We start from the raw sequence: 72089 nt of genomic DNA, 5'->3' as shown, positions 1-72089 counted from the left end.
CTTTTTTCTTATTATTTCTGTTCTAGAATATTTTGTCTGATTGTGTAAACATAGCATTCTAATTTCCAGTTTTTAAAATCTATTTTCCTTTTGCGTGAATGTTTCTTTTGTTATTTGACTTACCTTACCTAACCCTTTTTCAAGGTATCAGGGCAGATGGCGGGACAGAAAAACATGTCCTTCCAAAACTTTCATTGAAAGTGTAATTCAACTCTCAGACAGAAACACAACACAATTATATATATTCATTATATGGAATGAATATGCATATTTGATGTAAATCCTCAAAACCAATTGCTACGAGGAAGAGTAGTGGTTTTTATTTGTTATACAATTTTTACCTTTTTTTCTAATTAACACAGTGACCCCAATTTCACAAAGTATAAGAGTATTAGCAAATGGAAAGACATGGAGAAGATGAGATGGGATTTGGAAGCTAAAAAATCTCCCAAGCCATTCTCCTCCTCTCTCTCTTTCATCTGTGACAGAGGTCTTATCCTGTCACCTGAAGTGTCCAGAAAAGTCACTATTAGCCTGATCAACTGACGTAAGCTCCCAGCAAGGAGTCACAAGTCACGATGATAAAAGGGAGGAAAGGAGGGGCAACAGATAAAACTCCTATGCCAATTAAGAGATAAAAAGTTTAAAAGGGGTTTCAGCTGGTTTGCTAGTGTCTCGGTAATCCATCTGTACTTGGTATATAATAAGAGATAGGTCACCCAATTACCCAGCCAAGTGGCAGCCAGGCATCGTAGAAGAGAGGAACTCATTGGGAGCGAGGGAGGATAGGGACAAAACAGGGGGTGCAGGAAAGGGACTGGGGGGTTACAATATAATCAGAAAAGGGAATCGGGATCCAGAGACACATAGGTTATGGCTGCACAATGGAATGAAGCTGTGTTCTCTGCCCGGAGAAGACATGATGATGATGATGAAGAGACAACGAGAAGCAGTGTTTTCACATATACAAATTTCAACAACACACGGGGGTGAGTAGTTTGGAAGTTAGCCGGATATATGGGAGCCAGGAAGGCCTCTTTAAGCTAGCACTCCTCCACATTGTACCTCAGCTTCTATGATGACCGGACTATGGTGATTGTTTTCTTTTTGTCTTATCAAATAATAGCTTCATAAAGATGTAGGCTATTTGTACAGTAGTTATAAAACTATTGGAACCCCCGATATTATTGCTTTAATGTAGACACTGAGATGTTAAGATAATCATTTTCATTATCATTTGCTTATTGGACATCAATGTCTTAATAGAACTGCTGAGTGACTGTGGCACAGCAAACGTTCTTATCAACGCTGAGCAACCTTACACAATAATAATAACAAACGAGGAAAAGGGATGTGGAGAGAACTGCCACAAAATCCAGAATAAGTGCAAAGCGGTGCCTTTATTCTAAAACATAATGGAGATACACACAGCGAGATACACTGAGAGCGCTGTTTCCTCGTTTGCTATAAGAACACTGATCACTGTCAATTTCTGGTATCTACCACCGTCAAAACACCACCATATGGAAAAACATGTACTCCAGTATCCTGAAATGAGCTACCTTATCTACAGTCACCAATGGCCAATTTAAATGTAAAAGTCAGCAAACCCTCACCCCAATTTTTTTTTCATTTTCCCCATGATTAGGGAGATTATTTTCTCTTTCACCATATAGTTTAAGTTTGTTCCATAAGCTAACGCACTTGAGGTGCCTATATCCATTGAAGAACTAAATCTCTTTCCACTTAAAATGTATACTAAATTGTTAAAGAAACAGAAGATTATTTTATTGACCCTATGGAGTTTAGCATTTAACTGCATAGCCAATGACTGGAAATATGTTGTTAGATCGAGTCCTCTTTATATTTTGTTCCAATGCCGCTAAACTTTTAATGCCGCCATTAAATAATGGCACTTTATAAATGACCAATCATGGTATATCAAAATGGTCAAACCCAGCATTTTATCAACTTATGTATGCAATAAAATAATATTACTAATAATGTTATATAATATATTGGTAAAGAGAGGCCAGTTGACTTTATAGAATGTCCACAAACCAGCACTTCAAACGTCAAATAGAATATTCACATATAACATAGGCTTTGATCATTGCTGCGTGACCTTCTAACTATGTTTTCTTTGGGTTAAATACAACTAGATTTCTTTCAGACCTTGTATGTCTTGAAATGAAAATAAATTATTTGTCCCACAATAACCAATGGGGTTAATTTTCTTCTAAATATCACAACACTGCCAAAAAAGATTAATGAACTACACCAATACATCGTCTCACATGCTGCATTTTCCCCTCAGTTATAATTTAATAACATACCCTTTGTCTATAAAATACATCATTGCCTTCTGATTGTTGCCTAGGTTCAGGTCAGTATTGAGTTCTAGATTACATGTACCCGATCATCTTAAAGTTGTATGGGCTTCTGCTTAGATCAATGTTTAAAGGGGTACATATTAATCAGCTTGTTTCTCCATCAAAGGTCCATTTGAAGGTCCAAATTACCATATTGCACCACGATGGGTCTATCACGTCACCACCCTCTGGATGATATTTGTGGTCATAGCCTCTGTATTTACAAATGGTCTAGTTTTGGTTGCCACCTATAAATTCAAGAAACTCCGGCACCCTTTGAACTGGATCTTGGTCAACTTGGCCATTGCTGACCTCGGGGAGACAGTCATCGCCAGCACCATCAGTGTTGTCAACCAGTGTTTTGGTTATTTCATCCTCGGACATCCGCTTTGTGTCATAGAAGGTTACACAGTTTCAACCTGTGGTAAGATTTTTATGATTTCCTATCTTCTAAATATTTAATTTGTGCTAGATAACGGAAAATGACCAGAGACACTAAATTGGAACTGATGAATATGTGCATCATCATTATCAAAAGTATAGACATTACTGTAGGAAGAGTTTTCGACATGGCAGAATTCCAAATTTCAGTGTTGTCAAACTGTTTTAATTTGCATATTTTAAGAATATGATATATTAAACAAAGGCATTTGGAGGTTGTTCATGGTCTGGCTAGCGTATCTACAAGCTTGGCTGAACAATTGTTCATAACTAGTGTGTGAAAAGATATGTTTTGTTGTTTTCTCATCAGGAATCACCGCTCTCTGGTCCTTAACTATAATTGCCTGGGAAAGATGGTTTGTAGTCTGCAAGCCTTTTGGGAACATTAAGTTTGATGGCAAGCTTGCATGTGCAGGCATAGTGTTCTCGTGGATCTGGTCAGCTAGCTGGTGCGCACCGCCTATGTTTGGTTGGAGCAGGTACGTCCATCAGAAGTTCCAATTCTTTAACGAAAAGAGAAATATCCAAAGCCAAAGCAAGCTTACTATTAAATACATATGTAAAAATACAATCTTTGATCTATACTGAGGGTTTAGCAATGTTGCTAAACCTGTAAGATTATGCAAATATTTTTAATTTCTGAAATCCAAGTAACAATCTGCTTGTCTTCGTCATGACAATAACTAAACAGTATGTTTAAAAATAGCTTGTATCAATTGTTTAGAATACTGACAACCTTGGAGGTTATGGACCAAATGTAGCCCATTTCCATATGGTTAAAGGTAGGAAGACTATAATTAGAACCTCAGGGATGTGTCCTATAAATGTATTGATCTCTGCCTGTAGGTACTGGCCTCATGGCTTGAAGACCTCTTGTGGTCCAGATGTGTTCAGTGGGAACACCGATCCAGGAATTCAGTCATATATGATGGTTCTTATGATCACCTGTTGCATCGCCCCTCTGTCCATCATCATCCTGTGCTATATACAAGTTTGGTGGGCCATCCGGAAGGTGAGCCATATCCAGAATTTTAGAGACTCCAACTTACTACCAGAATATTGTAATAAATGCAAACACACAGACACACAAATAGGTCACTGGTGTGTTCAAGTGTGAACCAAGACTCTGGCATTGCGCAATGACCTAATGATACTTCATTGATATCGGTAGCCCCATAAAAGCAAGAAAACAGTTCTAAATGAAAATGCTTCCGTTGAAAAATCAGAGCGTACAACCACTTAAGCATCTGTGTTGCTATACATCTTGTTTGTATGAAGGGCTTGTACTTTTAATTGTTATTGTGTGTGATTTTAAATATACTGTATTTTAAATTTCCAGGTTGCTCAGCAGCAGAAGGAATCAGAATCCACTCAGAAAGCTGAGCGTGAGGTCTCCAGGATGGTAGTAGTGATGATCATTGCATATATCTTTTGCTGGGGACCATACACCTTTTTTGCTTGCTTTGCTGCTGCCAATCCGGGTTACAGCTTCCACCCTCTGGCTGCCTCACTACCTGCCTACTTTGCCAAGAGTGCCACCATTTACAATCCAATTATTTATGTCTTCATGAACAGACAGGTGGGTTCTCACCCCATACACCCTGACTTATACAGACTCCCTATATAGGAAACCTGTTCTGAATGTTCTGAATGATTCAGATATAGATTGGTGATGAAACTTAATGTACTAATGGAAAATTGGGCCATTGAAAAATCAAAGGACAAGTTTTTATTTAAACAAAACTGAGATGTTAAATTATAATCATTCTGTATAAATGGCATTATTGTAGTCGTTGTGTCATCAATGTAGTGATACCTGGGAACTATCTAGATTTCTTTTATAATCGTTGGATAGTAGCTGAGTGTCAGACCACCACAGCAGGATAAAGGAGTGATGTTTGATGTGCCTATACCACCATCAACCACTTCAACCCTACTATTAACTACTACTTACTACCAGTAAAATACTTAAATACACACACCTACTTCCACACATGCAGTAACATACTTCTGCACTGTCTACTATATATATATTTTTTAATTTAAAATGCCCTTTCTGATTAGAGTACATGCTGTCTCCTTCTTACAGTTCCGGAACTGTATCTATCAACTCTTTGGAAAAAAAGTCGATGATGGATCCGAGTTGTCAACTTCATCCCGGACAGAAGTGTCTTCGGTTTCCAATTCCTCAGTGTCACCTGCATAAATTACCCATGGCCCTTATATTTTATCCTTTTTCTAGCATTTTATTTGTCTTTTTTTTCTCTGCTCATTCTGTATATAAATCTCTTTGCAGGGGGAGCTATAGCCATATATTCATACAATACAATAATTAAATATTTGTATTTGCAGCTACAGTGTCCAAAGCGATGTGATGGCTGTGATAGCTGTAATTTTGTATATCTAGGAAATACAAATTGCCTAAGTAATGTCTATTAAAATTGCACAGAAAAACCATTATATTTGGGCAGCCGGACTGCTCAAATTATGAGCTTACTAAATGTGAAAACGCAGCAATATTTAAACAAGTGTGAATTTGAATAAGAAAATACATTAAGTAAATGAACTTAAAATTATATCAAATGCCTAGAAAATAGGGCAAATAAAAGGCATACCTGGGAACTTTCCAGGGTGGACTACTTGGAGCTCTCCCTGTTTTTGGAGAAGTGACTTAGTGAGGAGGTGGGGCCAACTGAACCTGTGGGAGGTGCTAGCCCTGCATTGGACAGAGCTGGTCATGTCAGTGCATAGGGGCGGGGCTAGCCCAAAATAGTCTAAATTAGGTGATAAGTAGGAGGATGAAGTGGGCATGGCTAAACGATCCCAGAGAAAGAAGAAAGTGACCCGGAGACTAGGGGAAGCAGTGCTTTACCCAGAGACTCCTGATCAAACTCAAAGACTTCCCAGGTATGGTGAAAGGGACTTTCGCGTTATCCCTGATCCTATATCTTACACACATGTATAAAACGCCATTCATTTTTTCCCACTTAACTATTAGTATAAAAATGTGTTATTTTCTCTTTGTTGTATGTGGGAACTTCCTGCCTGACATTTTATCATATATTTTCAACTACTGTATGGGGCAGCGGAATACGATAGGGCTTTAATATGAAGGATATTTGTGGTAATAGCTTTACAAAACTGCACAGTTATAACTAGTCATCTTCCACTCAAGGCTACTGCGCAAGCGCGTCTTGCTTGATCTGACAGCAATGCAGTGTTCGTGAGGGATCAATGCAGAATTTATACATATATAAGCTTTTCTTTACCTATGCCTTTGGTGGATGCAAGAGCAGCAAAAAGCTAGATGAATAACAAAAAAACACAATAATGCAAGTGGCTTTCAGAAGTGTTGGATTTCATTTTTATGGTTTTATCTTAATTAAATCACATTTACTATTCCTTTTACATCTCAGAGAAACACATTTATATCAGGACACTATAGAAGCTGAAGTGGGAGTTATGGTTAAAGATGTACACAAAATATGCTTATCCTTTTTTTAATTATGAAGATTAAAAAATCTGAATGTTTCATGGTAAATACATATTTATTTGACTTTAGCATGTTGTTTGCAGTGTGAATTTTCTTATGTGTGAAATCTTCACCGTGCATAACCACAGTACTATGCCCCAAAGCAATGGACTTCATCGCCCCCCCACCATGCAGACACTCTCTCTAACCCTCCATCACCCAGAACAGGCACACTTTCTCTGTAGCCTAACTTCTCACTGCTCACCACTTTCATAGCAGGTCCATCTGCCTCAATGTACCGCACGCAAGGATGTAACATCAATCTCTTGCCCTATGTGAGGCAGAGGCCATTATGGAGTTGGATCACAGAAGATAATGCTACCATCCGAGGACCAAATAGTGCATCACGATACAAGATCAGAGCTACGTGGGACAGTAGGACAAAAACATTGCTGTCGCAGATAAATTGGGACTGTTGGGAAGTATGCGGTACCTGTCCTTCAGGATGATGGAGGGTGCAATAAAGGAGAAGGGGAAAATGGTAGAAAATACAATTTATTGTAATTGCGTTTTGTTGATGTCATGTTGGTGGAGCACACATGATTGTGTTAAAAGATAATGTAAATGAGGGGCTACTGTAACACTGCTGTGTTGTCAGGTGTGACAAGTCATTTTGATGTTGCACAACCATACCTCCCAAATGTCTTTGTTACAAAAGGTACCCAGTGCAGTGGGGTAACTCTGGATAGATGGAGAAAAGAGAGAATACATATTATGTGGTAAAAAACGTCTATACCCATGCCTCCAAAAGTGAGGTCCACGCCTGCCCTAAAGCACCCCTTAGCTGCAGAGGCTGGAATAGGAGGCTTTCCCTCTCCACAGAGGGTGTATGTGCAGCTGATGCCCTGCACACTCTCATGGTTAGAACATCTCTAGGTGACACATGTGCACACAGACCAAAGCTGGCAGAACATGGCAAGGATCACGCTCCCTTGGCGTTGGATGACTCCCATGTTCTATACGGAATCTCTGGAGTCTGTAATAAAATCCTTGTGTACCACAGGACAGATCCTTCAATGACATCATCCTCCCGTAATCCATACATGCAAACATTAAAAGGTCTTTGGTCGGGGTATCTCAATTACATGAGGCTGTGTCACATCACAGAGTAACTCTGCTTATCTAGACATAATGCTACGCTCTGAACCTCATCCCACCTTCTCCCATTTCTCACATGAATAATCCCCGTCTCACTGTAACAGAATAAATCCCTGGATCAACGTTCTGTCCCTATTAATCTAATATCCATAACTTGTAATATTATTGCTTTCAAGAAACACATCCAGGCTCCTTTTGAACTCTTTTATTGAGTTTACCATTACCACTTCCTCTGGCAGAGAGTTCCATAATCTCACCGCTCTTACTGTAAAGAACCCCCGTCTGTGCTGGTGTAGAAACCTTCTTTCCTCCAACCGTAGAGGATGTCCCCTTGTTATAGATACAGTCCTGGGTATAAATAGGTCCTGGGAGTGATCTCTGTACTGTCCCCTTATATATTTATACATAGTTATTAAATCCCCCCTAAACCGTCTTTTTTCCAAACTAAATAACCCTAATTCTGTGAAACATGGATTACACGGGACATGTTACCAACAGTACTGTGGAATACAATGGCGCTAAATAAATAAATACTAATCAGAGCGCCTATAATTTGGCATACCCGTCAGCACAAACCGCCAATGGTATACAAATCCTCTTGAGCGGCAACTGTGCAAACCCACCCCATATATACTGTTTTTCTATAATAAAATGGATCTCCTTCAGATAACACAGCTATATCCTTTTTATTCTACCTTTGGATAGGTCTCTGGAAATGCCCACTTAATAAAGGTCTGGTGTATTATTAACAAACAAAATCATGCTCAAAAGAGTTCAAATGGATATGAAACCATTAAAATGCAATATTCCAACCACATTCTAGACCTTACAAAGACTGGTCTTCTAGAGCCATCCTATGTAGAAAATAATTTCTAGAACAAATAATAAAAGGATGTCTTAAAAATAGTTTTGGTAACTTTATGTCCGTAGCATCTTCAACATCAGCACCGGCCTAAAGAAGGGAGAGTGTGTCTCCATGGAAACGTGATGGAGAAGGGATGAAGCCACATCAAGTTACATGCAGCTGATTGGCTGAGAGGAGGCTGATTCAGTACCCATACTCTCTCCCATTCACTTTTTAAGACATTACGACAGATGCACTGCAGCAAATTAACCACTGCTTGGTGAGAGGCATCCAGTAATTAAGGAGCTGCGGAGGTGGGTGTCAGAAGAACATACTATGTGAGCATATTCACATATATGCATATTCATGCCCTGTCTCTCCCGCAGGGGCGATTTATTTATAATATGTTTGTTTTTCAAGCATAGGTTTTGTCGGTTATCATTTTGCAAACACTTTTACATTTGAGATGTGTGATTTGTACCTGGAACTACTGAAAATCCACCAATGGCCAAACCAAATGTTTTTTATTGCTATAAATGCAATGCTGTTAGCGGGGGGACAGCCTTTATATGCCATTTGCAACTACTAATTATCCACATTACCTCCACATGGCCAACCTGATTTCTCCCACCTTCGCAAAATACTGGACAACGCAGTCACAAATCCACCGCTCTTTCAATGTATTGTTGGTGATAGTAAAATACCAAGCTGATGCTATAATGTATACATTGCTTTTGTGTCTTAACCTGACATGCTGTTAATATAAGGAGACACTGATAACCTTGTGCTTAATCATCCGTGTACCAAAATAAAGACCCTCAAACCACTCTTGGAGGGGTATCTAATTTTTTTTGCTTAAATGTTTAGCTACGTCTCATTTATTTTGAAGCTGTGCCTATGCCTTTTGCCTGTGTGCAAAAATGTAGCTTTTTTTGTGCATACTAACCAAATATCCTGGAATTCTAGGGACAGTATCCAGTTTCAGAAACTCTCTCTCTTAATATACCAGATTCTTCATTCCATGTTTTGCCGTTTTTTTCCTCAATGAAAAAAAAACACCCTTTCATGTCATCATAAAACCGTCTTAAACGCTTCAGTGAATGAGTTTAACGTTCAGCTGGATCGATGAGATAAATCCCCTCCCCGCTCCCCAATCTGATATATATTGCAGGCTGCCATCTCTGGTGTCATTCTAGAGGAAGAAGCCAGAATACACAGTCAGCTCCGGTACTACTCTATCAAGCCATTGAAGACGAACAAGACAACATAACGGGTTAGCGTCATATCCTAAGAAATCAACTCCCAATAACTAGAACACAAGGTAATGGAATAATACAAATACCTATGCATATAGCATGAGAAATAAGGAATACAACGCATAGTAACCGTATCATACATATTCTAGCTTTATCGGTTCCCTTTCTTTTAATATGACTATAACTGCAATCAAGCAGTGCAATTCTATATGATTCTCAATAATATACATTAAATATATATATATATAATTATTAGCCGGCATAATGCACATTATAAAATGTTATATTATGTAAAATGCTGAATCGATCATTATCCTTGGGAAATGTATTTATTATTTCCTTGTGAAATGTCAAGGTATGATTTTGAATCACAGGGTTCTAAAGCCAGGTTCTTAAGTCACACAGTCACAATATTGAGTGGATGTTAAATAGCTCTAATCCTTTTCATTTAGACAGGTTCTTAGCATGTAGATGTCACCTTTGCTTTGCATAGGGTATGTATACACCATTAGGTATTTAATGTATTATGGGATTATTTGCTGGAGCAGATGAGTATCTAGTAATAAATAAACTGTTCATGTTTTGGCATACAACATGGCTTAGTATAGAGGCATCTTTTAAGCCCATACATGTACGGGCTGACAATGCATTGTAATTAATGGGTTTAAGGACAACCCGTTGTCCTTAAAGGGTTAAAATCTGGCTTGTGATGGGAGCCGGGAGGGCTGTTGAGAAACCTGGCTTTGGGTGCCAAATTTCTCCTGTTTTCACACAGCGCTTAGTGAATCAAATAACACAGGAGACAGCTGCGACTGGCGTTCTCGTGGATCCCTGCACCAGTGAGATAATATGCAGATATGTTATTTACCGATTTAGAAACTGAAGAGTATTTAAAATACACATTATTTACACATTTAAAGGTAAACAAGGCAATACAAATGAATGGTGGTCTAAAAGCAGAACCACTATTTTTTTTTTACTGGAATCAGATTCAAAATTCATTTTCAAAAATACTTTGCCGTTTTCTTTTTTAAAACAGTTCTAGGTTGCATGATATAATGTTTTCAGGCAGCTGCATTCGAGCCATTTGTATGAGTTATCTTAGCCCACTCTACTAGACAAACACATTGACTCCTTATCATACCGCTTGTGGGAAACAATGGAATGGCTCAGTGTTAATCACCTAGTCGGACACTCTGACTAATGGAAGTCTATGGAGGAACGTACTTCATTAGCATTGCCATGAAGAACGATCTTAGTGTGATGTTTGAGCAAGGAGGGTCACCTAAAATATTACATGACAGACAACAATGGCGACCTCCAGGTCTGTGAATAAAGGAATTTTAAAATAAGATAAAACCAGGTTTTTGTCAATGCTGCCCTACATTACTATATACAGTGCTGTGTTTTATGGTTAAATATTTTTTTACTTGGGTCGTCTCCTTTAACACTAGTCACTTGCACACTGATTTTAAGAAGAATAGGCACAATCCAATTAGCTACTGGTCGTAGCACATTTTTCATACTAATCATATAAATAATAACAATAAAATGATTATTCATTCCAATCATACAATTATATAAAAATACATAGGGAATTCACATAAAAAATATGAATATTTAAAAGGAATGAGCAAATCCAAATTGAATATACCTATTTGAGTTCACCTTATGCGTCAAAAACATGCCTAACTTCTAAACGATGTGTTGCTGTCATGGGTCATCGGAAAAAGAGATTTCAAGGTCAAATATTTGAGGAGCATAATAAGCTCCTGATACTTATTGTTTTAGAATAATGAGTGAAAAAAATCCGTGTCTGCTTGATAAGATATTTCATTGATTATTTCCAATATTGAAGGGATCTCAGTACTCCTCCAATGTCTCGCCATACGAATTTTGGCCACAGCAAAAATATTTATGGATATTTATGGATAGGGCAAAATGGAATTTATTAGTCCATGGTAATTCCATATGAAATAGAAAAGTCTTGGGGGGGATTATGGTATCTTTTCCAAAAATAAAGCTAAAGATATTTGTAATTATTATTATTTTGTGTTTTATATAGCACCATCATATTCTGCAGCGCTGTACAACTTTAGAGGAGAGATAATTCAATCTATATAGACAGGAGGGACATCTATCATCCGTGTAAGACTTCGTGCAAATTATCTTGTATATTTAGACAGTGGATAGCTTTCCTAGTTTTTATTCAAGATTCAAACCAGATACAAACTGAAATGTTTAACCGATATGAAAGTTTATGTATAAAAGTTTAATACCCTTTTTCCTATCATTTCCACTCATCCTTGATCTTTTTTAACCCCAGACATTGTAAAGACAACTTTATTCAATTCATTCAATAACTTGGTTGGTACTCGTAATGGAATAGACCCGAAGAAACAGAGAGTCTTAAGAATAAGATAGGCCTTGACCACATTATTTATTCCAAACCACGATGCTTTCAGACCTATCCAGCTCTGTGATTGATTTCCCAAATCAGATTTTGGTGATAAATAGTTCAGCCGCTAAGTCTGCTGTAGGTCAAACATAATTGGTAGTCTTTTCTGAGAGAACTAAGCTGGGTTTTTGTTAAATTTAAGTTATAATCAGGTTAAAATCAGGTATGAGCTGTTGGTGTCTATCTGCCAACATTTTAGAGAAGATCTTAACATCTGAGTTCATAAGGGAGATAGGCTTACAGTTTGTGACCAATTTGAATAAAGGCTAAACTTACAAATGATGGACAAGACAGCAGGAATCAAACTCAATAGAGAAGTCAAGGTAAGAAGTATATTGTCAGATCTTACCTGCTCAGAATTTCTGATAACAATAATAAAATGTTCCATTGTTACGGCATACAAAAGAGAGGCCGAAGGACAGCCCTGTCTTGTGCATTTCGAACCTTGAAAAGTTCTGAATAACGAGAAGGGCCTATCACCTTAGCTTGAGGCACAGTATATGGGGCCGATGAGCTGTCTTTACAGAATTCGGACAGGGTGAATGGGTTTAAAATCTCCAACAGGAACCCCCAGTTAACCCTGTCTAAGGCCTTCTCGACAGCCAGCACCATAAAGACTGATGCCGTTGTATTTATCTATATTTCCAAGATAAGGTTAAACACCTTCCAGGTATTGTCCTCCTCTGCCCAATATGATTAGGATGGATCAAATCAGGTATGAGCTGTTGGTGTCTATCTGCCAACATTTTAGAGAAGATCTTAACATCTGAGTTCATAAGGGAGATAGGCTTACAGTTTGTGACCAAGTTAGAGTCTTTGCCTTCCATACGAATTAGACAGATTTCCAGTGGGAAAGACCTGTTTCTTCATGTATCCTGAAAACCCCAAGAAGTGAAGGGGAAATTGTTGGGTCTAATAATTTGTAAAATGGAGAAGCATAACCATCAGGACCCGGTGATTTTCCCTTTTTAAGATATTTAACATATTTAGTTTAGCCTCGTCAACTTTAGGAAGATTGAGACGTCATAAGAAATCTTTAATCCGAGATCAGATTTCTTATCCTGTTAGATTATGGAGAGAACCATAGTAATCTTTGAAAGCTTCACTAATTTAGTTTTATTATTAAATATAATCTTCTTTATTCTGTTTGTGAGTACAGCTTATTGGTTAATAGTTTATTTGCTCTATTAAAACTATAATACCATTTCTGTCTCAAATAAAAGATTTCCCTGTTCATCTCGACTGTGAGTTTAGTCTTTATTCCCAGCTGGATATCTCTTATCTCCTTCTCCAGAGACGTAGAGGGGCTTATTTTATTTTAAGTTTCCCATTTTGCTAAGGCTATATAAAAATCGCTTAATGTCTTACCATTCTTGTTTTTTCAAGAGACAGCCGAGTTTAATCAAAAAAGTAGCTTTTGGTGCACACCATAGAGTGGAATTGTCTACTGTATTATAATTGTTACAATATAGGAAAGACGCCATAATGAAATCCCTTTTGATGGAATAAGATGATTATATATCTGACCATGAAATACTTCCTATATATTCTTCCTTTATTAGTGGATACACAGTTTCTAAGAAATATAACATTTGTAAAAAAAAAACCCAAAAAACAAACAAAAAAAAAAGGATGCTGTGTACTCCAAATGTCATCTAAATTATTTTTTATTATAGTTTTTGTCTTCTTGCCCTTTGGAATACTTTTATCCAACCTGCAGTCACAGATTGAGTTAATATCTCCCCGCAGGATTAATATTCATTGTGTAATATTTTCGATCAAGGAGTGCATAATTTCACAAGAGAATCATTGGCACCATACAGCTTCACTGACTTGCATTTCATATAAGAAAGCTCTTAATTCAGCCTGTGAGTATTAAGCGTGGCCAATTTTATCTTCTTGCGTATTTAAAATTATCCCCATTATGCTCCAAATTACACCTCAAAGTAATGTTGCTTAGCAACCGTGACCCATACCTAAGACCCATGACGGCACACACTACCCACGCAACAAATACATAAAAAAAAAACTATCCAAATGTAAAAAATCACAGGATAGATCTGCCCTGAGAAAATATCAACCAGAGCTCAACCAAGTGTCCGCTCAGGGACCAGAGAGCTATCAAAAAGTGTTAACAAAGGTGGATATAAAATGAAAAGGATAGAGGAGAAAAAATATTGGAAGAATATAACATTGTACATGATCTTAATGACTAAATCTAAACATTCAAAACACCAAACTGAATTAGCTTTTCTTTAGCCTTCTCTGGATTTGCAAAAATATATGTATTATTATTAAAAATAATAGCTAATTCCATAGTAGACACTCATCTGTGGGATATCTTTTTCCTCTGCATAAGCTTGTCTGTTAATCCTGGTAGCAGGAGATAGAACAATATCCTTAAAGTTATGGTGTGTTGGACTATTTCTGGCTTCTTTCATCAATAGGTCTTTTATATAAGCATTATTAAAAGCTGATTATAACATCTCTCGGCTTATCTTTATATGTAACATCCTTTGGTTTGGGAAGCCTGTGTATTCTCTCAAATGGAACAGTGCCAATTCTCTTATAAGAAATTCAGTATAGAATGGTTCCAGATGTTCATGCCTGATTGTCTCCGGAATGCTTCTTAACCAAAGATTCCTCCAAATCTGGAGCGCTCCTCCAAATCTGTGAGTTTGAGTTCAATTCTGTGATGATATAACTTGTAACTGCAACAAATCAATTTATGATTTAAATGTTGAATTTATTCTTACTCAAGAAGAAGACAGAGATTTGAGAGACCTCTGCTGCCAATGTTTGCTTTAATATAGTTTGGCATATATTGTTAGAGGAGTTGATAACATCACCCGTAGAGATATCAGACTGATGTATGTCAGATGGGTCTGTATTTCCATGAGTAGAATTCCATGAGGCATTAGAAGCCTTTGTGAGTAAAAAGAATTAATAGATTTGGAGTTCTGTGGTCTAACTTTCTCCCTTTTCAGTTAGGAGTGCTTCTTTTTTCTCTTAGTTATATTTCTAAAAGGCTCACTATCCATGATAGTTCTAAAGAGTTTATTTGAGGTATCTCATGACAGTTAAATGTAAAAGTTTCACAGTTGAGTCCTAAATCCTATACAGGTCAGTACAAATAATGTTTATAGAAATGACTTATCGAATTGTATACGATACATTCTGTAATGCTAACAGTTTTGTAGGTGGCAGTTTAATTCAGATATTGCCAATATAAACCCTGGATTGAACACCACTGATAGCTTTTCCCCTCCTGTTTTTCACACTGCACCGATACTCTACTTTCTCTTTAGTTTTTTGCTGAGACGTGGTGGCAGCTGTGCTCATATATATTAATATCACGTATCATCCCGTGATGCAGTGTCAGAGAAATCATGGTATAATGAAACAGCTGTGAGCATGAGTATTTCCATGAATCATATTAAGGGTGGGCATGAAGAAGAAGGGGTTCACAGACCACACTAGGAGGTGTGTGGTGGGAATGTGAGTAGGTGACCCACTCTAACACGCAAAGGTTGGACACTGGAGAGGAACTGTCAGAGATCCAGGCCACCAATTGGAAATACAGAATGGTCCTGGTCAGGGAATGTGCTTAACTATCTGGGCAGCGAGCGGTGTGACAGCTCAGAGACAGCACTTGCAGCTGTTACTCATTCACAGACACCTCTGATTTATTCACTAACAGCCACAACCAGCCAGGTCTTACACAACAATTTGTCAGTGTCACAGTGTGACAAAGTGGAAAATCAGGCAATGTCAGAAAACCAGGCATTCCACACACAACCTAAACAATCTAGGCAAAGTAAGGAACGGATTGGGAGGAAAATGTATTCCTATTTTTAACGTTAATTGCAGCTTTTCATCTAGAATGAAATCTAGCTCAAAGAAAGTGATAGACAGGGCACCTCCCAACATTTAAAATAGACAAAGAGGGACACTTTTGTTCCTGGAGTTTGACTAGAGGGATGCTTTACTAAGATGCTATTGATAATTAGCTAGTTAACTGAGTATAGCATTCAGAAGGAGAGGGAGGGCTCCTCATTTAGAAGAAGAGTGTATTTCATATAGACAGTTGTAATTTATAAACCAATTGTCTGCTGTTTCTATACACATTATTGTGACTTTTAAGGCTGTAGAACCCTGTGCCCTCATAGCCAGGAAACATTCAGAGCGCCTAGAAAAATACGGGCATCATGGGAGGAAGAAGCCTATCCATGAGGGGCTATCCATCTGAAAGTGGGACCCTTGGCAGGTAGGTTCCCACACACTCCTAGATGGATGCTTTCTCAGGATCCTCCTATTTCCCCGCTACTATTGCCCTTTTTTATTTATATTATTGGGGTAGTTATCCCCAATCATTTGTGTCCTTATAAGAGAATGGTGGTCACCATTTTTCTCCCACCATGTTTTCCTCATTTGCAGGAAATGCAATTTAAGTCAATTTTAAACATTAAAGACTTTCCTGTAACCTGGGATTACTGATATTGGGGATTTGCATCCCTACATAAGAACAAAATAAGTGCATTGGCTTCTTTAAAATAAGTGAAAGTCATTTTTAAAGTGCAATGACACATTAACATTGTTGAACATAATAAACATGCCTATGCCTGGCTTATCTAACTCCATAAAAGCCCAGCAATCATGTGGCAGTGTGAATTCATCTGCAAATAAGAGGGTGATCATTCCCCTCCGCTGCCTGGGATGTTTTCAATGGAAAGGTATATGATCCGAATACAAACCTCGAGCCTCAAAAATGAACAATTTAATCAAACCATGTTATTTGACATGAATGACCAGCCAACCATTTCAAATCTAAATTGTTCGGGTTGAATAACATTTTAATATGCTGTCAGTTTATCGAGCTGAAGGTTTGATATGCTGACAAACGTGATTCGTGTTGCTGTCTGATTTTCTTATCTTGTCATTTGTATTTAACAATAACTTTTTGATCAAATCAAGGAGTGTTTTGGACAGCACTACTGCAACCGTGACACAAAAGGCTTGGATAAAATATAAAATGAGCTATTAATTAAGAGAAGTACTAACATATCTCACATTTAACCAAAGCAAGTATCCTACTTGAGATATTGGAAGATGCCGAGAAGAAGCAAATCAAAGAAAGCGTTAGCTGGAGTTAGGTTGGGTCTATAAGTGTTTCTCTACTGAAGGACACTGAAGAGATGTGGAATCAAGAGTTTTTAGGAAACGTATTTCATAGTACAATTAACAGGGAGCTGAAAGATTTAGGTCATGATAGGGAGGTAACTGTGTCTGGGAGTTTTTCATGATATGGGTAGAAATGTAAGAGGCAAAACATCTATGTAAAACTATATACATCAAAGTCAGGATATCACATTTTATTTTTGACTTGTTAGGAAGAAGCATTACCCTAGAGCAGATTCTTGGGCAGTGGCATACTCAGGGGGGTGCCACACTGGCACACAGAGGCGGGCGGCCCTCAGGCCAGTCCAAAATTGTTCATAAAAGGCAGGTCTGACTTGGACCAGGCAGGTCCAGACCAGCCCTTTGTGAACAATTTTGAACCAGACCAAGGAGGCAGGAACGTAGTGGGACCTTGCATTAACGGAACCCTGTGGTGAAACATGAGGCTGCTCACAGCAGGAGGGAAAGCTGTGGTTGAGGTAAAGGGGGAAAGTAAGGGAAGGAGAGGGAGGATGGATGTGTACATGTTTGTGTGTGAGCATGGATGTGTATATGTGTGTGTAAGAGCATGGGTGTGTAAGAGTATGTGAGCATGAATGTATATTGTAGTGGGTATGAGAGGGAGTATCTATTAACATGAGTGTGTAGGGTGTGTGTGTTAGTATGTTCATGTGTATGTGTGTAAGTCTGTGCAAATGTGAGAGTGTGTGTAAAAATGTGTTCCAGTGCATATGTGAGTTACCATGGGGGCGGCAAGGGGCCGTTTGGAGGAAGCACAATATACAATCCACACCGGGGGCCAAATACTCTAGGTACGCCCCTGTTCTTGGACAGACTAGGGTATAGGTATGAGAGTGATATGGATAAAGGTAGGTAGCAGGATTCAAGATACAGGGGACATGAAAGATAATACAGCTAGCTTTTTTAATTAACTATTGTTTCAATTCAGCCTATAATTAAGATATTGTGTTTGCCACACAGGATAAACAAGATGAAGGCTGTACATCCTTGCATTCCGCTTCTGCTGTTCATTATGGTATCTTGTGGAATAAATCCTGTATTTGGTGCAAAAGACGCAGAGAGCTCTGAAGTTTTAATACGTCAGAAGCGAGACGAGGAACCACAATATCTAGGTGAGCAAAAAACACAAAACAAAACATTAAAAGCTTTTTTAAATCCTTGGGTATGTTCAAGACAGCCTTATGCCTATCCAACATATTACCGTATTTGCTCGATTATAAGACGACCCTGATTATAAGACGACCCCCCAAAATCTGAATATTAACTTAGGAAAAAAGAAAAAGCCTGAATATTAGACGACCCTAAAGGAAAAAAGTTTTACCAGTAAATGTTAATTCATGTAAACTATTTTTTTTAATAAAAGCTATGATTGAGAAAAATATTTTTTTTGTTTTTATTTCTTGTATTTTCCAGCCTGTCCCCCAGTTACGCACATCTGCCCCCAGGCTTGCCACACCAATATGGCACTGTGGCCCATGATATGCCTTTTAACCCTCTATATGCCACTGTGCCCCATGGTATGCCTTTTGACCCCCTATATGCCACTCTGCCTCCAGAAATGCCTTATACCCCTATATCCCATTCTGGCATTTAGGGGGTTAAAATGCATATTATGGGGCAGAGTGGCATATAGGGAGGTATAAGGCATTTCAGGAGGCAGAGTGGCATTAAGGGAGTTAAAAGGCATTGTATAGAGCACTCTGCCTCCAGAAATGCATTATACCCCTATATGCCACTCTGGCATTTAGGGGGTTAAAAGGCATATTATGGGGCAGAGTGGCATATAGGGAGGTATAAGGCATTTCAGGAGGCAGAGTGCTCTATTAAATGCCCCCTTAACGCCACTCCAGAAATGCCCTATGCCCCCATTTAACTAACACACACACACACACTCTCTCCCCCCCCTCCCCTCCCCTCTCCTCTCCCCTCCCCTCCCCTCTCAGCCCTCTCTTACCGGTGCTTCCAGCCGGGGCAGCGGGTTGACGTCGCCTTCTGCTGCAGCCGGAAGGAGGTGGAGTTGGCAGCGGGGGTTTGTATGCGTCCGTCGCGTATACTTTCCCCGGCTGTCAGAGATCAGAGATCTCTGACAGTCGGGGAAGGTCTACGCGACGGACGCAGACAACCCCCGCTGCTAGCCACACCTCCTTCCGGCTGCAGCGGACGTTGTCTACGCGGATCGCGTAGACGTCAACCCGCTGCCCCGGCAATACAGCAGGAAGCACCGGTAAGTGTGTATGATGGGGGGGGGGGGGTGAGACAGGAGGATCCAGGTCCCCTGCAGCGGTGCGGGGGATCTGGATCTTAGTCTCCTAATCAGACTCTATTTGAGGTCTGATTAGAAGACGACCCCGATTAGAAGACGAGGGGTATTTTTCTGAAAAAAACCTCGTCTTATAATCGAGTAAATACGGTATAATTTATTTTCAGTATTAATCTCTACCACTTCTGCTGGGAAATGACTCCACATATCCAAAAGCCTTTCAACTAAGTTATAATTTCTCAAGCTACATTAAAACCATGGTTGGATTTGGGTAAAATAATCCTCTTCGTGGGGGGTGACGATTGTCCATTTACGATATGAACCATAAAAAACATGAACATTTTGAATAAGATCCTACAGAGATCACTAACATAATTCCTGTATATATATTTTTGCTTCCATTAGATGAAATGTATTGGTCTGGTGAACAAGACCGATGGCCAACACTGGATGAGTATTCTGGCAAAAGAAGGCGATCTAGTAAAAGGGCAAACAGTATCTTAGATAATGAGGAAAGAGTGGAACATCTTGGAAGACGGGAAGATTTAGAGGGAAATGTGATCTATGGTACTAGTCCGTTTGAAACGAGGAAAAGAACAGGTGCTCACATCAGCCCCGAAGAAGACAAGGAATACATTTTGAAAAGAGAGAACATTGAAAAGAGCCTGTACGATCTCCTGTCATCCAAATCCCAGTTTGCTACCGAGAGGAGAAACAAGGACGACCTAAACGATTTATACCTGGCAGCTGAGCTGCTAAAAAGACACCGAGTGCCACGGGGTTTAGATGATTCTCCTCATAAAGTAGTCTCAGGTCGTGAAAATGATATTCAGCAGCTGTCTGACAAAAGAGTCCAGCGTAATGATCGTTTCGGGAAAGATGTGATTCAATCCTGAAATTAAAATCATTTAATTCCGCGGTCTTGCACCTACCATGGCAATAACTTTTAGTCTTTTCTTCCTATGGCAGGTATAAATAACAAATAACATTAAATGGCCAAAGTAGTGATCTAAAACTAACAGGAAAATAAATATTGGTGTATTGGCATTAAAAGAAGCTGTACCCATTCTCTTCTCTGTAGCACCAAGTATCAAGTATACGCTTCCAGCTACCCTGCTGTGGGTGGACAGCCTTTACTAACACACCTATAGCTCCCATGACCCATGAGCTGGCTCTATATCATACGGGTTGTAATAAAAAAAACTAGCGACATCGGGGTTGGCCGGTCTTGCCCTTCACATGCACCGGCAAACAGCTATGCATGTTGTAACATTCTCACTTCTTTAAATACCCAAAGGACAAAATAGGAGTAATGCCAATGGTCGCCATCAAGAAAAGATTCTATTTGGCCTCCCACCTCCCAAATGTCATTCTATTATTGTTATTTTAATAAATATGTCCCATCCATCTCAGCTATGCATCCCTCACAACTGTCCCAATTTCCGCTGGACAGTGACAATTTTGTCACTCTATCCCGCGGTCCCACCGAGCTATACCTCCGTACTGCTTTTGGGCAGGACAGCGGAATTCAGGACAACTATGCCACACTCCAGATTTCATTCTCTGGTGTCTATGACATTGGATACTGTGCTTGAGCAGAATTTGTGAACATGCGCACTCTTCCAATGGCATTACTTCTCAGGCTCCCCTCCTCAGGATGCCCGGGCTAGAAGTTCTTAGAAGTTGGAAGGTATGCTCATTCCATACACATAATGCAGTTTTAATGTTATTTTGAGCTAGCATCTTTTATAATATGCCTAGGGGAGTTTGGGACGTGGATCTAGAAGTGGACATCCCTTGATTTTGTTCCCTATCTGGAAATATTTTCAGACACCCATGCACATGCATGCCTTGAGTCCCACCATAAATGATTGGACAATGAGAATCCATTATGCACTGGTAGAATAAGTGATACCTTAAAATGAAAACTGTTTACACGTTTCCTAGTGTTATGATCATTTGTGTAGAAACCGTAAAATCTAGTTATAGGCTCAAAAGAATAGGCAGATAGATCATTAAGGGCACCCCATTTCAAGAACACCAGAACGGTACAAAAGATATAAAAAAAATAACCCTTATTAGTATCATTCCCAAAATATACACTGAAACAAATCACCACATGGTTGGAAAGTCAATTAAAAATATGTATCTACTAGAAAATACGTAGATACATGGGGAATTTACAACAATAGAGGAAAGTGCTTTGTAATAAATAGGCAGTGGTCTTTGATTGTTCAGCCCCCCTCATTATTCTAGGTTAAAAATGACGGGACACTTCACTGATATCTCGATACATCAGTATTAACCGGCAGCTGAGGTGAGGGACACTTGAAAAAACAGTGATTAAAAAAACATAAGACTGTTGACCCCAACTTGCCCACCAAAAACTCTGCATCCTTAACCCAATGTGCATCTTATTGGCCAGCACTGTCAAGCGAAATGGACATCGGTTTTAGGATCCTGTGCAATCCTTTACATTTGTTCTAGATTCCCCGTGTCTCCTGGAGAAGGCTATTGGCCCACAATCTTTTAATCCAAATAGTCCAGAGGTTTTAGTGCTGTAACATTTTAGTAGATTATGCCTACACACACACACTCACACTTTAGTTATATTGCATTTAAGTAGCACAATACATTCTTTAAATGCCTTTATGTCAAGTTGTTGAGTGCCGTTGCATATATTAATGCTAGTTGCTAAAATAATAAAAAGAGACATCTCAATTGATGTTTTCCCTTGCTTTAGGCATGAGCGTTATGGTGTTGTCAATATAATACTGCTATAAAGAGTTGTTAATGAATTATAATGTTCGGCTATTTATTTTTTTTGGCTGGTAAATGTATATTCTATAGAAAACAAATATGCCTTGGAATATTTCTTGTAGAGCATGACTCAATAAAGTGATTGTTGGAAAACTCTAATTTTGGGGTTATCTTTTCTTTATGCGGATAGTAGTAACAGTAATAGAAGTAGTAGGGGTGCATGGGGCAGGTGGTACCAATTATTTTAGGCCATTCAAACATGGACAAAAACATTAACAAATAGGACGGACCAAAAAGTTGGAAGGTATGACCATCTCGGGCTATTCACAGCCTGGACTGGGCACAATAGCAGGTCAAGAGCAAATTGTCTAAAAAGATACATTTCATATGTATATACCGTATTTGCTCGATTATAAGAAAGGTTTTTTCCAGAGCAAATGCTCTGAAAAATACCCCTCGTCTTATAATCGGGGTCGTCTTATAATCAGACCTCAAATAGGTCTAACTATGAGACTAAGATCCAGATCCCCCGCAGCTATGCAGGGGACCTGGATCCTCCTGTGTTATGCGCAGACCTTCCCCGGCTGTCAGAGGTCAGCCCTGGTGCGGGGAACTCTGATCTCTGACAGCCGGGGAAGGTCTGCGTAATGGACGCAGACAACCCCCGTTGCTAACCGCACCTCCTCCCGGCTGCAGCGGAAGTTGCCTACGCGAATCGCGTAGAGCTCTACACGCTGCCCGGACTACGCACCGGGGACTCAGAAGCACCGGTAAGTTTGGAGGAGGGAGGGGGAGGGAGTGTTAAATGGGGGCATAAGGCATTTCTGTGCTCTATGAAATGCCTTTTAACCCCCTTAATGCCACTGCCTCCAGAAATACCTTTTAACCCTCTATACGCCACTCTGTCTCCTGAAATGCCTTATACCTCCCTATATGCCACTCTGCCCCATAATATACCTTTTAACCCCCTAAAAGCCAGAGTGGCATATAGGGGTATAAGGCAATTCTGGAGGCAGAGTGGCACAATAGGGGTCAAAAGGCATATCATGGGGCACAGTGGCATTTAGAGGGTTAAAATGCCTATCATGGGGCACAGTGGCATATAGGGGGTATAAGGCATTTCTGGGGCAGAGTGGCAAGCCTGGGGGCAGATGTGCATAACAGGGGGTGCAGGTTGGAAAAAAGAGGAAATAAAAACAAAATATTTTTCTCAATCATAGCTTTTATAAAAAAAAATTAGTTTACCTAGTTTACATGTTTTCTTTTTTTCATAAATTAATATTCAGATTTTCGGGGAACGTCTTATAATCAGGGTTGTCTTCTAATCGAGCAAATACGGTATATGATAAAAAAACATGCTATTTAAAATAAAGGGGGGTCACAAGAAAACATTCTTGCCTGGGTTGCCATTTGATTATTTACAGAGATGGTCCTAGACTCCCTGTTATGGGCACGCCTTGAATCCCGGCCGGGTACGCCCGTCGGTTCTGCAATGCTTCCTGCTGAGACCGAAGGGGTTAAACCGCTGCCAACGCTAGACGATACTAGCAAGGCAGCGTTTAGGAACTGCCCGGTGTCCCTCCGATCGTAGCCAGCAGCTCGCCGAGGCGCAGCTACAGGCAGTACAGGGATTGTCCTGAGACAATAGGTGATATAGCTGGTCCTTGAAGCATTAGACAAGACTAATGTCCAGGGAGAAAAGAACACTTTATTGGGGAAACACCCAGGCTTATATACAGGTTAGGTGATAAAAAGGTCATACATCACGTCCACATCTTCCCGCCCTGCCCGGACAGTCCAGCCCCACGCTTAGGCCACGGAGCCCTGCAATTTTCGTATAAATGTAGCCATCGTTCTCGGGGTGATCCCGAAAGAGCAGTGGTGATCCCGGGGTACCGATGGATAGCTCGGGCTCCTGAGGATATCCTGTCCAAAAAGCGACGTGATCGGGGACCCCGAGCAGCAGCAGCTCAAAGTTTCCCTGAGACGGACCGCGAGATATGTGATAACTGCGCCGGCTGCTCTCTGGTATCCTGGCAGCCCCAGTGGCCGGGGAATCTGCAGGAGGCTTCTTCTACGAACCACCCCTGGTCAGCACCTCCACCGACCCTGGGGTATCTCCATACGATAGTGCTGTGGTTGGGCCGATGGTGTCCGGGCTATACAGGGTTAAATGTCCAGGGGCAGGGCATGTGGCACATGGATAGGGTAGGACATGAGGGAGAGCAAAGTACACACAAATAAACACCACATATATGGGGAAATACATAAGTAATATCTCAGCACATTTTAACCCCAGATGGTCAGAATACTACTACAGACAGCACCGATTAACCCGGGGCGTCACAACCTCCCGTGACCCATAGTCCGACAGACCCGGCTAGATCCTCACGGGTCGGCCTGGGGCTGTCTGGGAAAGTTAGTTGGGTATCAAGTCTGTTTGCCGGGAGAGACCATCTGCGTTCCCATTCTGCTTTCCTGGACGGTGAAATTGTAAGGTTGCAGGGCCAGACTCCACCGTAATAAGCGTCCGTTGTCCCCAGAAACTCGGTTCAGCCAAATGAAGGGGTTATGGTCGGTGAGTACGGTAAACGATTATCTGTATAGGTATGGTTGCAGTTTCTTGAGAGCCCACACCAGCGCTAGGCATTCCTTTTCCACAGCTGCATACACGACTTCCCTGGGGAGCAGCTTCCGGCTGATGCAGGCTATGGGGTGCTCGCTACTGTCGGTTCCCACTTGGCTTAAAATGGCTCCCAGCCTGAATGTAGAGGCATCTGTGTGAACACAAAATCGCTTGGCTGGGTCAGGAGTGGCTAATACGGGTGCAGAGACTAAGGCACTCTTTAACTGCTGGAAGGCGGCTTCACACTTTAGAGACGACAGGACCTGTTGAGGTAATTTCTTTTTTGTCAGGTCCGTCAGTGATTTGGCAATGGCGATATAGTCGGGGACGAATCGTCGGCAATAACCCGCTGTGCCCAGAAAGGCTAATACCTGTGTCTTGGTTGTAGGGGTGGGCCAGTTGGCGACTGCCTCTACCTTAGCAGGTTTGGGTCGTTGTCGCCCGCTGCCCACCCGGTGGCCTAGAAAAGACACTACCGGCGCACGCAGCTGGGGTACAAGGAATGCCTGTCATCTAGCCGATGGATAGCTTGGGGTCCAAAAAGCGACGTGATCGGTCAAAGGGACCCAGAGCGGCAGCAGTTCAAAGTTTCCCCAGGAAGGACCGCGAGATAGCCGGCGATGAGGTCTCTCATCCTCATTTCGCATTCTATCATCTACCCATCTCTTATCGTTCTCCTTTTTCTTTCTGTGTTGCGAGCTGTGGTGGCAGCGCGAGGTCTATTTCTTCAGACCTGTGCTTCAGAGCTTCCTCGTGGTGTAAAATGACTCCATTTTTTTATATATGGGGACTGCTCAATAATACGTTAAGAGTCCTTGGTGTGCAACGTTTCTTCTTCAAATGTATCTTGCACCAGAGTTGCCGTCATCCTCATACTATAAGAATCAAGGCCAGGCACACATAAAAGACTGCATTTGGAGATAACACTAAATATTCTATCGCAGAAAAAGGTACCGATGTACCGACCTGTGGGGTAAGATGAGGACAGGGAGTATGCATTAAACATTACGCTGGGCCCGCTATTGCCTTAAACAGTTAAATATATGTTTCACGCACAATTAAGTTCCTTGTAGTATTTGGTGTTCATGTCAGCAATGGATTAAAGCCAAAATCTGACTTGCAGGACTGGTTTACGATGGAATGAACAGCTGTTGTGCCAGCTATGCAGAACTGGGAAAGTCTGGATAGTGACAAGTTTGGCAAAAGATGAATGAAATGTAATATAGTAACGTGCCGGGATCTACACCCACCGGGGCAACATGACGCGCCCGATGGGGCCTCAAACTGCTACAACCCCAGGTTACACGTTAACACGGGGTAAATTATACCGCTCCGTCATAGCCTACATATATACATACATATATATACTATATGCATTTATATATATCTACTGTATGTGTATATATATATATATAGCTCTTCTGTGCTTATAAAAAAATATATGTATTATTTTATTTAGTGTAAATAATTTATATATATATATATTAAATAGAACTACTCATCTGTTTGGCAAATAAGGGGTTAACAGGCGGCTTTCCCGCTCTATCGATCTGTACATTTTCTGTATGTATTAACGTAGTTATATAAAAGTATTATCTCGTCACTGGCGTTAATATTTAGTCACGGAGAACGTGACCGGTGGCGTTCAGAGGCCGGGGCCGCGCTCGGGGATGGGGTGAGCGCTGCACCACCACCTCCTGCCCCCAATAAAAGCAGCTCTCCTCCTCTCCTCCTCATGTGAGATCACTTCCTCTCGGGGAGGGGGATTGACTTGTCTTTAAAGCCCAGCCGTGTGAGACTTCAGCACCGCATAGCGCAGCATCCTCAGCATGGACACCTACCAGAAGCCGGAGGATAAGGACTTGCAGGCCTTCCAGGACCTGGCCAACCGCCTGAGGATCCACTCCATCAGGGCGACATGCGCCTCCAACTCGGGGTGAGTGCAGCGGTCACTTGCCGGGCCTTCACTCACGTGTCATCGGGTGATCTCTTCCCACGTGCTCCCACGCCACACTAATTTATCCCATTTCCACTTCGTGCTACCCTTAAGTCACTTTACCTTCTTTCCCCACTGATTGCTGTTGTGGCCCCCGGTCTCTGGCTCCTCACCTTTCGGAGGTCTCGCCTGTGCACCCACGTGTTTAGCTTCTCTTCTTCCTCGCCCTTTAAATGTCAGAATGCAAATGAATAGGAAGGATGCCCCTCTCACACCTTCATATGAGGGTCCAGGGGGGCATCGTCCCCATCCTTGCACATTATTTTTATATTCATGCAGCCACACATGGCCCTGATTGGAACTCTCTGGGAGTTTAGTTCTTTGGCCCAGGATAGCACCCTGGGGACTGGCAGACTATTCTATCTGATGAGTCGTAAAGTATTCTATGAATTAAACATGGAGTAAAATAAATCTGATCCTTAATATAGAATGTGGCCACATGTTTCCTGCCAGGTACTCTTCTTTGTGTCAGGGATGTGGTTCCATGGCACGGTGCTGCATTGGCAGCTTTCTTTTGATACTGTGGCATGTCGGCTGTAACTGGCTGAGGGTAGCGGATTCCTCTGAGGGTGCAAGTCCATAGCTGCTAAGATCACGTGTAACCGGCTGCCCAGTCCTGGCAGACATCTCCATGAACTTGCTGACAGTCTGATGCATTGTCTGGAGACTGTGTGGGGGGGGTCACACAAGGTGATGCATGCTCGTTGGTCTTCGTTACGGTACATCTTGTGTGGCCGGTGATAAGAACTCAAAGACCCTGTACCTCCGACTCTTCTAAATGCTTCCTAACTTAAAGGTACAGCCCGTGTCCTAGACCCGCAGTGGTTTCTTGGTGTTTAGCAGACCATGTAACTCTTCGTGTTCCTCGCATGCTTGATCCTCTTTGCATCCTTTTTAACTTGTTCTGTGTCCCTGTGGTTCTTCCAGACATCCCACGTCCTGCTGCAGTGCTGCGGAGATCCTGTCTGTGCTGTTCTTCAACACCATGAGATATGATGCTGCGGACCCTGGAAATGTTAACAACGACCGTTTTGTCCTTTCTAAAGTGAGTCCTCTTTAGAGCGAAGGCAAATAACCTACCTTAAGGGGGCGCTCCAGCCATTGTAGGCAGTAACATATCCTGGCAGCAGGCAAAGGGGCAACGGTCTCCCTGGTACCAAGCTGGGGGGGCAGATCGCCTGGTAGGCTTTATAAAAAAAGGTGCTCTGTTTCTTAAAAGGTGCACATTGGCTTTTACCGTAATTGCTCAATCGTAAGACTAGATCTTTTGCCAGAAAAAAATATCTGAAAAAACATCCCATTCTTGGTCATCTTTTATTCAGACCCTGCAGCAAACCAGATTTAGCGTGCGTTTTTGCCCGATCGGTGGCAATGTGGCTTTTCTGGATAAGTGAGGCTATTCAGGAAAAGAAAAACGAGCGGTTCGGCAGCCAATCACTGTTTTGGCCTGGTTCGTCAGCGACTGGTCAATGCGACATAGGGAGGGGTGTTCCAGGATGCCTCTGGATTGGAGGAGGCCTGAAATACCCAAAAAGCGTCTGCAATTGACTAGGGGCTTCTCGCAATCCACAGTCACCCACCTAAGTTGGTGGTGGGATGATTCTGGTTGCCTTAAGAGTCAGACAGGGATTTTTTTTTTTTTTTTTTTTTTCCCCCCCCTTCCTCTCCATGTGATCGCTGTGAAAATCAATCTATTTTTAATAAAACACACTTTAGTCAGAGAGATACTGCGTCTCTAAAAATACCGTATTGGCTCGATTATAGGCTGCACCCTAAAAGCTAGGTGCTAATACACATTGTATTTTAACATTTTTGGTATCTATTATGCAGTTAGTCAACATGTTGCATACAAACAGGAAACCAATAGCCATTTTAATGCACCTTACTTATAGATACCAATACTTACCAATGCAGACTCCCGGGTGTGTAGCAGGGCCGGCGGAGGACATCTGCGCGATACGCGTAGACAACTTCCAGTGCCGGCAAGGGATATTGTTAAAGCATATCGCACGGACGTGCCGGCAGCGGAGGTTGTTTACGTGCATAGTCCCAGCCGGTGCGATGCACGTAGACAACTTCCTGTGCCGACACTACCCCCTGTGGAAAGTGCTGGCAGGGGACGCTGTCTCGGCGCATTGCATAGACGTCCACGGCTGCAGGATCCAGGTCCCCTGCAGTGCTGCGAGGGATCTGGATCCTAATCCTGCCTGGTGCCCGGAACTGCATGTCCAGGGCGTCGGGCGCACATTCCTAAACCCCGAATATAGGCCGCACCCCCACTGTGTGTGTTGGGGGGGGGGGGGGGGGGTACGGCCTATATTAGGGCAAATATGGTAGAATAATAAATACAACTTGTTTTCAAAACCTTTATTGCATTTGACACCGTAAACAAAGGGATAGGCCAATATTTATTAAAAAAAAGTCTTAAAAACAATGTTTAAAAAAAAAAAATTCTGTCACTCCTGTTCATCCTTTTAATTACATGTGCATCTAAAGGGGAAAAACACCCCCCCCCCTCTCCACACTGGGATATATATATTATATATGTGTGTATTGTATCTGGTATGCTGCCATGGCTAGGGGCACTCCCTAAGTGATGTGTAGGATGGCCCTAAAGGTAAATAAATAACTGATCATGGGTGCTGTGATGCACATGATGGCTGCTCAGTACATTTTGTGCTGCATTTGGGTTTTTTTTGTTTTTTTATTCCTTCTACTTCAAAAACTGTCAATATTCATTTACCCCTTTCCCAATTGCCCATGCTAAACTTTGTGCAGGAGATGTGATCGGCCAAATGCATGCACTCATTCATTCATACCTACCACTGGCTGATGGAGGCTCCAAGGTCGTGTCAATGGCTCTAATCAGATTAACGGATAACTTTGGCAAACATTTCTCGCTCCTACATTCCAGGTGTCCGGGGCAAGTTGACCATATGGATTATATATAAACTGTGTCCAGTGTTGGGTTTTGTTTTCCCACCCCAGTGCTGGCATGGTAAAGCTTGAGGATGCATGCACAGCCATATTTATAGTTTTATCTCTGCTGGCTTCAGATCTGTAGAGATGACAGAGGAAGAATGTAAAACTTTACATTTTTAGTTATATACGGCCGGGAAGCATAAGCATGGGCCTTTAACTGACACCTTCTGTAATGACTGTTGTACTCCTGAATCCATGATTACTGCTGGTGCAAAAATCAGACACTTCAGTGCTCTGCAGATTGAACCATTTAATGTGTTGCTGATGATGAGACCATTTTTAAAATGTTTTTATATAGATATACTTATATAACTTGTATTTAAGGGCTATTAATTCCTAGCAAATTGAAGGCAAAGCTCATGAATATACTTCTCTTCCAGGGCCACGCTGCTCCCATTCTTTATGCCGCCTGGGCTGAAGCTGGTTTTATCAAGGAATCTGATCTGCTGAACTTGAGGAAAATAGACTGTGATCTGGAGGGACACCCTACACCTGTAAGTATCTCCGGACAGTGCTCACAGCTCACCACTCGGGGGCAGTAGTGAGTTATTTCACAGTGGCATATGTTGGTACTACACCTAATATATCTGTCCCTCCTGGCAGAAACTACCCTTTGTTGATGTTGCCACTGGCTCTTTGGGACAAGGTCTTGGGGCAGCGTGCGGTATGGCCTACACTGGGAAATACTTCGATAAAGCCAGGTAAGGAATGTGGCCTGTATAAATTACAGTAGTTGCCATAGGAACAATACTTTGTATATGGAGCTACCAGCCTTCATGCATACAAATGACTTTATGTATGGTGCTTCATTTTACATTGGTGTGCTGAATGAGGATTTTGCAACATAGAATGTAAATCATTTTGGTTTAACCCCTTAATCTATGGACATACCGGTGTGCCAGGAATACCTTTAGGTTGTATCTTTATATTAAGCTGTATGAGGTCATTTAGCTGTCTTCATGGAAAACAAGGGAACTTCTAGCTGTAACATAATTGTAAAAGGGTTTTTCTAATGATCAATTAGCCTTTTAAACTTAAACGGGTTAGCGAACACAAGTTGCCATTGGAACATGGGAGAGATAAATGGCTTCTGTATGCGTATGGAGATATTACAACTTCCAAATATGAAGCTTACCCTATAAGCTCCTATGTAGGGCATGGATGGTGCCCTCTAGAAAATTAAAGATGTGTAATTTGTGTACATAAAACACAAAAGGCGAATCTGTTTAATCCAAGAGTTCAGTAACTATGGCACTAAAAAGCCATGGTAACAAAGGGTTTAAACATTAAAACCCTATAAGAATTGGGCTGGTCGGTTTGTAACATCATTAGAGACTCGTATGGGGCTTAGTGGTTTACTTGGTGCTGAATGCGACACAGAAACCCGACGTATCGTTTATCTCAAGGCTGCAAAGACCGAGTACTTTGGGCTGGTGGAATTGGACAAGGGTCCTCTGAAGTCTATTATCTGAGTGGTAGTGACTTGTGGCATGTTTTGTGTTAATACAATGCTTCCTTTCTCCAGCTACCGTGTATACTGCTTGTTGGGCGATGGTGAGTCTTCTGAGGGTTCTGTCTGGGAAGCTATGGCATTTGCTTCTCATTACCAGCTGGACAACCTGGTGACCGTCTTTGATGTCAACCGTCTGGGGCAGAGCGAGGCAGCCCCTCTTCAGCATAATACAGATGTATACAGAAAGAGATGTGAAGCATTTGGGTAAATACTGATAACGTTAATGTTACTTAAACTTTGCAGGGATGTCTCCATCTTCTGAGATGGTTTTATTGGAGAGATAGTTTGTGGACCCCATGCTTGTATCTTCTTGTGGATATTTTCTCCAGCCTTTTATGTACCTACGGCCAAGGAACCTCATACGTTTGTTTTGTGTACAGGTGGAACACTTATGTTGTCGATGGTCATGATGTGGCAGAGCTGTGTAACATGCTGTGGCAGGCAGAGCATGTAAAGAACAAACCCACTGCTATTATTGCAAAGACCTACAAAGGGAAAGGCATCTCGGGTATGGGCTGAAAGATTCAGTTTTCCAGCAAATGCACTACAAACTCTATCCACAATACCAAGGGCTTGCTTGTGTCTAAAGAGCAAACTTCTTGTGTTTTTTCTGCAGGAGTTGAAAATGAGGATAACTGGCATGGCAAGCCAATGCCAAAAGACAAAGTTGAATCTATCATCAATGAGGTCCAAAACCAAATCCAGACCAATCGGAAGCTGGCCCCTAAAGCTCCGACAATAGATGCTCCTGAAGTCAGTATTTCTGACATTAAAATGCCATCTCCTCCAAGCTACAAAATCGGGGATAAGGTAACTAATGTTAATTCTGAATAAATATGCGTAAATGTTTTTAGTATTGGTGTTTGAAACCTTTCAATCTGTTTCAGATTGCAACACGTAAAGCATATGGATTGGCTCTTGCAAAGCTAGGACACGCAAATAACAGGGTCATTGCTCTTGATGGGGATACCAAAAACTCAACTTTCTCTGAAATCTTCAAGAATGCACACCCTGACCGCTATATTGAGTGTTTCATAGCTGAGCAGAACATGGTAAGTGCTGCATGGGTTGGCATTTAGAGTAGACAAGTTTTATGTCTCATTTGACATTAGAGATATAGGTGGTGCATAGATTTCCCAGGATTCCCTTTTGTGGTTCCACACTTAACCTTTCAAAAGTGTCTTATGACTCTGTTCTGTTTGGACCCTCTATCATGTTGTATAGTGCCATTAAATACTCATTGTGTTTGTGGCTTTTTTTTCTCCCCCAAAGGTCAGTGTTGCAATGGGTTGTGCCACCAGGAACCGCACTGTGGCTTTTGCCAGCACCTTTGCTGCTTTCCTCAGCAGGGCATATGATCACATTCGAATGGGAGCCATATCTCAGTCCAACGTTAATCTATGTGGATCGCACTGCGGTGTATCTATCGGTGGGTAACAGGATATCTCCTTGGCTTTCTCTCCTGCATCTTGTGCTACTTGGAGAATAAAGAGTTTAGTTTTTAAAGTGGGTCTTGATTGATGTCAATAATGCATAGCTGAAAATAATTTGGAGGTATTGGATAAAGATGTGATGCGTTCTGCCATGAATAAGGTACTGAAACCGTAAGCCTCCTGGGAAACCATGTTGGTTTTCTTTAGCAGTCGTGGGGTGTGTGTGTGGGGGGGGGGGGTACTGTGACTTTTCACCCAGTTGGCTTGCATGATCCAAAGGTGAATGATCTGTCTCTTAAAACAATCATACAATTATGGCTGCCCATGGCATGTGAGTCCCCAGTAATTGCACATCCAGGCAAGCATGCTTGCAGCACCTAGGAAGCCATATTGAAACACTTCCTTTTCCAGAAGGAATGGAATGCCCCCTGGTATCTGTAGCTATTTTTGAATTTAAGTATTTTTATCTGTTGCCAACTGTCTCAGGTGAGGACGGACCATCCCAGATGGCTTTGGAGGATATTGCAATGTTTCGTGCCATTCCAACCTGCACAGTCTTCTATCCCAGTGACGGGGTCTCCACAGAACACGCAGTCCTGCTGGCTGCGAATACACCGGTAAGTCTAGACTGTTCTCGTACACAAACTACCTGTACTATCTTGAACTAGGGCTTTATTTTTTTTTCTTTCTTTTAGTATTTAACTAGTTATGCCTTTTTATCATTTTTAGGGAATCTGCTTCATTCGAACCAGTCGTCCAGATACTGCTATAATTTATTCTCCTGAAGAGAAATTTGAAATCGGCCAGGCAAAGGTAAGGTCCTTCGCAACATTCCTAGTGTGTGAAACTTCCCTGTTCACAAATGGATGCAGGGCAGCGGCATTAACCAATAAAAGGTCGCAATCCTGCCGTGAGCCCAGTCTATTACAAAGGTCCTATTAACATTCAGACTGAATCCCTGTTTGTCCAGATCTCTTGTTAGGGCTAATTTTATAACTGACTACTGCTCTGCAATAAGTGAGTTTTATGTCTGCTTTTTGTTCAGATTGTCCGTCAGAGCGATTCAGACAGAGTCACGGTTATTGGGGCAGGTGTTACGCTACATGAGGCTCTGGCAGCGGCTGATGAACTTGCCAAACAAGGTAGGACATTACACCAAAGCATTTCTGCTGTTCATAATGTGCTTATTCATTTACTGACCCAATATCTGCATGAAATACCTGCAGGTATAAACATACGTGTGATCGATCCTTTCACCATTAAACCCTTGGATGCTGCAACCATCATTTCAAGTGGAAGAGCGACCGGTGGCCACATAATTACTGTTGAAGATCACTATAGAGAAGGTAAGTGGTCCTGATGGAAACTCTCTGTTCTATTAGAGGATTTGACACACAAGTGAGGCATTTTCTTGCACGTTTAGAACCACCTCTTCCACCTTAATTGGGTTCCATAACTATGAACAGTCTTTGATATAAATCGAGAGAAACTCCGCCATAGTTTAATATAAATATGTAGTGTATGGACATAAATGTGTCTTAGGTGGTTCTTCGTAGGGCAGTAAACGGCCCAGATAACTCACTTTCTTTTTTTGTAAATCTTCCAGGGGGCATAGGAGAGGCTGTGTGTGCTGCGGTTGCCGGAGAGCCTGGATTCATTGTACAGAATTTGGCTGTTCGTGGTGTACCTCGCAGTGGGAAACCTACAGAACTTCTAGACATGTTTGGCATCAGTGCTAAAAGTATCGTCGAAGCTGTCAAGTCTACATTCTCAAATTAAATCTAGTAAACCTCTTTGCCAGAGGTTACGGCCATCGTTGGCTATATGTCAAAAATAGCACTTCTCCAGTCTGTGATTTAATACGTTGTTTCTGTGCTACCTCAGTGTAAACGGTTCCAGTTTCCACGCTTGCTCCTGGAACTTGCAGCTCTTATGTTTGTTGTGGCACTAGCTGATTTCTATAATGCTGTCTGTCTCAATGTCTGGTTTCTACACTTATCACAATAAAGACGACTTAATGGTTACCGTTGGGATCTCTTTAATTAAGCTAAAAAAAATATGCTAGTGTGAGAAGCATGCTGGGTCTTGTAACCTGTACCTGTCTGGTAATATTTCATCTGTGTTGGAAGTGTGTGTTTTTTTGTAAAAGGCACCAGGCCAGAACAGTTTGGAGGCAGGGTTGCAACGTAAAAAATGTTCAGCCCTACCACTTCAGCTACAAAAATCTTGCCTAATACAAAATCGGCACAGCCACCTCCACTTCACAATAAGGACTTCTGCTACATGTGAGAACTGATAGGTCTTTTGTGGTATAATCTGGTTTTACATCCGCAAAGTTTCTGCAGGGACACTCCACGCAGGTTTTTAACAAAAAAAAAAAAAATTATTTTGTATGAGCAATCGTAGCAGATTGGGCTCACAATGTGTTGGTGGATTGTCTCTAAATGCATCGTGGCCGTGGGATGGGATCTTTTGTTGGCTACTCCAATATTTTGACTGCGCAGCAAATATTTCTATAGATAAGTGCAAAACATACTGTAGGGAACATATGTTCTCAAATTGAGTTAACATAAGCTTTTTACATTCCCACATATCTTTATTGCAATAAAATCCCAAATACACATCAGTGCCTGATGAAGGTTATTACAACAGTCCCACTCTATCCACTCCCAACTTCTCCAGTCCCATGTGGTTATAATATGCTGCCGGCGCGCTTGTCGCTGTACCAGTGTTTATTAAATAAAATACTAAAGTCAAAAGGAATCGCTATATTAGAAGCATTTTTTATTTATGCCGCCCCCCCCCCCCCAATTATTCAGGGCCATAAAAACTATGTATGGACTACTTTATGTCCTGTTTACCAATAGTACAGCGCTGCGGAATATCATGGTGCTATATAAATCACTAATATAAGAATCAAAACATACTTGAATATGAGATACTCCTGTAAAACAGTTGCGCTAATCTTTCTAGGTTGTTTAGCGGTCTATAAAAATTTAGAACATATCTACATAACGTATACTTTGGCATGTTAATGCATATTCTCGAGCATTCACTTGACCCCGTTATTTTTAGGCTATTTAAGTTGTATACGTGTAACTTTTTCTATAGGTGGAACAGAAAATAAGATATGGCCCCCACATGTGCCTTTTACTAAAAGGGGTTCCACGGAATGTAAATTGAAATCTAGCATTAAAGCAGTTAACATTTATAAAAAGTGATTGTATTAATTGCTGTCCATGATGGGTTGTACTAGATTTAAATCTTTACATTTTGCAGTTCCATATCATAAACCCATTAAATGGTGATCACAAAAAAATCTGTTTTAGAAACCCACCTCTTGCATGGTATCGGAAGCAGCCATTATAGCAATCTGCTCCCAGGATTTGTAAAATTATGCGAAGTTACTGTCCCTCTTTGGTGAAAGATGACGGGCTCTGGCTCCTTGTACAAGACTGGAGACACTTCTGTTTCCCCTTATTGCGATCTACTTGTGTGCTCATCAGACAGCCTCAAAGAACCCAATGGGGTCTGTATAGACCATGCAGGGTAACTTAAATACTGTTAGTATAATAGTGCTGATGGAGGGGAAACCAGGCTTTCAGCAGACAGCCTCATCCCCTGAGATCTCCTATCCTGTGCTGGGCTTCAAATATGGTCACAGATGGTGCAGTGACATCTTAAACTTACCGGCTCAGAGCAAGCTCGGTCTGCTGAAGTGTTGACCTCAGGAGTGTCTACTTCAGCTATAGGCTACTCAATTGCATTGCCTGTGTGGTCACATGATCACTGGGCTGTGTGTCCCAAAATAACACACTTTTTCCAAATATGGGTGGAATTCTCAACCAAGGTAGACTTCTACATGTCAAAAGTGTGAACACGCGAATAAAATAGGTGCCACATAGAATATGAACCCAATACCTGTCACTGAGGAGATTGGTTAATGGTGCGAGAGTAACTGCCACCTATAAGAACATTAATTGAGAGTATAAGAGCCGGTACATATTTTAAAATAGAATGGAATAGATTGATATTCACCCCAAGAATGAGGTGGGGGGGGTCAGTGACTCTCTAATAAAGGTGGCTGATGCGCAATAAGCAGAACTGTCTCAATGAACACCATCCAGGCCTACCCAATACACATTCACAAAAAGGGACTACAAAAAAACCATAAACAAGATTGTCCTTGTATTACATCTAAACCTCATCAGTTTTGTACTTTGACCTCTTGTTCTAACATTTCTCATCCTTTGAAATAAACCTCCCTCTTGTGCCGACAAGCGCTAGGTTGGAGAGGTTGCAGTCTAAAAATCGCCAGGGGGAAGCAGCTGGCCAGCTCTGAGTCTAAAACAACTGTACAAACAAACATGTATAGGTTACAGATATCAGTACTCAACTAACTCAAAAGGGTTATGTGCAAAGCGGTTTTCTGCATACGCTGCACAACCTCGACCCTGCTTTTTTCGGTAACAGATGGTGCTATTTTCTCCAGAGTAAAGAACGTGTAAAATTTCATGTACAAATGTCGCTAAAACAGGAACATCTCCTGGATTATTGAGTGGTCTCTGAGAGTCAATTTATGTTATTGTGACTATTTGCAAAGTTTAAAGGGTGGTACTTATTCTTTTAAAACTATCTTTGCTGACTTGGTTCTCCCAAGGTCCCTCTACACCTTTTTCATCGAATTCTCCTTTTTCTTCTCACCATAATCCTTTTTCCAACTGACTATTTGACTGCTCATCTACTAGCCTCTCAAACTGGGAGAACCTTTAAACATTTCTTTTTGATCAGTAAGAATGGCAATAGCAACCGGAGGTCCTTATTCAGAACAGCAAAAGCCTTCAAGACAGTGCTTATGATACAACAGCCCAAGAAATATGTTTAGTAGCCTCTTGTGATGCTAAATTGAATAACCTTAACGATATATTTTACAGCCAACTCACACAAAAAGTACAACGAGGCAAACACAGACATTTAACAAGATGTATCTAGCTAGGTCAACCAAGAATACTTAAATTCCTCCTTGTTTCTCTTAAGGGCTCCTATTTTACATGTTTACGTTTTTATAAGCTTTCTTGCCTAATATTGAGGTGCATATCCCGGCACTATCCCTTACCGGCTAATTAGAGGAAACATGACGGCTGCGTTTTGCTTTATGCTGTACCGTTGCTAGGTCCCCACCTGTTACAAGGAGTAACAGACTGTTCCAACTTACAACAATGTGTACTCATCTTTAATTCACACCGCTGTTCATTCATATGCTTGTATTAATCTTTTTCTAGCTTCTAAACAATTCCTCTTCTCTTCACCACCATTAATGATGTACCCAGATCAGACCACACTAGCAACACCTTCTCCAAGTCCACGTAAGATTTACACTGTCCATACCTACAAACTTAAGATCTCGCTTCTTCTTTCCTGACATGTTCCACCTAGCATTACTCAGAATACATTTAAAATAAAGCATAAAATTCAGTAAATGTTATGCTATTGTAATATATTGTTACCATTTTAAAATATATTTTCTTTATAACAAGTAAAGTGAAAGGAACTGCCCTACTGCCCTCCCCTGTACTGTAAAAAAGTACAAAAAAATTGTAAAATCTAAAAAAAAGAAGAGGCCTGGGACAGAGACCTGAGTAAAATATCAAATAATTAATTCCAGAGCTTTATAGCACTGCTGTAACCCCCCCCCCCCAAAAGCACTGATGGGCATCAAAGTTGCTGACATCACTACACAAGTGTGGCTTCCTAAATCATCATGACATCATAATCAGGGTCTCATGACATCAATGTCACAAAGAGACATATACTTTGGACAAAACTGAGGAACAAAGTTTTTTTCCATTTAAAGTCTCCCTAGGATAGTGTCCATTTTAACAGCTTGCAAAAGAAGGATCCTCCTCTCCTTCTGTACATGCATTTTGCATTCATTCATTTTATATATCGTGTGTTTTCATTTTATTTATAATTCAGTATCCTCGTCATTTGTAATCAGGCACCCAGATCTGCTGACGCTCTATCAATAAAATGTAAAGCAATGGGGCAGATTCTTTCAGCCCGCTCTAGAGGCACACGAGGGTAAATAACATATTCTAGTTAATGTAGTAAATGTTTCCTACCAATAACTGCTAAAGTATTTTACACATATTTCTAACATGCATGCTATGAAATTAATATGTAATGGGCCCACAACATTTCTTTAAGACCAATTTGGACCTCATAGAGGATAAAAGAAAAGTTTTAATATGCAATGGAATTTTGTGGAACTATTACAATATAATTGAAGAAGTATCCAGTCTATGTGACCCGAAGGTTTCTGCCTTCCACTGCTGCGCATGAATGTCTTAACATTTGGTGCCTGAATTCCCAAGGGACGTGTCGGTTGATTAATGTCAGTTTGTAGCAGCTAAAATATCCCTGACACTGAAGTCCATTTGTCAAGTAGGTGACACGTTGATAATGAGTATAGCAGAAGGACATGCCCATTAATGTTATTCCTGGCAATAAAAGTTGGAACAGAAATCATTGATTCAAAGTTAGATATTGAAAAGGAGCCGCTTAATAAATGCTTCCGAATGGTACCAACGAGAAGAGCTGTCAGTGGGATATGCCAATGCTAAGTTTCCTAGTTCCTGGTTATGAGCCACTAATCCCACAGTTATGTCTGGAGAGGGATTGATATACAAGTGTGTAAACAATAAATATCAATACAAAATACCATTAATAGTTATATAACACACTAATATATAATACGAACACTTCATTTAGAATTCTATTTTCAGGTAAATGGCACATACAAGTTGTTTCATTTTATAGATTTGTATAATACACATTCTTCTTTAAATATCCTAAAATAGAAAAAAAAAATGCGCATGAAGTGTGGCTAAAAGGAAATTTAGACAGAATATGACGGTTTGCAGTAAAGGATGTTTATTTTTCCTTCCATTCTATATAGATTTGTCTATCCCTGTTTGTAAGCACATATACATAGATAGATAGATAGATAGATAGATAGATATTAACTTTCGAGCTGATCTAGAAATGCTAAATGATCTATAAAAATAAATGAATGTTTTTTGGTATGGTTTTTGTAGAAGATGGCTTAGAATTTCTAAATAAAAGTGCATTCATTATAATAATAATTATTTAATAATTAATAATTATTTATGTACATAGGGCCAACAATTAATGCCTCGTTTCTTACAGTCTGACAAAACAAGAACTACCATACTAAGACACACTGATACATTAGGTAAAGAGGGTCTGGCTCATAAGCTTACAATCTTTAAGTATATATATATATATATATATATATATATATATATATATATATATATATATATATATACAGATAAACATTGTAAGTTGTAGAGCTTTCATAAGGTTACTTACTACCCACATGTGATGAGTTTACAGGTAATTTGCACATGAAATGAAATATATAAAATGAATAAAACAACTGTTGGTGATCCATACTCATTGTGCACATAATCTCTAATTTACATGTGTATGTTAAGGGCAGTTTCAGTTTATCTCCGAAGCTTCTATCTATGATGGCACCAAACTATCTATTTATGTAGCCCCTGGGAACAGCTTATGTGGCAGCTGTTCTCTCAAAGACTTGATTGTTGCTTGTTTCTGTGTCATAGAACCCACACTTAGAAGGCTTGATGTGATATATTTATACACGGTGTACAGTGCCTTTATATGATATACTTTAAATACAGCATAGGTAATATGTTGATACACAATGTACAGCACCGTTACGACATGCTCAAAACATAGAATATGTTTTATCATAATGTACACTAAAGTTATATATATATATATATATATATATATATATATATTACCTAGAACAGCATATGTTGTGGTGTATGTAATATACACTGCCAACAGATGCTAAAACATTTACCAACAAGGTAACAGGGTTTCTAAATATCACTCATAAGAATCAATAAGCAGATCAGCTAACTCTCTCTCTATATATACATATATACGGTATATATATATATATATAATGCAGAACACATATGTGAATGATATGTATTGAGAATGGAAGGTATTTAGATTGATTAGTAAAAACTAATTCTAGCGCACACTTAATGTTGGAGCAGATGCTTCCCAGCATCCTGGGGTAGTCAGTCTCCTTCTAAATTATGTGAGTTATTTTTACTTGTGACGGACACACAGGTTTAGGCTTTCATGCACAGTTAAGGCAATGTGAAGACCCCTTCCATAAGTAGACAGAGCTGAGTTAGCAGATGGACTCACTATATAAGCTGGGTCTTAGGCTCTCAGTGGTTAGGCGTTATTTGTGGTAAGTGCTGGCTGGAACCTCCTGGATGTCTTGTACTGGCCACTTCTTTATGCTGCACACATTAGACTGTGGCAAAGGGGCTAGATTATTTAACATACATTTTTCCTACATGGGCCGGAACTGACTACAAGAAAATACTTTTCTCACTTCTCTAACATAGAAGAGCAAAAGCCAAATTATATCATAGATGCATAACACATACTGTTTAGTTCTTGGCTAATCTTTCATGATTAAATTATGCTTATTCACTTCTAGAACAGATCTTTTATGATTTCAAATCTATAGCAATCTGTAAAAAAAAATCCTGGTTTTTTTATAACAATGTCTACCATTTGTTGAATTTATTTCATTAGTCTCACTCTCCTTCTTTTCAGGGGGGGACATCCGACTTTTTCTTCCTGTCATCACTGAAGGGTAAGCCCATTAAAAGTAACGTCTTTTTTTTCTTATAATATTAAAACTTTCTTCTCTTTCTTGTGTCGAAACATGAAGTTTGTATGAGAAAGACTTGTGTAAGATAAGCCATGCTTCTTTCTATGCATCAGAACCCTAGCAGCTCAAGCAAACTACATTGCTGATGGAACTTTACGGGAAACCACTGGGTTTAGTGCTAAACCTAGATGAAACAGTGGAAGGTACTGGTATTGTAAATGTATGATGCCAGTACCTGTTCACATGTCACTATTATCTGACTGATGCCAATGGCGTGGAGATGATATTTGATGCCCAGGCTGCCCTTATTTTAAGATTTTGGGCCATTACTAGACATTACATAAGTAGCAGTGTATACCATTACAGGTTCCATTTTGGCGTTGGACAGAATGACATAAAATATTTTGTTGGATTAGTGGGCTGGGTAGCTGGGCTTGCACCTTTGGCTGAAGGGACAGCTCTCAGAACAGAACTTTAAATTAAATAAAGGGTAGAAAATTAACTGCGTGTTGTGTGGCAGGAGTTTTCTAGATGTTGTAGGACTACAATTGACATGAGCAGTTACACAAAATATGTCCAAGTGTGGCTGGAAGAACAACGTGAGAGTTGTAGAGTTGTAGATAGTTGTAGAAGTGGGCTACTCTTGCCATTAAAATGTACCAAATCAAACCAATAGAGGGGAATACAATATATTTAAAATTTTGTATTATGAAAAAGCCTCATAATTTGGATGGATTTGTGGTTACACGTTTAAAGAGGAAACAAGAGTGTAGTGGAGGTTGTCTACATCTGGTTTACAACTGAATGATAGAATCAGAGCTTTAATGTCATATGACAATTACAATTACCAATTGTTTCTACGCATTTACCTATTTATACATTGAAGTCGAAATGTAATTCACAGAAATATATGCCTTGCAGGTACAAACACCAGCAATCATGTCGGGCGACGGGGAGATGTCAGTCTTTGGACCGGCTGCTCCTTTTCTCCGTAAATCAGATAAAGAAAGATTGGAGGCCCAGAACAGGCCTTTCGATGCCAAGAACACCTGCTTTGTAGACGATCAAAAAGAACTCTACGTCAAAGGTTTAGTCACAGCCCGGGAAGACGGAAAACTCACTGTGAAGACCGAAGATGGAAAGGTAATTTGAAGAGTTATTTAACATTGTTTGTGGTAGCTGCTGGTGATACATTCAAATTAACCTTTTTTCTTTATTCCAGACCCTAACTGTGAAAGAAAGCCAAGTTTACCCACAAAATCCTCCCAAGTATGACAAGATTGAAGACATGGCCATGATGACCCATCTGAATGAAGCCTCTGTGCTGTATAACCTCAAAGAACGTTATGCTGCATGGATGATCTATGTAAGTTTGTATTTGCCCGCCTCATATGTATCATAGAAAATCTGATGTGTTTCTAATGCACAGTGCTATAGCTACTTATAATTGTAGTTACAGGTGTTAATGCCAACAAAAAATTGCATGCAGCTTCCTAATACCCATAAACACCTACAGAATTAGACTAAAATTCTATATTTGTATTCTTTGCAAAAATGTAGCGCGCATTGTGTATTGATTCAATAAATATGCTTTTAACAATAATTTACTCTAATTTAATATTAACAATATTATTATTTCTTTTTGAAAATAGACCGCCAGATTAAACATAATATAATAATCATCAATATATTTTTTTTTCTTGAGTAACAATACAGTTCGGCACAATTTTTCATTAAATGGGCTTGAGTTGTTTGTTCTTTTGTTTTCCAGAAATCATTATTTATTATGTACAGATCAGACAGTATAAAATGTTTAATTGTTTATTTAGACCTATTCTGGCCTTTTCTGCGTCACTGTAAACCCCTACAAGTGGCTCCCAGTGTACAACCCTGAGGTTGTTGCCGGCTACAGAGGAAAGAAGCGTATGGAAGCTCCACCACACATCTTCTCCATCTCTGATAACGCCTATCAGTCCATGTTAACAGGTACTTAGCCTTACTTTATAGTAAAACTGATTGTGATTTTAAAAAATATATAGAATTTAAAAATATACATAGACTATAGACTATGATTTACCTACTATAAATGCCCATCTTTTACTTTGCAGATCGTGAAAATCAGTCTATCCTGATCACGTAAGTAAAATGTGTTATTATTTGTTTAAATTAAGCCATTTATTTGCATGTTCTACAAAGTCATTTATAACTCTTTATTTAATCCCCAGTGGAGAATCTGGTGCAGGAAAAACTGTGAACACAAAACGTGTCATCCAGTACTTTGCAACAATTGCTGCTATTGGAGACAGTGGGAAAAAGAAGGAGCTAGCCAACAGTATGAAGGTAATATTTTAGAGCATCAGCTGTAGTCAACTATAACACTCCAGAAATAGAATGCTACACATACCAATACACTCATCACAGCTCTTCTTCCAGATGATTTCATTCTCCAATATGTCCCATTTAAGCTTTTTTCCCCTGACTCATATAACAGAAACAGAATTTGATAAGAACCATGTCGTCCATCCATTTTTTTTCTAACATAACACTCAGGTCTTAATCAGTTCTTGATCATTTTTTATGGAGGGGGTTCCTTGCCTCTGCGTTCCATTTTTCTTCCATCCTCCCCTGTATTTTTCCAGTTTCCTCTTCCATCACCTTATCCAATCCTGTTTCCTTTTATTGTTCTTAAAATGATCCCTATTTGTGTCTTTAATGTGAAGGGCCAAGGCTAATATCAAAGTTGAACTAGTCTACCATATTAATACATGTTTAACTTTGACAGGGAACTCTGGAAGATCAAATTATCCAGGCCAACCCTCTCCTGGAAGCCTTCGGTAATGCCAAGACATTGAGAAATGATAACTCTTCTCGCTTCGTAAGTAATATTCTCTTCTTCCTCAAGCCATATAATTTCCCCGTTGTTACTTTATTTTCTGAACTTTCATTGTCACTTTTAGGGTAAATTCATCAGAATCCACTTCGGAACTTCTGGAAAACTGTCTTCAGCAGATATTGAAACATGTAAGATACTGTGTACATTTCTGATTTGTTTCTTTTTACTCTGTTTCCATCATTTCATGTGATCATTCATGAATATTTCTTTATGCAGATCTGCTGGAAAAATCCAGAGTAACCTTCCAGCTGTCTGCTGAGAGAAGCTACCATATCTTCTACCAGATCCTGACAAACAAGAAACCAGAAGTCGTTGGTAATTAAAACTATTTTCACGTCTCCAAAACAAGTTAAACAACTAGATTCATCTGGGCAGTATATATATCATGGTCCTGTAATAAACAAATAATACTTACCCCATAAATCATAATAATCATTATGTCATAATGCTACTACTGTACTGTATGTTTTGCTTTCTTTTCTTTAGAAATGCTTCTTGTTACAACCAACCCATACGACTACCCTTCCATCAGCCAAGGTGAGATTGTTGTGAAGAGTATCGATGATGAAGAGGAACTGTTGGCCACTGACGTAAGTATTATCAATTATTGATGTATATCACACCATCCTATTCCACAGCAGTATATTACAATATCTGTAGGAAAACATCTTTGGAATAATACTATGAATACAGGTTTCATTTTTATACTTGTTTAACCCCCACAGTCTGCCATTGACATCTTGGGCTTCAACGGAGAAGAAAAGAATGGCATCTACAAACTGACAGGCGCTGTCATGCACCATGGTAACATGAAATTCAAGCAGAAGCAAAGAGAAGAGCAGGCTGAACCTGATGGCACAGAAGGTTTGTATCAGTTGACATGAAACAGACATTCACTATCTATATTCATATCCATGATTTATCCTTTGTACAGTTTGTCCATATTATACATATATATATATATATATATATATATATATATATATATATATATATATTTTGCATCTTTACCTTTCAGTTGCTGACAAAATTGCTTATCTGATGGGCTTAAACTCTTCCGATTTGCTAAAGGCTCTGTGCTACCCAAGAGTAAAGGTCGGCAATGAGTTTGTCACAAAAGGACAGACTGTTCCACAGGTATTTATTCATTAAATATTGAAATATTTCTCTTGATCGACTCTGTTAATGACCTGAAACTATTAAAATGACTGTGTTTTTCAGGTTCACAACTCTGTTGGTGCCCTCTGCAAGTCCGTGTTTGAGAAATTGTTCTTGTGGATGGTCACACGTATCAACCAGCAGCTGGACACTAAACAACCAAGACAGTTCTTCATTGGTGTCCTGGATATTGCTGGTTTTGAAATCTTTGATGTAAGTCCATATTCATTTAAATGTCCTTTATTATTTTTCTGGAACAAATAGCCAACATATTATAAAACCACTTTCTACCATCTACAGTTCAACAGCTTGGAGCAGCTCTGCATCAACTTCACCAATGAAAAACTGCAGCAGTTCTTCAACCATCACATGTTCGTCCTGGAACAGGAAGAATACAAAAAGGAAGGCATTGACTGGGAATTCATTGACTTCGGTATGGATCTCGCTGCCTGTATTGAGCTCATTGAGAAGGTGGGTTCCTGAGATGAAAACTACCCAACTAGCCATAAAACATTACTCGGTGACACTGATATAAGCTCACTAATGTTTTTCCTTTCAGCCAATGGGTATCTTTTCAATCCTTGAAGAAGAGTGCATGTTCCCCAAGGCCACTGACACCTCGTTCAAGAACAAGCTGTATGAACAACATCTTGGCAAGTGCAAGAACTTTGAGAAGCCCAAGCCTGGCAAAGGAAAGGCTGAAGCTCACTTCTCTCTGGTCCACTATGCTGGTACCGTGGATTACAACATCTCTGGCTGGCTGGAGAAGAACAAGGATCCGCTCAATGAGTCTGTTGTCCAGCTGTACCAGAAATCACCAATGAAGCTCTTGTCCTTCCTCTATTCAAGCTATGCTAATCCTGATGGTGGGTATTGGACATCTGCCCTGAAAATATGCAGAGAACTGGTCCACGCACCTATTTAATATTATATCATTATTTTTAATTTCCTTTAAACAGCCGAAGCAAAGAGTGGAAAGAAGAAGAAGGGATCTTCCTTCCAAACTGTCTCTGCTTTATTCAGGGTCAGTATATTTTTATTTGATGCATAACTTAAGAATAATAATAATATTTTTAAATAAACAAAAAATGTAAAAGATATCCTATTTAAATAATTGAATGATCCAATACAAGTGGAAATAAAATGTTTTTTATTTAACACCATTCTATATATATAAAATGGTGTTAAATAAGCCTGTCTGCATGCTACATGGGGATAAAAATGTGGCCACACATATCCAGCCGCTGGTCTTAAAATGCCAGGGCCACCTTGTGAGCGACAATCTGGCCTTGTGTGGGTTTTATAAGCATTCTTGTGTACGCGAGCTGAGATTGCTATGTAGGAGAACTGATTTGCTTTGCAATGTTCCCCAGGAAAATCTGAACAAGTTGATGAGCACCCTGAGGAGCACTCACCCACACTTTGTGCGTTGTCTCATTCCAAATGAGAGCAAGACTCCTGGTAAAGATTTTGGTTACATGTATTATTTTTATATACACTCAGATTCCTCTCCAGGATGAGTGTCCCTAATGTGATAAAACTGCAATTTCCACACACAGGTATCATGGAGAACCATCTGATCATCCACCAGCTGAGATGTAACGGTGTGCTGGAAGGTATAAGAATCTGCAGAAAAGGATTCCCCAGCAGGATCCTCTATGGTGACTTCAAACAACGGTGATTTTCCTTAATTTAATACATTGTGTTATATTTCTTATTGTTTTGAAACTGCATGCAATAATAAAAGCCACCAAACTTTCAGAATCTATAAGTTAAAAGATAATACATAATCAGCTATTTGGATGCATTTGAAACAAAATATATTGGGAATGGTTATATTATTTTCTACAGTTGCTACATTCCATTAAGTTCACAAGTTAAACTTCCATCTACAATACAGACAAAATGTGATCATCATCCTCATCAAATCACATTATTGCTTAGTAAACTCATGAAGATGTTAATCTTCTCTCTATCTTTTTTAAATGAAGTTATAAAGTGTTGAACGCCAGCGCAATTCCAGACGGGCAGTTTATTGACAGCAAGAAGGCTTCTGAGAAGCTGCTTGGCTCTATTGATATTGATCACACTCAATACAAATTTGGCCACACAAAGGTATAAAACATGTATTACAGCATTTAAAGTTATATTGCATGATTCTTTTTTAGAACATTTAATCATAAACTTACTGCTTTGCAGGTGTTCTTTAAAGCTGGTCTTCTGGGTACCCTGGAAGAAATGAGAGATGACAAGTTAGCACAACTTATTACCCGCACTCAAGCTCTTTGCAGAGGTTTCTTGATGAGAACAGAGTTCAAGAAAATGGTCGAAAGAAGGTAGTAATCTATTTCCCTGAAAACAAAAATAGTCTGTGGAAGCAGTTACCATCCAACAAAAACTTACTCTTTAACCCTCTAATCTCAAATAGGGAGGCAATATTCCTTATTCAGTACAATCTCAGGTCATTCATGAATGTCAAACACTGGCCATGGATGAAACTGTACTTCAAGATTAAACCTCTTTTGAAGAGTGCTGAAACTGAGAAGGAGATGGCAAACATGAAGGAAGAGTTTGAGAAGACCAAGGAAGCCCTTGTGAAATCAGAAGCTAAAAAGAAGGAACTAGAAGAGAAAATGGTTTCCCTACTGCAGGAGAAGAATGATTTACTGCTGCAGGTCCAGTCAGTAAGTACAAAATAAATACTGGTATGTCTGTCTGTCTATCTAGCTATCTATCCCTGCAAAAGATGGCAATGCACCTTTGTAATATACATCTGTATCTCAACAGGAAGGTGAAACTTTGGCTGATGCAGAAGAAAGGTGTGAAGGCCTCATCAAGAACAAAATCCAATTGGAATCTAAAATCAAAGAAATTACAGAGAGACTTGAAGATGAAGAAGAAAGCAATGCTGAACTCACAGCCAAGAAGAGGAAACTTGAAGATGAATGCTCTGAGCTGAAGAAAGACATTGATGACTTGGAACTCACCTTGGCCAAAGTAGAAAAGGAAAAGCATGCCACAGAGAACAAAGTATGAAAAATATCAATGCAATCCCACATGTCATACTTACTGCTTGACAAGAACAGAGATTTTCATTTAATGCTTCTCATTTTAACTTTAGGTTAAGAACCTTACAGAGGAAATGGCAACACTTGATGAGAATATCTCCAAGGTTAGCAAGGAGAAGAAAGCACTCCAAGAGGCTCACCAGCAAACACTTGATGACCTGCAGGCTGAGGAGGACAAAGTCAATACCTTGTCAAAGGCCAAGACTAAGCTGGAACAGCAAGTAGATGACGTAAGCACGTGTTTAAAATAGTGTTTAATTTACATTATCAGAATCTACAAACATTATTAAGGTTTATAACTAAGACTGGAACACAACATACTTTTAACTTTATAGCTGGAAGGTTCTCTGGAACAAGAAAAGAAGCTTCGTCTTGACCTTGAAAGATCCAAAAGGAAACTTGAAGGTGATCTGAAGCTTTCCCAGGAAACTGTAATGGATCTTGAAAATGACAAACAGCAAACTGAGGAAAAACTCAAGAAGTTTGTATTATTTCTTTTTTTTTATTATTATTATTCGTTCAGTACTTTCAAATGAGTGACTTAATGTCTTCCATGTATCTTATACAGGAAGGAATTTGAAATTAGCCAGCTCCAAAGCAAAATAGAAGATGAGCAGTCTCTTGGATCTCAGTTGCAGAAGAAGATCAAGGAACTTCAGGTATATCTGTTTCTATCAAATCATTCACTTTTGTAATCGATATTTTAGATTCTGTGTAGTAATCAGTTATGGTTCTTCAGGCTCGCATTGAAGAACTTGAGGAGGAAATTGAAGCAGAACGTGCAGCACGTGCAAAGGTTGAGAAACAGAGGGCTGATCTCTCCAGGGAACTAGAAGAGATTAGCGAAAGACTTGAAGAGGCTGGAGGTGCAACATCTGCTCAGATTGAGATGAACAAGAAACGTGAAGCTGAGTTCCAGAAACTGAGACGTGACTTGGAAGAAGCCACCCTTCAACATGAAGCCACCGCTGCTGCTCTGCGCAAAAAGCAAGCAGACAGCGTTGCTGAACTTGGGGAACAAATTGATAACCTGCAGCGTGTCAAGCAAAAGCTGGAGAAAGAGAAGAGTGAGTTTAAGATGGAGATTGATGATCTCGCCAGCAACCTTGAGAACATCTCTAAATCCAAGGTCAGTTTATTTTATTTTTTTCACTCTGTTATAATTGCATTTTAAGTATATAAGTCTTAATACCAATACTTGTCCTTATAGGCCAACCTTGAAAAAGTAAACCGTGTGCTTGAAGATCAACTCAGTGAAGTGAAGGCAAAGGACGATGAGAACCAGCGCCTTCTCAATGATCTCACTGCTCAAAGAGCTCGCTTCCAAACTGAGAACGGTACTTAAAATATTTAATGTTATGAATAGATTTAGCATAAGAGGAGTAAGGCATACCTTAAACTTTTTAACCTGTTGTAAGTCCTTTTTTTGTTGTTACAATAGAAATGTAAACAGTGTCCTATTATATCTTCTAACTGCTTCCAGGTGAACTTTCCCGTCAGCTTGAAGAGAGAGAATCACTGATTTCACAGCTCTCAAGAGGCAAGCAAGGATTTACCCAACAAGTAGAAGAACTCAAGAGACAATTGGAGGAGGAATCAAAGGTAACTCCAAAATGTCTAAATCTGGGTACATAAGATAAAGTGCATTTTGATTATGAAGTATTGTCTTTAATATATCTCAAGCAACAATGTGTTTACAAAAATATAATTTTATTATAACACATAAAGGTTAACATTATTTTCTCAGGCTAAGAATGCTCTCGCTCATGCCCTGCAATCCTCTCGTCACGACAACGATTTGCTCCGTGAGCAATATGAGGAGGAACAAGAAGCCAAGGCTGAGCTTCAACGCTCTTTGTCCAAAGCAAATGGCGAAGTTGCTCAATGGAGGACCAAATATGAGACTGATGCCATTCAGCGCACAGAGGAGCTGGAGGAGGCCAAGTATGTTCTTACAAAACAAATCTGATGTAAATGACCGTTTAAATAGTTTACTAACAATGTTGATGCATTTACAGGAAGAAGCTTGCTCAGCGTTTACAGGATGCTGAAGAGCAGGTAGAGGCCGTGAACTCTAAATGCGCCTCCTTGGAAAAGACCAAGCAGAGGCTGCAGGCTGAGGTTGAGGACCTGATGGTTGATGTTGAGAGAGCAAACAGTGCAGCAGCTGCTCTGGATAAGAAGCAAAGGAACTTCGATAAGGTACAAAGAAAACATGATCCTGTTGTGGTTTCATGGCGAATGTATAAAATGCAGACCTTATAACGGTTCTGATTGATTTCAAAGGTCTTGGTAGAGTGGAAACAGAAGTATGAGGAGGGTCAGGCTGAGCTGGAGGCTGTTCAGAAGGAGTCCCGCACCCTGAGCACGGAAATCTTCAAGCTGAAGAACGCTTATGAAGAGGCCTTGGAACAAGTTGAAACCCTAAAACGGGAGAACAAGAACTTGCAACGTAAGTTTATTTTTTTCTCAGATGATATATGTTGTTCCCAGTGCTTTTTATATTGCACAAAGCAGATTTTTCCAGTGCTGAAATATATATTTGCAGCATATAGGGCACAGCTTAAATAAGATATTTGCAGCTTTCAGTGTTTCCATTTTTTTTTACTTTGTATAATGACCTTTGGCATTTAAACTGAAACACATTGGCAGTTTAGGTGAACATGACTGTGACATTTATTTGCCCATTTTGTTTTCAGAGGAGATCTCAGATCTGACTGAACAGATTGGCGAATCTGCAAAATCTGTTGTTGAACTAGAAAAAGCCAAGAAGCAGGTTGAGCAGGAAAAGAGTGATCTTCATGCTGCCCTGGAGGAAGCAGAGGTATTGATTTGATATCAGTGGAGCCATCTACTTTGTCCCCCCCCCCCCTTACTGCATTTTCTGTGATGGGAACTATTAGATAATATTAAAAACAATAATACATTTACCTTATGTTTTAATAAAAGGGATCTTTAGAACACGAAGAAGCCAAGATTCTGCGCATTCAGCTTGAACTGAACCAGGTGAAATCAGAGGTAGACAGGAAAATCGCAGAGAAGGATGAAGAGATTGAACAGCTGAAGAGGAACACCCAAAGAGTTATTGATACTCTGCAGAGCACCCTAGACTCTGAGATCAGAAGCAGAAACGATGCTCTGAGACTGAAGAAGAAGATGGAGGGAGACTTGAATGAGCTTGAAATCCAACTCAGCCATGCCAACCGCCAGGCTGCAGATGCACAGAAACAGCTCAGAAATATCCAGGCTCAGTACAAGGTACCCCTAGCATTATTTCCGTGATTAAGTATTTTAAATAAAAGAAAATATTTCCTTAAATGCTTCAGAGCCAGTTATTTCTGAAGGGTGGTAAAGATTTGTATACCTTTTGTCACTTTATGGAAATGAAAGGAGCCTTTATCTCATATAGTGTAACAAATTGCCTACTGTGTCATATTTTGTCTTATAGGAAGTCCAACTTCAGCTGGATGATTCACTCAGAGGACAGGAAGATCTGAAGGAACAGGTTGCTGTGATTGAACGTAGAAATAACCTGCAGCAAGCTGAAATTGAGGAAATGAGGTCTGCTCTGGAACAGACTGAGAGATCCCGCAAGATTGCAGAACAAGAGCTTCTCGATGCAAGCGAGCGTGTACAGCTTCTGCACTCACAGGTAAGACACATTCCACATAAACCAAATAATTCACATTAATGGAACATGTCTAAACCAGATATTAAACTGTTTTCTTCATTACTCCAGAACACCAGCCTAATCAACAGCAAGAAGAAGCTTGAGAGTGACATTGCCCAGCTCCAGAATGAGGCTGAGGAGTCTATCCAAGAATCCAGAAATGCTGAGGAGAAAGCTAAGAAAGCCATCACAGATGTATGTTTTACCTTTTAGCAGTCTACTTTTCATTCACTCAATTGTTTAAGTTGTTCTCACTCATTTATTTTATACATTTTACTGAAGGCTGCCCTGATGGCAGAGGAGCTGAAGAAGGAGCAGGACACCAGCGCTCACCTTGAGAGAATGAAGAAGAACCTTGAGCAGACCGTGAAGGACTTGCAACACCGTCTGGATGAAGCTGAGCAGTTGGCTTTGAAGGGAGGAAAGAAGCAGCTCCAGAAGCTTGAGTCTAGAGTATGTATAACAATATAGTAGTAGGATAAATGAGATTATATATATCTATTTAATGGTTTTTCTATTCATTTTATCCGTAGGTAAGAGAACTGGAAAATGAACTGGAAAATGAACAGAAGCGCGGTGTTGAAGCAGTAAAGGGTGTTCGCAAATATGAGAGAAGAGTGAAGGAGCTGACATATCAGGTAATCACAATAATCATTGGTTTCTACAATAAAAGTAAAACGTATACCGATAGGTTAGGTATAACTAAAACAACAGTGGTTTAAATACCACTTGTTCTAGAACTAGTTGATAAAATATATAACATTGTTCACATTATATTTTTAACCAAAGATATTTTTCATCTCTCAACATGTGACTGATCTTTGTAGAAAATCTATCATTTTTTTCCATCTTGCAGACAGAGGAAGACAGAAAGAATGTACTGAGACTGCAGGATCTGGTGGACAAACTGCAGCTGAAAGTAAAAGCCTACAAGAGGCAGGCCGAGGAATCTGTAAGTATTGAAAAACCGAATGGTTTTATTCAATTTCCTGGTTATAGACAATATTGTAGTTTCTAGTGTTGACAAACTTTAAAACCACTAAATGTACCGGCCTGGAATTTGCAGGTTGAAGTTTTCAACCACTTTCAGAGGATAATTGCTTACATATTTTCCCATTTTGCTCTTTCTCAGGAGGAACAAGCCAATATCCACTTGGGTCGTTTCAGGAAAGTGCAGCACGAGCTTGAAGAAGCTGAGGAGAGAGCAGACATTGCAGAGTCCCAAGTGAACAAGCTCAGAGTTAAGAGCCGTGATATTGGTGGCAAGGTATGCGTCTTGTCGTGCCCTTTACTTTGCATATGTTCCCATAATGAAACCGGTTTTTAGGGTTTATGAATAACTGTTTGTACTTTTCAAGGAATTAACAGATTCTCTATAGATAAGATGTAGGGAACATAACTGTCTCCAATGTCTTTATCAATGGTGCTGTAGAAATCAAAAACTGTACAATGGAAACCTTTATTGTTAGAGAAATAGTTTTTCGTATCCGAACACCACAACAGATATAAACTAATAGCTTTCTTACTTATTCTACAGAAGGAGAGTGAAGAATGAACAACCATGCGTGACAGAAGAGGGAGAAACTTGCAAAATGTGAATTTCTCTCATCTTTTACATTTCCCCCCAACTTTTCCCTTATAATATACCCCTACATAAATTTGATATTTGAAACTTTTAAGTACGTTGTCCTGTCTTCTTTTAGTTATTGCTAATTACCTGCATTAAAATAATGCTATGTATATTTTATCATCTAAGTTCATCTTTTGAGTAATCACATGCATTTGCTATACAGTTCATCCTCTACATTAAGCAAGGGTACAAATATTTCTTGACTCTGTTCAGCAGCTCCTCTAACCTTACATATTGTCAGTTGAACACATACATATATGTATCTTTTTATGCCTTCACCAATTCAACGTAAACTAAATTTAAACTACTAAAGAGCCTTTCATTCATAATGTGTCGGCTAACTGGTCCTGTGATAAGATTATTTTATGGAAGTCTGCAATCTTTCCACATAGGGATCAACCAAAGTAGTAAAATAGTTGCTCAAAAACAGCACATGGTGGATTTTCCACGCTCAACACACATTACAGTATTGCCCAACACTTCATATACTGCTTCATAGAATGAGAACATAAATAAATCATGACTGCTTAGGCCTATAGCCTCCATACAGAGATCAATAGAATACTTTTACTCTTCCCCAATAAGACACCAGACCACAGCTTTATTGAACAAATATTCACCGCCAGGCCAACTTGAGGACATTAACCACCTGCCAGCTGAAGGCTGATTCAGCACATTTTTATTTTTTTTATTTTTTTTGTATTTAAGTTTATTATACAAACTGATTATGATAAAACAGACATCAACCTGTTTTAGCAGGAGTATATAAATCGGTATTATCGCTACAGATAGACGATAAGCAGTACTGCGACGCAGCGCAGGGCAATACACGTTACGGTACGACTTCAGTTACGGAAAGCTCAGTAGAAGCAGTGTACAATTACATTTCCAGACGTGGCGCATATGGTTAGCACTTGGTGGAACATAACCTGGGGAAAAGGGGGGGGGTGCCGAGGAGAATGGGGCTAGTCTTCAGCCTCTAGACTGTCCTTGAGAGAGTAGTCTCTCAGCAGGCTGTGGATAAGCCTGCGGCAGTCACGGACTGTGACCTGCTCCCTCCTCAGCACCAGGCGGTTCCTGGCAAACCATAGAGCGTCCTTTACACAGCACATGAGACGCCAAGCATCCTCAATGGCGCTCTCCGTGTGTGTTCCTGTGATTCAGCACATGATGCAGTCACAGTCAACGAATACATCAAGAGCATCAAACCAGGTTTTACTCATCAACCCACACTGGCTTTGTCTCTGACAATTTCCACAGTTGCGGATACCATATAGTCCTCTTAGGCGCTGGCAAGGGGACCTCCAACCGAAGCTACGACTAAACAGGATATTAATCCATGTTAATCAACAGAGAAATTGAGTAACAAACCACTGCCAGCTGACGACCAAGTTAGCATGGTAGGCAGGTACACCCATCATATTCACCAAAAGCTTCACACCAGTTGTATTGGACATCACTGGATTGGTCTCAATTTACGCTGTTGTGGATACCAATATTAGTCTTCTTAGCAATCTGTTCCAGGCAGTAGGGAAGGAAAGTTACAGATCTTCTCCCTGCCTGATCCTGGTTAAAAATAAAGTAATAAAGTGTCACCTCAGCTTATATACCTGCATGATACAAAGTTGTAAACATGACCGATGAATGAGAGGAACACAAAGCATTACTGCATAGGACAGTCATATCCCCCTTCTCCACTGGTCCAGAAATGCTGCTTAGAGATCTGATATGCATCTTCTATAAGACGTGGTCATTTGTAATCAAAAAACCTACCATCTTATGTAAGAAGTGTTTTTCTTGACAAGAAAAGGTGATTCTGTCTTTTTGCCTGTGTTATTCAGTATTATTACTCCCCTTAAACAACAATACATGTAAAGCGGAAAAAGGATCACATGGTATATGTGGTGATCTTCCTTTAGCAAATTTGGAAGAGAATGTTTGAAATATTATCTACAGCATTTGCCATCACTGCAGGGAGTAGTCTTTATGAAATTGCTGTGGAACATGATGATATCCACTGGTGACAGCCATGGTTTGAAAAAAAAAACCAACTATCTTTTGCTGATCTGAGTTATAACACTAGTGCAAAAGTTATTTTTAAAGTGTACTCAGACTTTTTACAAAATAGCTTGTACTACTGACATTTAAAGGAAAACATTTAAATAAGATAACCTTATAACTGTCGGAGTAATTATCCTAGTAAGACGTCTTGATCTATTAGTTGGAACAAGCTGATGTCCAGTTTTGTAGGTTTATTTCAGGAAATTTTCCAATATATTGAGGGTTGCTTATAAAGAGCAATTCTAGTGATAATTATCTGTAAAAGTAAAAGTAAAATTAAGGTCTGAGTCTTTACACCAGGAAAAATGAGCAGACACGATAGGCGAGATGGTCCTTATATGCTGTCAAATTCTATGGTTTTATGTATACACAAAAGTTGGTTTTGTTTTATATAAGGGCATGGAAAGGAGAAAGTAATATTACACCAAAAGTAGTGTCAATTAAATAGTATCCCAGGCAAGAAACCTGTCACCCCACTGTCACATGCACATGCCATGGGTTTTTACATTCAGAATGCCAGTGTAGGAGTACATAGTGCAGGTGTTCATTGTGCCCCTAGTGGGGTCCAGACCTACTTCTACGTATTGGGGTGACCACAGCCCCCCACGGTCCAGGTGTCCCTGGCAGCTGCCTAAGTCACCTGATACTATGACATTTTTGTATCCCTATTCAATTCTATTGCTAACAGGCTACTACAGGGACAAAAATAAGCCACACATAATATAGTAACAGTCATTAAGGTTGAAGATGAAAGTCCATCAAGTTCAACCTTGCTGTTGTTCCAGAAGAAGGCAAAAACCACATTGAATCATTTTCAAATTCTGCTCAAAAGAAGGACACATTTGTTTTTTACTCTAAAATGGAGACAACAAGCTATAACTAATCTTGTCCTTATGACCAGTTATATTCCTGTATATTGTATTTTGTTAAAAAGTCATCTAGCCCGTATTTAAAGACATCTATCAAATGTGATAGCACAATGTCTGTGCATAGTGACTTCCACATCCTTACTGTCCTTACTTTAGATAAATCTTTGCTGTTTTACATTTGAATGGATGATATCTTGTTCGTTGTACAGTCCTATTAATAAACACATCATCAGAAAGTGGTTGGTATTGTCCCCGTATGTATTTGTATAAAGCTATCATATCCTATCTCTCGCCTTTCTTCGCAACACAAGGTGTTCCATTCCTCAAGCTGGGAATTTACCAGTTGTGATATTACTAGCTTCTGTTCCCAATTTACTCTTTTTGTGATTAACAGTCTATGTCCTTCTGTTGAGGCCTTGACCATTTTCACAACACCCTTTCCTTAGTTTACATGTTGTCCCCAGTCCTGTCTCCTTCTCACAGGGGTATTTCCTGACTATTCCTGCTATTGCTTTGCAGAAGTTGTTATACGATTCCAATGTCCCAGATTTTAGCATTCCTCTGCCATACCAAGGCACCCTAGATTAGATGAGAAAACAATATTATCGGTTTTCTATTTATGTAGACCTTTAATTTAGTGGGTTTTTTTCAGGGGTTCAAATAACACAGAGGTAATAGTACTTGCTGTTAAATGCTTTTACATAGTGGTCACATTCACAAGTGCTCTTCTCCATACCAAACATTTGACACTCAATGTGTTAAAATGTAAATCTTCTCACACCCTCAACAGGTTACATGGTCATTTAAAACAGATCTAATATAGTGAACATATGGCCCTCGCCTTGCCTTACATTTATCATAATAAAGACAACTGAAGGGAACTGAGAAAAAAAAGGGTTTCATACTATGAAGTAGTCATCTTAGTACTTTACGGTGAGGATTAAAAAATGTAATCAGTTATAATTAATAGTGACGTGGTGGAGGCCTGAATTCCGGAATCGGCCTGTCTGCACACTACGCGAGTATAAAAGCGTTGTGTGCTGTAGCGGATATTCAGCCGTTGGCCGCACCTATATCACCAGACAGCTGCTGGATTTAACGTGCCAGGACAGCCTCGGAATTGCCGGTCCAGCCCTGAATTGTTGATTATGTTTAAATAAATATGGTGTGTGCCTTGCATAAGAATTGTGGAGAGACAAAAGAAACATCTGATTTAATGAGGACAGTCCTCCACCTGGATTATGCTGCTCTAGCCACCTTAGATGGGTACACCCATTTTGTGGCAAAATTAGCAAGCTAGCGTGGACAGAAGCAGGATGTTATTTGATCTTGTCGTGGAAGCACAGATGCAATGTCCTAACTACCCATTTAAGGAGGGACAGTCCCTCTTTGGGACCCAAATCCCTCTGCCCCTCCTTCCTCCTCTGGTGTCCCTCTTTTCCACAAGCTCAGAATGTTTGTATAAGGATCTCACAAGGTTCTATAGTCATAAAAGTCACAAACAGCAGAAAATGGCTTTAGACATTATATTGTGTAAATGATATTCATTGTTCTTTCTTATTCAATTATATAAATAGTTAGCAAAGGATGACGTTGTCACATAAAGCGTTATAAACTTTACTCACTAGCCACCTCTCTAACTTTAAAATGAAAGTGTACCTCTTTGGCTCCATTCAAATGTTGGAAGGGGTGTCAACGTGGGCTGCTATCCTTTTTTTATAGATGGCAATTCCTGAATATATGTATATATATATCTTGTATAAAAGAGCACAGTTATCAACAGGCTTTTTTTTTTATTACTTCAGAAAAATAAAAAAAAAGATCGCATAGCTGTTTTGATCTGTGAACCAGTAGGATTATTTACATTACAAATGTATTCTCATTTTTTAACTCAAGAAAATTCTTAAAACACCAAAAAGTCGGAGTTATCTGATTAAAAAATGTAACACATAAGGAACAAAATATTCCATAAACTTGGTTACAATGCACAATGTGTTTAAACAAAACAGGAACTTGGATCTTGTTTAAAGTGTAAATTTAATAAATCAAGAATAGTGATTTATTATTTCTGCAGAGAGAGGAAGTGACCACCAATGCTTGATTCTTGATAATATATATATATATATATATATATATAAATGATATATATATATATATATATATATATATCAATATATATATCACGCACACAAAGTGTATTTTAAATTGCAGTACTCATTATTTCGAGTATATATATATATATACTGCAATATAAAAGAATATCTATTTATTGGACTAACATTCCATTTAAAGTGAAACGCAATACTGGATGTTTACTGGAGTAACTAATGTTACTCCAATAAAAAGGCACTTTATAGAGCAGTAATCATTATTTGTTTCTTCAATTGTCAATACTGGACTAACACAGCCATCCTGAGCTATATACATATAAATACATACATATATATATATATATATATATATATATATATATATATATATATATATATATATATAATTATATATACTATCAAGAATCAAGCAAGTGACTTTCTCTCTCTGCAGAAATAATAAACCGCTATTCTGGATTTTTCAATGTAGGTATAGTATAGGAACTGCATTTGCACACATTCTTTTTTACTTTACTTTGAAAGCTAACCCTAGTGGCAGGTTTCACATTAGAACAGATGCTTTAACCATCTCTGGGAGTCTCCTACCGAATTGTGGAAGTTATTTTTACTTGTGATGAACAGACATCGTCGTGCTTAAGTGCACAGTTAAGGCAATGTGGAGACCCTTTCCATAAGTAGAGAGAGCTGAGCTAGCAGATGGACTCACTATATAAGCTTTGCTTGGGTTCTCCGTCGTTATTCCTAGTTTGCTGGTAAGTACTTGCTGGCTGAGAGTAGGTAAAAATCTTTAAACTACATATACTAAAGAGTGCTCTGAAATTATATATTCATTACTATCATTTTTCTGGGCTGGAACTTGTTGCAAAGTAATATTTTTGTAGCATGAATTAATTATTGCAGCACTTTATTAAATTTGTAGAATACATTTTTGGGTTTTAAATGTATCCATTAAGTTAACTAAGTGCTACAAACACATAGGATGATAAAACAACAGTTCATAGTAATAACAATAGTTTTTTTCTTTTTTGTTTATTTTTAGGGGAACACCCATTTTTTTCTTCCTGCAGCAGTAAAGGGTAAGTCAAAAGAACACATAAGAAAAATTCACCCTAAATTGCATAAACTTAAAGATAATTCATTGTCAGCTGTGTGATTATTAGGAAATAAAGGATATTACATTTATCAGGAAAGATTAAGGAGAGAAGAAAAAGGGATGCCAAAGAAACTTTTAAATACGTAAAGGGATTTAACAAAGTACACAAGGGAAGTCATAATGTAAAACTAGAGGGTCAGAGGCTTATAGGTTATGTAAGGAAGTTTAAGTTGAGAGGGTGCAAGATAAGTGGAACAGTCTCCCAGCAGAGGTGGCAGAGGTTAACACAGTGAGGGAATTTAAACATGTGTCACCTAGGCAAATTACAGGTTTCTATGTTATATGGACATCTTTCCCCCTTATTTATCTTTAATTATCTTTGTTGTGCTCACTCAGTTTGGTATTTATTTAGATTGATGTAGATACAACTGTTATATGTTTTCCCATATATGTTCTGTACATTAAAAAAGTTGTTTGAACACAAGTTAATCCACATTTTGTTTTTAACTTAAGGTTTCCAAATTATTCCTTACAAAATTCAAATCAAATTCACTGCTACATATTTGTTCTAGGTACCAGCACCAGCAATCATGTCGGGCGACGGGGAGATGTCAGTCTTTGGACCGGCTGCTCCTTTTCTCCGTAAATCAGATAAAGAAAGATTGGAGGCCCAGAACAGGCCTTTCGATGCCAAGAACACCTGCTTTGTAGACGATCAAAAAGAACTCTACGTCAAAGGTTTAGTCACAGCCCGGGAAGACGGAAAACTCACTGTGAAGACCGAAGATGGAAGGGTAATCAGAAAATTCAGTTATTCAACATTGCTTGTAAACATTGCTTGCTGGTGATACATTTAAAGGAAACTTGTTTTTATTCCAGACCCTAACTGTGAAAGAAAGCCAAGTTTACCCCCAAAATCCTCCCAAGTATGACAAGATTGAAGACATGGCCATGATGACCCATCTGAATGAAGCCTCTGTGCTGTATAACCTCAAAGAACGTTATGCAGCATGGATGATCTATGTAAGTTCGCTTTAACCCATCTCAGGTGATAATAGTTAACACACAGTCACATCAAAATACTTGTTGTTTATGACAGCACTGTGCTTTAATTAATGGAGCAAGCTAAACCTGGCCTTGTATCATATTCCAATCATTAAAATTAGTTGTATTCTTTGTCTTGGGTAGTAGACCCATAAATGTCTGTAAAGCAAAACATGCAAGATATAAATTTCTCCATGGCTTTGCCCCTGGAATGATTACCTATCACGCACAGATGATCAGACAGCATAAAATGTTTATTCTTACATTTAGACCTATTCCGGCCTTTTCTGCGTCACTGTAAACCCCTACAAGTGGCTCCCAGTGTACAACCCTGAGGTTGTTGCCGGCTACAGAGGAAAGAAGCGTATGGAAGCTCCACCACACATCTTCTCCATCTCTGATAATGCCTATCAGTCCATGTTAACAGGTACTTAGCCTTACTTTATAGTAAAACTGATTGTGATTTTAAAAAATATATAGAATTTAAAAATATACATAGACTATAGACTATGATTTACCTACTATAAATGCCCATCTTTTACTTTGCAGATCGTGAAAATCAGTCTATCCTGATCACGTAAGTAAAATGTGTTATTATTTGTTTAAATTAAGCCATTTATTTGCATGTTCTACAAAGTCATTTATAACTCTTTATTTAATCCCCAGTGGAGAATCTGGTGCAGGAAAAACTGTGAACACAAAACGTGTCATCCAGTACTTTGCAACAATTGCTGCTATTGGAGACAGTGGGAAAAAGAAGGAGCTAGCCAACAGTATGAAGGTAATATTTTAGAGCATCAGCTGTAGTCAACTATAACACTCCAGAAATAGAATGCTACACATACCAATACACTCATCACAGCTCTTCTTCCAGATGATTTCATTCTCCAATATGTCCCATTTAAGCTTTTTTCCCCTGACTCATATAACAGAAACAGAATTTGATAAGAACCATGTCGTCCATCCATTTTTTTTCTAACATAACACTCAGGTCTTAATCAGTTCTTGATCATTTTTTATGGAGGGGGTTCCTTGCCTCTGCGTTCCATTTTTCTTCCATCCTCCCCTGTATTTTTCCAGTTTCCTCTTCCATCACCTTATCCAATCCTGTTTCCTTTTATTGTTCTTAAAATGATCCCTATTTGTGTCTTTAATGTGAAGGGCCAAGGCTAATATCAAAGTTGAACTAGTCTACCATATTAATACATGTTTAACTTTGACAGGGAACTCTGGAAGATCAAATTATCCAGGCCAACCCTCTCCTGGAAGCCTTCGGTAATGCCAAGACATTGAGAAATGATAACTCTTCTCGCTTCGTAAGTAATATTCTCTTCTTCCTCAAGCCATATAATTTCCCCGTTGTTACTTTATTTTCTGAACTTTCATTGTCACTTTTAGGGTAAATTCATCAGAATCCACTTCGGAACTTCTGGAAAACTGTCTTCAGCAGATATTGAAACATGTAAGATACTGTGTACATTTCTGATTTGTTTCTTTTTACTCTGTTTCCATCATTTCATGTGATCATTCATGAATATTTCTTTATGCAGATCTGCTGGAAAAATCCAGAGTAACCTTCCAGCTGTCTGCTGAGAGAAGCTACCATATCTTCTACCAGATCCTGACAAACAAGAAACCAGAAGTCGTTGGTAATTAAAACTATTTTCACGTCTCCAAAACAAGTTAAACAACTAGATTCATCTGGGCAGTATATATATCATGGTCCTGTAATAAACAAACAATACATACCCCATAAATCATAATAATCATTATGTCATAATGCTACTACTGTACTGTATGTTTTGCTTTCTTTTCTTTAGAAATGCTTCTTGTTACAACCAACCCATACGACTACCCTTCCATCAGCCAAGGTGAGATTGTTGTGAAGAGTATCGATGATGAAGAGGAACTGTTGGCCACTGACGTAAGTATTATCAATTATTGATGTATATCACACCATCCTATTCCACAGCAGTATATTACAATATCTGTAGGAAAACATCTTTGGAATAATACTATGAATACAGGTTTCATTTTTATACTTGTTTAACCCCCACAGTCTGCCATTGACATCTTGGGCTTCAACGGAGAAGAAAAGAATGGCATCTACAAACTGACAGGCGCTGTCATGCACCATGGTAACATGAAATTCAAGCAGAAGCAAAGAGAAGAGCAGGCTGAACCTGATGGCACAGAAGGTTTGTATCAGTTGACATGAAACAGACATTCACTATCTATATTCATATCCATGATTTATCCTTTGTACAGTTTGTCCATATTATACATATATATATATATATTTTGCATCTTTACCTTTCAGTTGCTGACAAAATTGCTTATCTGATGGGCTTAAACTCTTCCGATTTGCTAAAGGCTCTGTGCTACCCAAGAGTAAAGGTCGGCAATGAGTTTGTCACAAAAGGACAGACTGTTCCACAGGTATTTATTCATTAAATATTCAAATATTTCTCTTGATCGACTCTGTTAATGACCTGAAACTATTAAAATGACTGTGTTTTTCAGGTTCACAACTCTGTTGGTGCCCTCTGCAAGTCCGTGTTTGAGAAATTGTTCTTGTGGATGGTCACACGTATCAACCAGCAGCTGGACACTAAACAACCAAGACAGTTCTTCATTGGTGTCCTGGATATTGCTGGTTTTGAAATCTTTGATGTAAGTCCATATTCATTTAAATGTCCTTTATTATTTTTCTGGAACAAATAGCCAACATATTATAAAACCACTTTCTACCATCTACAGTTCAACAGCTTGGAGCAGCTCTGCATCAACTTCACCAATGAAAAACTGCAGCAGTTCTTCAACCATCACATGTTCGTCCTGGAACAGGAAGAATACAAAAAGGAAGGCATTGACTGGGAATTCATTGACTTCGGTATGGATCTCGCTGCCTGTATTGAGCTCATTGAGAAGGTGGGTTCCTGAGATGAAAACTACCCAACTAGCCATAAAACATTACTCGGTGACACTGATATAAGCTCACTAATGTTTTTCCTTTCAGCCAATGGGTATCTTTTCAATCCTTGAAGAAGAGTGCATGTTCCCCAAGGCCACTGACACCTCGTTCAAGAACAAGCTGTATGAACAACATCTTGGCAAGTGCAAGAACTTTGAGAAGCCCAAGCCTGGCAAAGGAAAGGCTGAAGCTCACTTCTCTCTGGTCCACTATGCTGGTACCGTGGATTACAACATCTCTGGCTGGCTGGAGAAGAACAAGGATCCGCTCAATGAGTCTGTTGTCCAGCTGTACCAGAAATCACCAATGAAGCTCTTGTCCTTCCTCTATTCAAGCTATGCTAATCCTGATGGTGGGTATTGGACATCTGCCCTGAAAATATGCAGAGAACTGGTCCACGCACCTATTTAATATTATATCATTATTTTTAATTTCCTTTAAACAGCCGAAGCAAAGAGTGGAAAGAAGAAGAAGGGATCTTCCTTCCAAACTGTCTCTGCTTTATTCAGGGTCAGTATATTTTTATTTGATGCATAACTTAAGAATAATAATAATATTTTTAAATAAACAAAAAATGTAAAAGATATCCTATTTAAATAATTGAATGATCCAATACAAGTGGAAATAAAATGTTTTTTATTTAACACCATTCTATATATATAAAATGGTGTTAAATAAGCCTGTCTGCATGCTACATGGGGATAAAAATGTGGCCACACATATCCAGCCGCTGGTCTTAAAATGCCAGGGCCACCTTGTGAGCGACAGTCTGGCCTTGTGTGGGTTTTATAAGCATTCTTGTGTACGCGAGCTGAGATTGCTATGTAGGAGAACTGATTTGCTTTGCAATGTTCCCCAGGAAAATCTGAACAAGTTGATGAGCACCCTGAGGAGCACTCACCCACACTTTGTGCGTTGTCTCATTCCAAATGAGAGCAAGACTCCTGGTAAAGATTTTGGTTACATGTATTATTTTTATATACACTCAGATTCCTCTCCAGGATGAGTGTCCCTAATGTGATAAAACTGCAATTTCCACACACAGGTATCATGGAGAACCATCTGATCATCCACCAGCTGAGATGTAACGGTGTGCTGGAAGGTATAAGAATCTGCAGAAAAGGATTCCCCAGCAGGATCCTCTATGGTGACTTCAAACAACGGTGATTTTCCTTAATTTAATACATTGTGTTATATTTCTTATTGTTTTGAAACTGCATGCAATAATAAAAGCCACCAAACTTTCAGAATCTATAAGTTAAAAGATAATACATAATCAGCTATTTGGATGCATTTGAAACAAAATATATTGGGAATGGTTATATTATTTTCTACAGTTGCTACATTCCATTAAGTTCACAAGTTAAACTTCCATCTACAATACAGACAAAATGTGATCATCATCCTCATCAAATCACATTATTGCTTAGTAAACTCATGAAGATGTTAATCTTCTCTCTATCTTTTTTAAATGAAGTTATAAAGTGTTGAACGCCAGCGCAATTCCAGACGGGCAGTTTATTGACAGCAAGAAGGCTTCTGAGAAGCTGCTTGGCTCTATTGATATTGATCACACTCAATACAAATTTGGCCACACAAAGGTATAAAACATGTATTACAGCATTTAAAGTTATATTGCATGATTCTTTTTTAGAACATTTAATCATAAACTTACTGCTTTGCAGGTGTTCTTTAAAGCTGGTCTTCTGGGTACCCTGGAAGAAATGAGAGATGACAAGTTAGCACAACTTATTACCCGCACTCAAGCTCTTTGCAGAGGTTTCTTGATGAGAACAGAGTTCAAGAAAATGGTCGAAAGAAGGTAGTAATCTATTTCCCTGAAAACAAAAATAGTCTGTGGAAGCAGTTACCATCCAACAAAAACTTACTCTTTAACCCTCTAATCTCAAATAGGGAGGCAATATTCCTTATTCAGTACAATCTCAGGTCATTCATGAATGTCAAACACTGGCCATGGATGAAACTGTACTTCAAGATTAAACCTCTTTTGAAGAGTGCTGAAACTGAGAAGGAGATGGCAAACATGAAGGAAGAGTTTGAGAAGACCAAGGAAGCCCTTGTGAAATCAGAAGCTAAAAAGAAGGAACTAGAAGAGAAAATGGTTTCCCTACTGCAGGAGAAGAATGATTTACTGCTGCAGGTCCAGTCAGTAAGTACAAAATAAATACTGGTATGTCTGTCTGTCTATCTAGCTATCTATCCCTGCAAAAGATGGCAATGCACCTTTGTAATATACATCTGTATCTCAACAGGAAGGTGAAACTTTGGCTGATGCAGAAGAAAGGTGTGAAGGCCTCATCAAGAACAAAATCCAATTGGAATCTAAAATCAAAGAAATTACAGAGAGACTTGAAGATGAAGAAGAAAGCAATGCTGAACTCACAGCCAAGAAGAGGAAACTTGAAGATGAATGCTCTGAGCTGAAGAAAGACATTGATGACTTGGAACTCACCTTGGCCAAAGTAGAAAAGGAAAAGCATGCCACAGAGAACAAAGTATGAAAAATATCAATGCAATCCCACATGTCATACTTACTGCTTGACAAGAACAGAGATTTTCATTTAATGCTTCTCATTTTAACTTTAGGTTAAGAACCTTACAGAGGAAATGGCAACACTTGATGAGAATATCTCCAAGGTTAGCAAGGAGAAGAAAGCACTCCAAGAGGCTCACCAGCAAACACTTGATGACCTGCAGGCTGAGGAGGACAAAGTCAATACCTTGTCAAAGGCCAAGACTAAGCTGGAACAGCAAGTAGATGACGTAAGCACGTGTTTAAAATAGTGTTTAATTTACATTATCAGAATCTACAAACATTATTAAGGTTTATAACTAAGACTGGAACACAACATACTTTTAACTTTATAGCTGGAAGGTTCTCTGGAACAAGAAAAGAAGCTTCGTCTTGACCTTGAAAGATCCAAAAGGAAACTTGAAGGTGATCTGAAGCTTTCCCAGGAAACTGTAATGGATCTTGAAAATGACAAACAGCAAACTGAGGAAAAACTCAAGAAGTTTGTATTATTTCTTTTTTTTTTTATTATTATTATTCGTTCAGTACTTTCAAATGAGTGACTTAATGTCTTCCATGTATCTTATACAGGAAGGAATTTGAAATTAGCCAGCTCCAAAGCAAAATAGAAGATGAGCAGTCTCTTGGATCTCAGTTGCAGAAGAAGATCAAGGAACTTCAGGTATATCTGTTTCTATCAAATCATTCACTTTTGTAATCGATATTTTAGATTCTGTGTAGTAATCAGTTATGGTTCTTCAGGCTCGCATTGAAGAACTTGAGGAGGAAATTGAAGCAGAACGTGCAGCACGTGCAAAGGTTGAGAAACAGAGGGCTGATCTCTCCAGGGAACTAGAAGAGATTAGCGAAAGACTTGAAGAGGCTGGAGGTGCAACATCTGCTCAGATTGAGATGAACAAGAAACGTGAAGCTGAGTTCCAGAAACTGAGACGTGACTTGGAAGAAGCCACCCTTCAACATGAAGCCACCGCTGCTGCTCTGCGCAAAAAGCAAGCAGACAGCGTTGCTGAGCTTGGGGAACAAATTGATAACCTGCAGCGTGTCAAGCAAAAGCTGGAGAAAGAGAAGAGTGAGTTTAAGATGGAGATTGATGATCTCGCCAGCAACCTTGAGAACATCTCTAAATCCAAGGTCAGTTTATTTTATTTTTTTCACTCTGTTATAATTGCATTTTAAGTATATAAGTCTTAATACCAATACTTGTCCTTATAGGCCAACCTTGAAAAAGTAAACCGTGTGCTTGAAGATCAACTCAGTGAAGTGAAGGCAAAGGACGATGAGAACCAGCGCCTTCTCAATGATCTCACTGCTCAAAGAGCTCGCTTCCAAACTGAGAACGGTACTTAAAATATTTAATGTTATGAATAGATTTAGCATAAGAGGAGTAAGGCATACCTTAAACTTTTTAACCTGTTGTAAGTCCTTTTTTTGTTGTTACAATAGAAATGTAAACAGTGTCCTATTATATCTTCTAACTGCTTCCAGGTGAACTTTCCCGTCAGCTTGAAGAGAGAGAATCACTGATTTCACAGCTCTCAAGAGGCAAGCAAGGATTTACCCAACAAGTAGAAGAACTCAAGAGACAATTGGAGGAGGAATCAAAGGTAACTCCAAAATGTCTAAATCTGGGTACATAAGATAAAGTGCATTTTGATTATGAAGTATTGTCTTTAATATATCTCAAGCAACAATGTGTTTACAAAAATATAATTTTATTATAACACATAAAGGTTAACATTATTTTCTCAGGCTAAGAATGCTCTCGCTCATGCCCTGCAATCCTCTCGTCACGACAACGATTTGCTCCGTGAGCAATATGAGGAGGAACAAGAAGCCAAGGCTGAGCTTCAACGCTCTTTGTCCAAAGCAAATGGCGAAGTTGCTCAATGGAGGACCAAATATGAGACTGATGCCATTCAGCGCACAGAGGAGCTGGAGGAGGCCAAGTATGTTCTTACAAAACAAATCTGATGTAAATGACCGTTTAAATAGTTTACTAACAATGTTGATGCATTTACAGGAAGAAGCTTGCTCAGCGTTTACAGGATGCTGAAGAGCAGGTAGAGGCCGTGAACTCTAAATGCGCCTCCTTGGAAAAGACCAAGCAGAGGCTGCAGGCTGAGGTTGAGGACCTGATGGTTGATGTTGAGAGAGCAAACAGTGCAGCAGCTGCTCTGGATAAGAAGCAAAGGAACTTCGATAAGGTACAAAGAAAACATGATCCTGTTGTGGTTTCATGGCGAATGTATAAAATGCAGACCTTATAACGGTTCTGATTGATTTCAAAGGTCTTGGTAGAGTGGAAACAGAAGTATGAGGAGGGTCAGGCTGAGCTGGAGGCTGTTCAGAAGGAGTCCCGCACCCTGAGCACGGAAATCTTCAAGCTGAAGAACGCTTATGAAGAGGCCTTGGAACAAGTTGAAACCCTAAAACGGGAGAACAAGAACTTGCAACGTAAGTTTATTTTTTTCTCAGATGATATATGTTGTTCCCAGTGCTTTTTATATTGCACAAAGCAGATTTTTCCAGTGCTGAAATATATATTTGCAGCATATAGGGCACAGCTTAAATAAGATATTTGCAGCTTTCAGTGTTTCCATTTTTTTTTACTTTGTATAATGACCTTTGGCATTTAAACTGAAACACATTGGCAGTTTAGGTGAACATGACTGTGACATTTATTTGCCCATTTTGTTTTCAGAGGAGATCTCAGATCTGACTGAACAGATTGGTGAATCTGCAAAATCTGTTGTTGAACTAGAAAAAGCCAAGAAGCAGGTTGAGCAGGAAAAGAGTGATCTTCATGCTGCCCTGGAGGAAGCAGAGGTATTGATTTGATATCAGTGGAGCCATCTACTTTGTTTTTCACCCCCTTACTGCATTTTCTGTGATGGGAACTATTAGATAATATTAAAAACAATAATACATTTACCTTATGTTTTAATAAAAGGGATCTTTAGAACACGAAGAAGCCAAGATTCTGCGCATTCAGCTTGAACTGAACCAGGTGAAATCAGAGGTAGACAGGAAAGTCGCAGAGAAGGATGAAGAGATTGAACAGCTGAAGAGGAACACCCAAAGAGTTATTGATACTCTGCAGAGCACCCTAGACTCTGAGATCAGAAGCAGAAACGATGCTCTGAGACTGAAGAAGAAGATGGAGGGAGACTTGAATGAGCTTGAAATCCAACTCAGCCATGCCAACCGCCAGGCTGCAGATGCACAGAAACAGCTCAGAAATATCCAGGCTCAGTACAAGGTACCCCAGCATTATTTCCGTGATTAAGTATTTTAAATAAAAGAAAATATTTCCTTAAATGCTTCAGAGCCAGTTATTTCTGAAGGGTGGTAAAGATTTGTATACCTTTTGTCACTTTATGGAAATGAAAGGAGCCTTTATCTCATATAGTGTAACAAATTGCCTACTGTGTCATATTTTGTCTTATAGGAAGTCCAACTTCAGCTGGATGATTCACTCAGAGGACAGGAAGATCTGAAGGAACAGGTTGCTGTGATTGAACGTAGAAATAACCTGCAGCAAGCTGAAATTGAGGAAATGAGGTCTGCTCTGGAACAGACTGAGAGATCCCGCAAGATTGCAGAACAAGAGCTTCTCGATGCAAGCGAGCGTGTACAGCTTCTGCACTCACAGGTAAGACACATTCCACATAAACCAAATAATTCACATTAATGGAACATGTCTAAACCAGATATTAAACTGTTTTCTTCATTACTCCAGAACACCAGCCTAATCAACAGCAAGAAGAAGCTTGAGAGTGACATTGCCCAGCTCCAGAATGAGGCTGAGGAGTCTATCCAAGAATCCAGAAATGCTGAGGAGAAAGCTAAGAAAGCCATCACAGATGTATGTTTTACCTTTTAGCAGTCTACTTTTCATTCGCTCAATTGTTTAAGTTGTTCTCACTCATTTATTTTATACATTTTACTGAAGGCTGCCCTGATGGCAGAGGAGCTGAAGAAGGAGCAGGACACCAGCGCTCACCTTGAGAGAATGAAGAAGAACCTTGAGCAGACCGTGAAGGACTTGCAACACCGTCTGGATGAAGCTGAGCAGTTGGCTTTGAAGGGAGGAAAGAAGCAGCTCCAGAAGCTTGAGTCTAGAGTATGTATGACAATACAGTATCAGGATAAGTGAGATTCAATCTGTATATACTGTAAAACAAGTTAAATGGTTTTTCTATTCATTTTATCCGTAGGTAAGAGAACTGGAAAACGAACTGGATAATGAACAGAAGCGCGGTGTTGAAGCAGTAAAGGGCGTTCGCAAATATGAGAGAAGAGTGAAGGAGCTGACATATCAGGTAATGTTGTTTCCATATACGGATTCATCATGCAGAATATAGTTTGAGGTTACAGTTTTTTGAAAGCTGTACCACGTGTTCATCCTTGATAAAATGTCTCTGTTTCACCAAGTTATATGGAGTTTACTTAATTTAAAGAGTTTTACTAATTAGAAAATCATTCTTCCCATGTGATTATCTGTATTTAGTGCTGCGTGACATTCGTATGATTTCTTGCAGACTGAGGAAGACCGAAAGAACACACTGAGACTGCAAGATCTGGTGGACAAACTGCAGCTCAAAGTAAAAGCCTACAAGAGGCAGGCCGAGGAATCTGTAAGTACTGATAAAAAGAACATTACAACATCTTGACTGATGTGTTTGCTTAGCTTTATTTACTGACAACTATATCATTTTCTCTGTGTTTTCTAGGAGGAACAAGCCAATATCCACTTGGGTCGTTTCAGGAAAGTGCAGCACGAGCTTGAAGAAGCTGAGGAGAGAGCAGACATTGCAGAATCCCAAGTGAACAAGCTCAGAGTTAAGAGCCGTGATATTGGTGGCAAGGTAAGCTTCCAGCGGAGGCCCTCACTATGCATATGTTCCAATAATCGAAACCTAAAGCTTGGCGGATATATGTATACTTTCTGCCATTGTCTAGGCTTTCTCTAGATAATAAGATGCAGCGAGCAACATCTTCTTAACCTTTTTGTCTTGTTTTGCCAAGCTTTTGTAACTGATTTCACTATTGAGTTTTTTGGTGATTATGTCTTAAATGTAACACCACACTAGATAATGAGACAGATTAGAAATGTTCATTGCATATAAGTCAACAAAAACATTTTCTCTTGGAATAACAAAATGAATATTGTTTATGTTACAGAAAGAAAGCGAAGAATGAAGAACTCTGAATGAAGGAAGAGAGTGAAACCTGCAAAATGTGGATTTCTCTCACTTTTTACCATAAATAAATCTTTGAAACATTTAAAAATGTGGTAGTGTTTTTTGGTTTATTGCAGATGCTAATTTTCCAAAAGAAAGGTTTCAAAATAAGATGTGTGATTAAAAAAATTGACAAAATAAATAAAACAAAGCACAGTGTCATGCTGTAATTCTAGATATAAACATTAAAGAGAGA

The 72089-nt window shown here is 39.4% G+C and overlaps 4 protein-coding genes across 4 annotated transcripts; all 4 read left to right on the top strand.

The window, feature by feature from the left end:
* The first annotated feature begins 873 nt into the window (after positions 1-873).
* On the top strand, positions 874-5019 carry LOC149284895 (red-sensitive opsin). Its single transcript, XM_089496075.1, has 6 exons — positions 874-986; positions 2498-2796; positions 3124-3292; positions 3660-3825; positions 4153-4392; positions 4903-5019. Exons 1-6 carry the CDS (start codon positions 874-876, stop codon positions 5017-5019), a joined length of 1104 nt encoding a protein of 367 aa, XP_089352201.1.
* Positions 5020-26675: 21656 nt separating this feature from the next.
* On the top strand, positions 26676-34549 carry LOC149284894 (transketolase-like protein 2). The gene is made up of 14 exons (XM_089496089.1): positions 26676-26782; positions 27770-27887; positions 30205-30318; positions 30428-30525; positions 31350-31541; positions 31718-31845; positions 31954-32147; positions 32225-32389; positions 32610-32766; positions 33257-33387; positions 33500-33583; positions 33816-33912; positions 33997-34116; positions 34377-34549. The coding sequence occupies exons 1-14, from the start codon at positions 26676-26678 to the stop codon at positions 34547-34549; spliced, it is 1878 nt and encodes a 625-aa protein (XP_089352215.1).
* A 7927-nt stretch (positions 34550-42476) lies between these two features.
* Positions 42477-53869, top strand: LOC149284893 (myosin-4-like). The gene is made up of 39 exons (XM_089496171.1): positions 42477-42668; positions 42748-42891; positions 43355-43511; positions 43634-43661; positions 43751-43865; positions 44308-44400; positions 44483-44546; positions 44635-44733; positions 44905-45008; positions 45144-45282; positions 45437-45555; positions 45640-45789; positions 45877-46047; positions 46136-46442; positions 46536-46600; positions 46950-47037; positions 47136-47253; positions 47568-47691; positions 47776-47912; positions 48005-48260; positions 48364-48606; positions 48698-48874; positions 48980-49125; positions 49213-49303; positions 49384-49773; positions 49855-49981; positions 50128-50246; positions 50392-50588; positions 50663-50846; positions 50931-51096; positions 51344-51468; positions 51594-51902; positions 52093-52296; positions 52384-52509; positions 52597-52767; positions 52848-52952; positions 53171-53266; positions 53447-53581; positions 53852-53869. The coding sequence occupies exons 1-39, from the start codon at positions 42483-42485 to the stop codon at positions 53867-53869; spliced, it is 5793 nt and encodes a 1930-aa protein (XP_089352297.1). The 5' UTR covers positions 42477-42482.
* A 6811-nt stretch (positions 53870-60680) lies between these two features.
* On the top strand, positions 60681-71852 carry LOC149284892 (myosin-4-like). Its single transcript, XM_089496170.1, has 39 exons — positions 60681-60872; positions 60958-61101; positions 61393-61549; positions 61672-61699; positions 61789-61903; positions 62346-62438; positions 62521-62584; positions 62673-62771; positions 62943-63046; positions 63182-63320; positions 63443-63561; positions 63646-63795; positions 63883-64053; positions 64142-64448; positions 64542-64606; positions 64956-65043; positions 65142-65259; positions 65574-65697; positions 65782-65918; positions 66011-66266; positions 66370-66612; positions 66704-66880; positions 66986-67131; positions 67221-67311; positions 67392-67781; positions 67863-67989; positions 68136-68254; positions 68400-68596; positions 68671-68854; positions 68939-69104; positions 69352-69476; positions 69601-69909; positions 70099-70302; positions 70390-70515; positions 70603-70773; positions 70868-70972; positions 71192-71287; positions 71384-71518; positions 71835-71852. Exons 1-39 carry the CDS (start codon positions 60687-60689, stop codon positions 71850-71852), a joined length of 5793 nt encoding a protein of 1930 aa, XP_089352296.1. The 5' UTR covers positions 60681-60686.
* Positions 71853-72089: the final 237 nt, after the last annotated feature.

Source organism: Sceloporus occidentalis, unplaced genomic scaffold, assembly GCF_023333645.1.
Source record: "Sceloporus occidentalis isolate IW3139 unplaced genomic scaffold, rSceOcc1.0.p SCAF_87, whole genome shotgun sequence".
Lineage (NCBI taxonomy): Eukaryota > Metazoa > Chordata > Lepidosauria > Squamata > Phrynosomatidae > Sceloporus > Sceloporus occidentalis.
Note: the sequence above shows the minus strand (reverse complement) of the source record. Positions and strands in the feature narration are given on the sequence as shown.

Coding starts and splice junctions, on each gene's coding strand:
- LOC149284895 (XM_089496075.1), top strand. CDS start 874: ATGGCTGCACAATGGAATGAAGCTGTGTTCTCTGCCCGGAGAAGACAT. Junction 987..2,497: donor ACAAATTTCAACAACACACG/GGGGTGAGTAGT, acceptor TTTCTCCATCAA/AGGTCCATTTGAAGGTCCAA. Junction 3,293..3,659: donor CCTATGTTTGGTTGGAGCAG/GTACGTCCATCA, acceptor CTCTGCCTGTAG/GTACTGGCCTCATGGCTTGA.
- LOC149284894 (XM_089496089.1), top strand. CDS start 26,676: ATGGACACCTACCAGAAGCCGGAGGATAAGGACTTGCAGGCCTTCCAG. Junction 32,767..33,256: donor GCACTGCGGTGTATCTATCG/GTGGGTAACAGG, acceptor CAACTGTCTCAG/GTGAGGACGGACCATCCCAG. Junction 33,584..33,815: donor TTGAAATCGGCCAGGCAAAG/GTAAGGTCCTTC, acceptor CTTTTTGTTCAG/ATTGTCCGTCAGAGCGATTC.
- LOC149284893 (XM_089496171.1), top strand. CDS start 42,483: ATGTCAGTCTTTGGACCGGCTGCTCCTTTTCTCCGTAAATCAGATAAA. Junction 51,097..51,343: donor GGAGAACAAGAACTTGCAAC/GTAAGTTTATTT, acceptor TTTTGTTTTCAG/AGGAGATCTCAGATCTGACT. Junction 51,903..52,092: donor ATATCCAGGCTCAGTACAAG/GTACCCCTAGCA, acceptor TTTGTCTTATAG/GAAGTCCAACTTCAGCTGGA.
- LOC149284892 (XM_089496170.1), top strand. CDS start 60,687: ATGTCAGTCTTTGGACCGGCTGCTCCTTTTCTCCGTAAATCAGATAAA. Junction 62,772..62,942: donor CAAGAAACCAGAAGTCGTTG/GTAATTAAAACT, acceptor TCTTTTCTTTAG/AAATGCTTCTTGTTACAACC. Junction 69,477..69,600: donor CTGCCCTGGAGGAAGCAGAG/GTATTGATTTGA, acceptor TTTTAATAAAAG/GGATCTTTAGAACACGAAGA.